The sequence below is a fragment of the Cibotium barometz genome, chromosome 58 (genome assembly GCF_041138505.1).
Source record: "Cibotium barometz isolate CiBa-2024 chromosome 58, ASM4113850v1, whole genome shotgun sequence".
Classification (NCBI taxonomy): Eukaryota; Viridiplantae; Streptophyta; class Polypodiopsida; order Cyatheales; family Cibotiaceae; genus Cibotium; species Cibotium barometz.
The window spans coordinates 1,681,817-1,753,905 of NC_141103.1; positions in this window are offsets into that span (position 1 = coordinate 1,681,817).

Consider the following 72,089-nt stretch of genomic DNA (forward strand, 5'->3'; position numbering starts at 1 on the left):
ATGTCTGAATGACCAGGCTAGGGCACGGGAGAAGAGATTATACTGCTGCTTTGTGGATTTCCGCAAAGCATTTGACACGGTGCCACGAGAGAGACTCTTCCAGTGCCTACAATCATTGGGGATCCCATCGGAGATGGTTTGGGGCATCTATGCTTTATATGAGTAGGTTTTTGGGCGCATACGATGCCCCGGCTGATGTTATTGCTAGCACCATAGGTGTGAAGCAAGGATGCCCACTCTCTCCTACACTATTTGGGCTATACATTGATGAGGTGACTGACTTCATTGGTCACGGTGGTGGGGACGGGGTAGACATTTTGGGTACCACAATTCACATTATGCTATATGCAGATGATATTATTCTGGTCTCTGAGTCGTAGATGGGACTTCAGCACCATCTCCATGCACTCGATAACTTCTGCACACAGAGGGGGCTTACAGTGAACCTTGGGAAAACCAAGGCCATGATTTTCCACACCTCAGGGCCGGTTCGACACGACAGGCCATCTTCACACTAGCAGGAGAACAAGTAGAGGTGGTAGACTCATATGTGTACCTGGGAATTACATTTATGACTCCGCTAGGAAGATTTACTATGGCACAAGCAGCCAGGGAAGACTCACACGAGGGTATGCAGCTTTGGCCATGCTAGAGAGACAGTGTCACCAAGCACACTTCCAGGAGCCCCGCACGAAGGGGTGGTTGTTTGACACACTAGTCACCCCCGCTTTGATGTATGCAGCAGTAGTATGGGCACTTGGGCTCGCCACCCCCACATGGTCTCAGATAGAGAGGCCTCAGATTCTCATGCTCTCACGGATGATCCGCCAGCAAACCCTCCGTCCCACATGACATTGTCCTCCGGACGGAGTTTGCTGCACCTCCTATGCTAGTAGAGGCCTTCTTCCAGATGATCTGCTCCATACATAGGATCAAAGATATGCCATGAGATCGACTCTCACATAGAGCTTTTGAGGCATCCACGCAGCTCGCAAAGAGTGGAGATAGGATATCATGGTATTCACAGATGATACAGTGGCTCATTCATCAGCATGGTCTTGACATAGATCACCTGCCACCTTTCAAGTATGATATACATGCACCACACATCCAGCTCTCTCACAGTGAGAGGAACAGAGTCCTTCGGCAAGATTTATGGTAGCGATACACTCAAGAGACTTGGATTACACCCAATCAGCCGCTACCGCCGAAGATACTATACTACAGAGATCAATTTATGCATATCTCAGTGGATGGATTCATATAGAGACCTGGATACATGGATGTGTACATGCCTCACAGTGCCCGAGTGGTGATTGGCCAACTCAGAGTGTCATCACACCAGCTTAAAATTGAGGCAGGTAGGGCAGCACGGATCCCTAGAGCAGAGAGGATATGCAGACTATGCCAAGAGGAGGTTGAGAGTGAGGAACATTATGTATGCAGATGCAAAGCATATAGTGTCATTAGAGAGAGATACACCACCATCTTTAGTGGACATCCCTCACTCCGTCTCGCCAGATCATGGAGTCCACAAACCAACGCAGATTTGGCCAGTTCTTGCTAGAGACACAGTGCCATAGAGAGACACTGCTACAGACTCATACCATAAGGAGAGGTGGGCGACAGCTCCAGCTCACTGATTTCTTCCAGAGATCTATCCCAGTGCCTATTCTGACACAGGAGGGGGTTACACTTCAGACCTCCGAGCCAGACAGAGACCGAGAGCACCAGGCTACCAGACTCCCAGACTACATCAGAGGGAGATCACAGAGATACGGGCTCAACATTAGCACCATATCCAGGAGCGGCTAGCTCACTTACACTCACACCCAGAGATCATGCTCCGAGGTATTTTTGCCTCGCCCCATCGCCTATGTATCACATATTACACCCCCATTATGGTACTGGTTGGAGCTAGACAGATTAGCATTGCATTCTTGTATACCCTACGCATATAGGTTGCATACTGAGCCTCTAGTAGTAGTGCTCCATCCATCACACCCCCCCCACTAGCTCAGTACTGCATAGTTTATTTCATGTTCATTTTGTCCTTTTTTTTTCTGGACATCCAGATTGACAGTTGTACATTGATTTGTCTCATAGGTCAAGTTCGGCCTCTAGTAGACATTAATACAGCTTTCTTTCTTTCTTTCTTTCTTTCTCCCCCTCTCTACGTTTCTCATGCTTTGTAACTATCTCTCTCACTCTAACTCTATGTCTAATTCTCTCTCTTTCTCTAAATCTAATTCTCTCTCTAACCTTTCAACTCTCTATCTCTAACTCTTCCTCTCTCCCTTTAAGTGTCTCTATGACTTTTTCTATCTGTTTGTCCCTTTGACTCTCTCTCTATCTATATAATTGTCTCTCTCTATAATTGTCTCTATCTTTGTATATCTCTAACATTGCCCTATCGCTCTCTCTCTCTCTCTCTCTCTCTCTCTCTCTCTCTCTCTCTCTCTCTCTCTCTCTCTCTCTCTCTCACTCATATGGCGGGATATAAGCAAACACGAGGTGAGGTGGACATGCACGCACGAGACTCCGAAATACCCAACAAGATTTAAAGACTAAAATTTCTCAAAATGCATTTAGGAGATCAAAGTGCTTTCACACAAGGGTACCCCACACACATGTATGCTTTTATATATATTTTTTGACTATATGAATCGTGTAAAATTTCAAGATTATCATCCAAATCTTAATTTTCAAAGGCTTTTGCAAATTTAAATTCTATGCCACCTCACTTAAGGATTGGGATGTCCTGGGGCTATCTTTAGCTCTATATAGATCCTCTTCTTTTCCTAAGTCGCATCTTCAACATGGAGAAACTTCCATTTACCTAAGCATTCTTTTAGAATCCTATGTTGTAGAGATTTCTCGAACATCCTGGGCTCCAATTCTAAATGTACCTTGCACTAGCAAGCATGATGAAGTAATAATCTTTTCTAAGATGTGCTCAGGGTTTGGATGATACTTCTTCTCACTAGGTTGACATGGAAGAAGACGTTGCGAACCTTAAGCTTTGGAGAGAAAGAAGCAACTCCTAAGATTAATCGCCAATATTGCTCGTAATACCGTAAGGTCCGCAAGATCTTCTTGTACTTTTATAAGGGTTGTGCGCATAAAGAAAAACCATATGGCCTCCCTCAAAATAACGACTCAACCTCTTGGTACCTACATAATGTTTATGTCTATCTTGACCAACTTTGATATCTTTTCTTATAGATTGTATTTGATTGTCCATCTCATCAAGCATCTTTGCTTCAAAATCTCTACCTAGATTAGGGGGTCAATAGACCAAGCCAAGGATGTAAGGAAATCTTCACCATAGATAGCTTTAAGAGGATTCATTACTAATACTTTTATAATAAGCATCACAGGCAAATTCTAATAGATGTAGGAAGTTCAACTATCTTTTTTGTTCACATCCACGAGAGGCTTTGAGGAGGGTGTCTTCTATAACTTGATGACATCTTTCATGTTATGATTGCATGGGATATTCTATCATAAAATCCCTAGATTCTCTCAATCATCGCGTCAACATTATGCGATGCATTCAATTCTTGGCATCTTCTTGTAGTACCAGTTACATTTTGTGGAGATTCTCAATAACTCCTCGTCTTTCATGCTTTGAGCTCTGCTAATGGCTTTTTCCCCGTTAATCCCCTCTAAGGCTATTGGACATACAAACATGATGGGTACACACTCATATGGCAGGATATAAGCAAAGATAAGGTCAGGTGGACACGTACGCACACACGACACTCTGAAATACCCAACAAGATTGAAAGACTAAAATTTCTCAAAATTCATTTGGAATCTAAGTGCTTTCACACAAGGGTACCCACACACACGTATGCTTTTATATATTTTCTTGACTATATGAATCGTGTAAAATTTCAAGATTATCATCCAAAATTTAATTTTCAAAGGCTTTTGCAAATTTCATATCTTCTTCAATGCTTCCTCACTTAAGGATTGGGATGTCCTTATCTCGAGAATTGGGGCTATCTTTAGCTCTATAGATCCTCTTATTTTTCCAAGTCGCATCTTCAACAGGGAGAAACTTCCATTTAACTCAGCATTCTTTTAGAATCCTATGTTGTAGAGATTTCTTGAACATCTTGGGTTCCAATTTCAAATGTACCCTTGCACTAGCAAGGACGACGAAGTAATAATCTTTTCTAAGATGTTCTCATGGTTTGGATTATTCTTCTTCTCACTATGTTAACATGGAAGATGCTACGAAAACTGTGGAGGAAGAAGCAAGTCATAAGATTTATCTCCAATATTCCTGGTAATACCATAAGGTCCACAAGATCTTGTGGTACTTTTGTAAGGGTGGTAAACAAAGAAAAAGTATATGGCCTCCCTCAAAATCACGACTTAACCTCTTGGGATCTACATAATGTTTATGTCTACCTTGACTAGCTTTGATATCTTTTCTTATAGTAGATGGCGTTTGATTTCCCATCTCATCAACAAGCATCTTTGCTTCAAAATCTCTACCTTCATTAGGGGGTAAGACTAAGTCAAGGATGTAAGGAAATCTTGACCATAGATAGCTTTAAGAGGATTCATTACTAATACTTTTATAAGGCGGATCATAGGGAAATTCTACTATATGTAGGAAGTTCAACTATCTTTCTTGTTCCCGTGTGCACAGAAAGCTTTGAGGGTGTCTTCTATAACTTGATTACCTCTTTCATGTTATAATCGCATGCTATGTTATGCCATAACATCCCTACATTCTCTCAATCATCACGCTAACATTATGCGATGCATTCAATTCTTGGTTGCTTCTTCTCCCACTTGCATTTTGTGGAGATTCTCGGTAACTCCTAGGCGAGAACTCATCCTTTGACCTTTGCTCATGGATTTTTCCCCGTTAACCCCTAAGGCTAATGGACATACAAACATGGGTACACACTCATATGGCGGGATATAAGCAAACAAGAGGTGAGGTGGACACGCACGCACGAGACTCCGAAATACCCAACAAGATTTAAAGACTAAAATTTCTCAAAATGCATTTAGGAGATCGAAGTGCTTTCACACAAGGGTACCCCACACACATGTATGCTTTTATATATATTTTTTGACTATATGAATCGTGTAAAGTTTCAAGATTATCATCCAAATCTTAATTTTCAAAGGCTTTTACAAATTTAAATTCTATGCCTCCTCACTTAAGGATTGGGATGTCCTGGGGCTATCTTTAGCTCTATTCCTCTTCTTCTCCCAAGTCGCATCTTCAACATGGAGAAACTTCCATTTACCTAAGCATTCTTTTAGAATCCTATGTTGTAGAGATTTCTCGAACATCCTGGGTTCCAATTCTAAATGTACCTTGCACTAGCAAGCATGATGAAGCAATAATCTTTTCTAAGATGTGCTTAGGGTTTGGATGATACTTCTTCTCACTAGGTTGACATGGAAGAAGACGTTGCGAACCTTAAGCTTTGGAGAGATAGAAGCAATTCCTAAGATTAATCTCCAATATTGCTTGTTATACCGTAAGGTCCGCAAGATCTTCTTGTACTTTTGCAAGGGTTGTACATAAAGAAAAACCATATGGCCTCCCTCAAAATAACGACTCAACCTTCTGGTATCTACATAATGTTTATGTCTATCTTGACCACCTTTGATATCTTTTCTTAAGACTGTATTTGATTGTCCATCTCATTAAGCATCTTTGCTTCAAAATCTCTACCTTGATTAGGGGGTCAACAGACCAAGCCAAGGATGTAAGGAAATCTTCACCACCATAGATAGCTTTAAGAGGATTCATTACTAATACTTTTATAATAAGCATCATAGGCAAATTCTAATAGATGTAGGAAGTTCAACTATCTTTTTTGTTCACATCCACGAGAGGCTTTGAGGGTGTCTTCTATAACTTGATGACATCTTTCATGTTATGATCGCATGGGATGTTCTGTCATAAAATCTCTACATTCTCTCAATCATCGCGTCAACATTATGCGATGCATTCAATTCTTGGTATCTTCTTGTAGTACCAGTTGAATTTTGTGGAGATTCTCAATAACTCCTCGTCTTTCATGCTTTGAGCTCTGCTAATGGCTTTTTCCCCGTTAACCCCTAAGGCTATTGGACATACAAACATGATGGGTACACACTCATATGGCGGGATATAAGCAAAGACAAGGTGAGGTGGATGCATACGCACACACGAGACTTTGAAATACCCAACAAGATTGAAAGACTAAAATTTCTCAAAATTCATTTGGGATCTAAGTGCTTTCACACAAGGGTACCCACACACACATATGTTTTTATATATTTTCTTCACTATATGAATCGTGTAAAATTTCAAGATTATCATCCAAAATTTAATTTTCAAAGGCTTTTGCGAATTTCAATTCTTCTTCAATGCTTCCTCACTTAAGGATTGGGATGTCCTTATCTCACGAATTGGGGCTATCTTTAGCTCTATAGATCCTCTTATTTTCCCAAGTCGCACCTTCAACAGGGAGAAACTTCCGTTTAACTCAGCATTCTTTTAGAATCCTATGTTATAGAGATTTCTCGAGCATCTTGGGTTCCAATTCCAAATGTACCCTTGCACTAGCAAGCATGACGAAGTAATAATCTTTTCTAAGATGTTCTCATGGTTTGCATTATACTTCTTCTCACTAGGTTGACATGGAAGATGCTGCAAAAGCTGTGGAGGAAGAAGCAAGTCATAAGATTTATCCCCAATATTCTTGGTAATACCATAAGGTCCACAAGATCTTGTGGTACTTTTGTAAGGGTCGTAAACAAAGAAAAAGTATATGGCCTCCCTCAAAATCACGACTCAACCTCTTGGGATCTACATAATGTTTATGTCTACCTTGACCACCTTTGATATCTTTTCTTATAGATGGCATTTGATTGCCCATCTCATCAAGAGGATTCATTACTAATACTTGTATAATGCGGATCATAGGGAAATTCTACTATATGTAGGAAGTTCAACTATTTTTCTTGTTCCCGTGCATAGAAAGCTTTGAGGGTGTCTTCTATAACTTGATTACCTCTTTCATGTTATGGTCGCATGCTATGTTATTTCATAGCGTCCCTACATTCTCTCAATCATCGCGCTAACATTATGCGATGCATTCAATTCTTGGTTGCTTCTTCTCCCACTTACATTTTGCGGAGATTCTCGGTAACTCCTAGGCGAGAACTCATCCTTTGACCTTTGCTTATGGATTTTTTCCCGTTAACCCCTAAGGCTAATGGACATACAAACATGGGTACACACTCATATGGCAGGATATAAGCAAACACGAGGTGAGGTGGACACGCACGCACGAGACTCTGAAATACCCAACAAGATTTAAAGACTAAAATTTCTCAAAATGCATTTAGGAGATCGAAGTGCTTTTACACAAGGGTACCCCACACACATGTATGCTTTTATATATATTTTTTGACTATATGAATCGTGTAAAATTTCAAGATTATCATCCAAATCTTAATTTTCAAAGGCTTTTGCAAATTTAAATTCTATGCCTCCTCACTTAAGGATTGGGATGTCCTGGGGCTATCTTTAGCTCTATATAGATCCTCTTCTTTTCCCAAGTCGCATCTTCAACATGGAGAAACTTCCATTTACCTAAGCATTCTTTTAGAATCCTATGTTGTAGAGATTTCTCAAACATCCTGGGCTCCAATTCTAAATGTACCTTGCACACTAGCAAGCATGATGAAGTAATAATCTTTTCTAAGATGTGCTTAGGGTTTGGATGATACTTCTTCTCACTAGGTTGACATGGAAGAAGATGTTGCGAACCTTAAGCTTTGGAGAAAGAAGCAATAATAGATGTAGGAAGTTCAACTATCTTTTTTGTTCACATCCACGAGAGGCTTTGAGGGTGTCTTCTATAACTTGATGACATCTTTCATGTTATGATCGCATGGGATGTTCTATCATAAAATACCTAGATTCTCTCAATCATCGCGTCAACATTATGCGATGCATTCAATTCCTAGCATCTTCTTGTAGTACTAGTTGCATTTTGTGGAGATTCTTAGTAACTCCTCGTTTTTCATGCTTTGAGCTCTGCTAATGGCTTTTTCCCCGTTAACCGCTAAGGCTATTGGACATACAAACATGATGGGTACACACTCATATGGTGGGATATAAGCAAAGATAAGGTGAGGTGGATGTGTACGCACACACGAGACTCTGAAATACCCAACAAGATTGAAAGACTAAAATTTCTCAAAATTCATTTGGGATCTAAATGCTTTCACACAAGGGTACCCACACACACGTATGCTTTTATATATTTTCTTGACTATATGAATCGTGTAAAATTTCAAGATTATCATCCAAAATTTCAATTCTTCTTCAATGCTTCCTCACTTAAGGATTGGGATGTCCTTATCTCGCGAATTGGGGCTATCTTTAGCTCTATCTTTTCTCGCGAATTGGGATGTCCTTATCTCATGAATTGGGGCTATCTCGCGAATTGGGGCTATCTTTAGCTCTATAGATCCTCTTATTTTCCCAAGTCGCATCTTCAACAGGGAGAAACTTTTATTTAACTCAGCATTCTTTTAGAATCCTATGTTGTAGAGATTTCTCAAACATCTTAGGATGCAATTTCTATCTTTTCAATGCTTCCTCACTTAAGGATTGGGATATCCTTATCTTGCGAATTGGGGCTATCTCGTGAATTGGGGCTATCTTTAGCTCTATAGATCCTCTTATTTTCCCAAGTCACGTCTTCAACAGGGAGAAACTTCCATTTAACTCAGCATTCTTTTAGAATCCTATGTTGTAGAGATTTCTCGTACATCTTGGGTTCCAATTCCAAATGTACCCTTGCACTAGCAAGCAGGATGAATTAATAATCTTTTCTAAGATGTTCTCATGGTTTGGATTATACTTCTTCTCACTAGGTTGACATGGAAGATGCTGCGAAAGCTGTGGAGGAAGAAGCAAGTCATAAGATTTATCTCCAATATTCCTGGTAATACCATAAGGTCCACAAGATCTTGTGGTACTTTTGTAAGGGTCATAAACAAAGAAAAAGTATATGGCCTCCCTCAAAATCATGACTCAACCTCTTGGGATCTACATAATGTTTATGTCTACCTTGACCACCTTTGATATCTTTTCTTATAGATGGCATTTGATTGCCCATCTCATCAACAAGCATCTTTGCTTTAAAATCTCTACCTTCATTAGGGTGTCAGTCCAAGTCAAGGATGTAAGGAAATCTTGACCATAGATAGCTTTAAGAGGATTCATTACTAATACTTTTATAATGCCGATCGTAGGGAAATTCTACTATATGTAGGAAGTTTAACTATCTTTCTTGTTCCCGTGCACAGAAAGCTTTGAGGGTGTCTTCTATAGCTTGATTACCTCTTTCATGTTATGGTCGCATGCTATGTTATTTCATAGCATCCCTACATTCTCTCAATCATCGCGCTAACATTTTGCAATGCAATCAATTCTTGGTTGCTTCTTCTCCCACTTGCATTTTGTGGAGATTCTTGGTAACTCCTAGGCGACAACTCATCCTTTTACTTTTGCTTATGGATTTTTTCCCATTAACACCTAAGGCTAATGGACATACAAACATGGGTACACACTCATATGGCGGGATATAAGAAGCAAACAGGAGGTAAGGTGGACACGCATGCACGAGACTCCGAAATACCCAAAAAGATTTAAAGACTAAAATTTCTCAAAATGCATTTAGGAGATCGAAGTGCTTTCACACAAGGGTACCCCACACACATGTATGCTTTTATACATATTTTTTGTTTATATGAATCGTGTAAAATTTCAAGATTATCATCCAAATCTTAATTTTCAAAGGCTTTTACAAATTTAAATTCTATGCCTCCTCACTTAAGGATTGGGATGTGCTGGGGCTATCTTTAGCTCTATATAGATCCTCTTCTTTTCCCAAGTCGCATCTTCAACATGGAGAAACTTCCATTTACCTAAGCATTCTTTAAAGAATCCTATGTTGTAGAGATTTCTCGAACATCTTAGGCTCCAATTCTAAATGTACCTTGCACTAGAGCAAGCATGATGAAGTAATAATCTTTTCTAAGATGTGCTCAGGGTTTGGATGATATTTCTTCTCACTAGGTTGACATGGAAGAAGACGTTGCAAACCTTAAGCTTTGGAGAAAGAAGCAATTCCTAAGATTTGAAAGACTAAAATTTATCAAAATTCATTTGGGATCTAAGTGCTTTCACACAAGGGTACCCACGCACACGTATGTTTTTATATATTTTCTTGACTATATCAATTGTGTAAAATTTCAAGATTATCATCCAAAATTTAATTTTCAAAGGCTTTTGCAAATTTCAATGCTTCCTCACTTAAGGATTAGGATGTCCTTATCTCGCAAATTGGGGCTATCTTTAGCTCTATAGATCCTCTTATTTTCCCAAGTCGCATCTTCAACAAGGAGAAACTTCCATTTAACTTAGCATTCTTTTAGAATCCTATGTTGTAGAGATTTCTCGAACATCTTGGGTTCCAATTCCAAATGTACCCTTGCACTAGCAAGCAGGATGAATTAATAATCTTTTCTAAGATGTTCTCATGGTTTGGATTATACTTCTTCTCACTAGGTTGACATGGAAGATGCTGCGAAAGCTGTGGAGGAAGAAGCAAGTCATAAGATTTATCTCCAATATTCCTGGTAATACCATAAGGGCCACAAAATCTTGTGGTACTTTCGTAAGGGTTGTAAACAAAGAAAAAGTATATGGCCTCCCTCAAAATCACGACTCAACCTCTTGGGATCTACATAATGTTTATGTCTACCTTGACCAGCTTTGATATCTTTTCTTATAGATAGCATTTGATTGCCCATCTCATCAACAGCATCTTTGATTCAAAATCTCTACTTCATTAGGGGGTCAGACCAAGTCAAGGATGTAAGGAAATCTTGACCATAGATAGCTTTAAGAGGATTCATTTTTACTAATACTTTTATAATGCAGATCATAGGGAAATTCTACTATATGTAGGAAGTTCAACTATCTTTCTTGTTCCCGTGCACAGAAAGCTTTGAGGGTGTCTTCTATAACTTGATTACCTCTTTCATGTTATGGTCGCATGCTATGTTATTTCATAGCATCCCCTTATTCTCTCAATCATCGTGCTAACATTATGCGATGCATTGAATTCTTGGTTGCTTCTTCTCCCACTTGAATTTTGTGAAGATTCTCGGTAACTCCTAGGTGAGAACTCATCCTTTGACCTTTGCTCATGGATTTTTCCCCGTTAATCCCTAAGGCTAATGGACATACAAACATGGGTACACACTCATATGGCAGGATATAAGCAAACACGAGGTGAGGTGGACACGCATGCACGAGACTCCAAAATACCCAACAAGATTTAAAGACTAAAATTTCTCAAAATGCATTTAGGAGATCGAAGTGCTTTCACACAAGGGTACCCCACACACATGTATGCTTTTATATTTTTTTTTGACTATATGAATCGTGTAAAATTTCAAGATTATCATCCAAATCTTAATTTTCAAAGGCTTTTGCAAATTTAAATTCTATGCCTCTTCACTTAAGGACTGGGATGCCTAGGGCTATCTTTAGCTCTATATAGATCCTCTTCTTTTCCCAAGTCGCATCTTCAACATGGAGAAACTTCCATTTACCTAAGCATTCTTTTAGAATCCTATGTTGTAGAGATTTCTCGAACATCTTAGGCTCCAATTTTAAATGTACCTTGCACTAGAGCAAGCATGATGAAGTAATAATCTTTTCTAAGATGTGCTTAGGGTTTGGATGATACTTCTTCTCACTAGGTTGACATGGAAGAAGACGTTACGAACCTTAAGCTTTGGAGAAAGAAGCAATTCCTAAGATTTATCTCCAATATTGCTCGTAATACCGTAAGGTCCGCAATATCTTCTTGTACTTTTGTAAGGGTTGTACATAAAGAAAAACCATATAGCCTCCCTCAAAATAAGTCTCAACCTCTTGGTATCTACATAATGTTTATGTCTATCTTGACCACCTTTGATATCTTTTCTTATAGATTGTATTTGATTGTCCATCTCATCAAGCATATTTGCTTCAAAATCTCTACCTTGATTAGGGGGTCAGCAGACCAAGCCAAGGATGTAAGGAAATCTTCACCACCATAGATAGCTTTAAGAGGATTCATTACTACTACTTTTATAATAAGCATCATAGGCAAATTCTAATAGGGAGTTCATTTTAGACACTAGGAGATTTTTCTATCCAAAAATATCTCAATTTTGGACTACCTTTCTCTAGACATTTTCTCTCTCTAGGTCAAAACAGGGTAAAACAGAATCTTTCTTTTATTTCAGAGAGGGGAATAATTATAAGATCAGAAGGGGAGGTTCTTACACCTGCACACCTCAAAAATCTGGAGGGAGGAATCTTACATCCTACCCCACTTAAGAAACGCGAGATGTCCTCATCTCGCAACAACTAGAGGGCAACTCTTCCCCTTAAGATCTAATTGATTCTAGGGTTCCTTATATTCTCGTCAACCCAATAGTATCCTAGGATAAAGATCCCTTATATAGAACTCATCATCGGATAACGATTTATTCAGGAAATTCAAAAAGAACTTTTCAATGTGCAATTGGAATTAATTGGAAATGAGTATAAAGGACCTTAACCTAAGGGTCTAGATTTTCATAAATTTTTAGATTATGGTCCAATTAAGGTTCCTATGGGCCAATAAGATCAATCCATGTGTGGGGAGGAGATAAATCCAATTTGTAAAAGAAAAATACCCAAAAATGAGTAAATGCCCACATAAGATGAAGAGTTGACTATGTACAAGGTTTATTAGTAAAAAACTATGAGTATTACTAAAAAAATGAGATATTTTGGGTATAATGATTCCATTTTGACACATGTGTAAGAAAAGGGGATCCCTTCAAGGAGACGCCTACTTCACATGCTTGAATGAGTTTTAAACTCAAAAATAATGTGATATTTTTATCTCTCCTCTCTCTTGAATCAAACCGAATTAAAAAGGAACAAAACTAGGTCCAAATTCAACCAAACTGAAATCTAGAAAATTCTAGAAATCAGTTGGCCTTGGTTAGAGCCTCCCTCTCCTATAAATAGAACCTGAGTCTGTAAAAAAATATGAGAATTATACTATGCCAAAATTATAATGCTAATTTTTACTATTCTCTAAAATTCTCTCCAAATTGAAGAAATTGGAGCTTCCCTCTTTCTTCAATCTCCATTGGTGACTCCATCAACACACCAAACCAATTGATTGGTTGGGGGCCTCTACCGTGAGTAAAGAATCAAGCAATTCGTAAGGTAAATGGTGAATTTTTATCTTTTCTATAATTTCTCAATGTTTCTCTCTTCTCAACCCCTCTCAAGCTTGAGAAGCTTAATTGGAATGGTTTTTGAATGCTATTGAAGTTAATTGATGAATGGTAGTAAAGACTTACATAAATTTCCATTTATGCTTAATTTTAATGGTTTTTATGTAATTTCTCTCTCTCACTCAAAGAATGGTCATTCTCATGACCTATTCTCAATCCAAATGAAGCTTCTCATAAAGCTTTTCCTTAATCCAAGATTAATCTATGCTTAATTAATTGTAAGTCAAATTAATGGCTTTTTTTAATGCTTTTAGTTTATGTATTTTATGAATATTGATGATTCAATCCATTATGGGTTAATGATCCAATTAGGGATCATTCTAATCATTCTCTTAATGTTAAGCTTTATCCTTTAAAATAATTGAGATTTATCAGTCATAGCAACGGAGCTATGGCAAAATCTCTGTAAAAATTACACATAAAATAATTTCATTCAAAGCATGAAAAGAGGACTTCCTACCATATTCTAGGAATTATCATCCTAGATTAATTGAAAGAATTTCATTGTAATCATGGAGAAATTGATTTTTTATGTTATGCATAATTGATGAATTAAGAAAAAGAGAATTTTTAGTAATTAAATTTTATGTTAAAAAGAGTAATCCCCATCGTATGAGTATTCTTAAAGGGTTAATTTCATTCTAGGCATAGAAAAATGTATACTAGAAATATTTTATTATAAAAGTGTGATTTTCATCATAAATGATTTTATGCATAAATTAGATGCATAAAAGAAATTCTTTTATATTAAAAGAATGATTTTCATCATAAATGATTTGTATGCATAAACATATGAATAAAAGATTTCATTTTTTTTAAGTGATATTTTCATCATAAATGGATTTTATGCATAAATTAGATGCATAATAGAAATTCTTTTATTCTAAAAGTGTAATTCCTACTAAATTGGATTTATGCATGGAAAGATACATAAAGGATTTTATTTTTAATTCAAAAGAGATATTCTTATCAATTTTGATTTTATGCATAGAAAGATGCATAAAGAATTTTATTTTTAATTCAAAAGAGTTATTCTTATCAATTTTGATTTTATGCATAGATAGATGCATAAAAGGTTTATTTATTTTCTAAAAGTGTTAATTTCATTAAGATGAAAATTTATGCATAGAAAGATGTATAAAAGATTTATTTTGATTTCGAAAGTATTATTTTCATTAAAATGGAATTTACGCAAAGTAAATTACATAAAAGGATTATTATAAAAGTGTTATTCCTACTAAAGTTATCTTTATGTCTAATAAGATGCGTATGAGAAGTGATAGGATGTGATAAGATGTGTATGAGATGTGATAGGATGTGATAAGATGTGTATGAGATGTGATAGGATGTGACAAGATGCATATGAGATGTGATAGGATGTGATAAGATGCATATGAGATGTGATAGGATGTGATAAGATGTGTATAAGATGTGATAGGATGTGATAAGATGCGTATGAGAAGTGATAGGATGTGATAAGATACGTAAGGAAGTGATAGGATGTGATAAGAGGCGTATGAGATGTGACAGGATGTGATAAGATGCGTATGAGATGTGATAGGATGTGATACGATGAGTATGAGATGTGATAGGATGTGATAAGATGTGTATGGGATGTGATAGGATGTGATAAGATGAGTTAGGATGTGATAAGATGTGTATGGGATGGGGTAAGAAGTGTATCTGATGGGATAAGATGTAAATGGGTTGTGATAGGGCGAGAATGGATGTGATGTAAAAGAATAGATGTGAAGGCGTATGGGGATGTATGAATATGAACGTGGATATGGATGTATGGTAAGGATGTATATATAGATGTGGATATGGGTGTGGATGTGGAAATGGATGTATGAATGTGGATGTGGATGTATGAATGTAGATATGGATGTGGATGTGGATGTGGATGTGGATGTATGAATGTAGATGTGGATGTGGATGTATGAATATGAACGTGGATATGGATGCATGGATAAGGATGTGGATATAGATGTGGATATGGGTGTGTATGTGGAAATGGATGTATGAATGTGGATGTGGATATATGAATGTAGATATGGATGTGGATGTGGAAGTGGATGTATGAATATGAACGTGGATATGGATGTATGGATAAGGATGTGGATATAGATGTGGATATGGGTGTGGATGTGGAAATGGATGTATGAATGTGGATGTGGATGTATGAATGTAGATATAGATATGTGTATGGATGTGGATGTGGATGTGGATGTATGAATGTAGATGTGGATGTGGATGTGGATGTATGAATATGAACGTGGATATGGATGTATGGAAAAGAATGTGGATATGGGTGTGGATGTGGAAATGGATATATGAATGTGGATGTGGATGTATGAATGTAGATATGGATGTGGATGTATGGATGTGGATGTGGATATGGATGTATGAATATGAACCTGGATATGGATGTATGGATAAGGATGTGGATATAGATGTGGATATGGGTGTGGATGTGGAAATGGATGTATGAATGTGGATGTGGATGTATGAATGTAGATATGGATGCGAATGTATGGATGCGAATGTATGGATGTGGATGTGGATGTGGATGTGGATGTATGAATGTAGATGTGGATGTGGATGTATGAATATGAACATGGATATGGATGTATGGATGTGGATGTGGATATGGATGTATCAATATGGATGTGTATGTATGAATGCAAATGTGGATGTGTATGTATGGATGTGGATATGGATGAGGATGTATGAATGCAGATGTGGATGTGTATGTAAAGTTGTGGATATCGATGTGGATGTATGAATGTGGATGTGTACGAGGACTAATGAATGCGAATATGTATGTGAATGGATAGGATGTCGAGATGAGTGAATGGATGAGATGTGATGATAGGTGAATCAGAATGTGAATGAATGATATAAGATGAATAAATGAGATATAATGAGAAATGTATGTGATAAGATGTAATGTAAATTAAGAAAGATAGGAATGGATGATATGTGATGTGAATGAATCTGAGGTGATGAGATGGAAAATGATGTGATTGGATGAGAATGAGTACACATATGAATGGAATGTGGAATAAGTAATGTGGACTGATGAGATGAGGGATAGTGTGGAAAGACGAGAGCTCAATATAGAAACTATATTTGTGACCTGTTTGTAAATGACTATTTTATGTCAAGAATGCTCGGGAAGCATTTTGACCGTCTTGTGATTAAGGTCGTGGAGACCTAACTGACAAAGTTGCAACTGCTGTGTGATGGAGAGTCAATGGAGGACGTCTCACGTAGCAAGGTCGGCCGAGGTCTTGACCAGCCTCGGTTCGATTTAAATGGTGAGCTTCCAGTACGGTGGATGAGGGACCAAGGAAGCGGCCTATAAGTTAAGCGCTAGGTGACCTGCGAAGAATCCTAGAGGGTGCTGACCATATGGTGCTCGGGCTCTGGGTCGCCAAAGATACCCACACGTGCATCGTGGAAGATATTGGAATAAGGAGTAAGAGTTGTTTTCTTAAACCGGGCATGGGTTTGGTTGATTGACCTTACTGGTCCTCAAAACGGATGAGTCCATGGCTCTTTTATATGGATCTGTTGGTTGATCTTGCTGATCTTCAACGGAGATTCCATCTTGATTTTTATAAGTGAATATATTGTCGGGTACTATGAGCTAGGGACTATCGAAAAGGCCCCTAAGTGAGCAGGTGGTGAGCGTTCTAGTTGCCAATGATGCCATAGATACTCCGATGAAGGAATGATTGGGAATTAAGATTCAACAGGATACTTTGAAAGATTATGATCGGTGACACTATGGTTTCACTAAATGATTGCTTTAAAGTTAGTTGAAACTGGGAAAAAGGAAATTTCATATTGGGTGTGTAAGTGGTGTGACTAGCGTTAAATTTGCTTAAAATTCCGGCTAGGGGGCTTGGGAACTCTTTTCCCTGGTACCCAGGACAAAACCTAACCAAATTTTTAATTGGATCCCATCACTACAGTGGTTGGGCAGTTGGCTAACCCATGGGACTGGATGGGGTTAGGCTGGACTGATGGATCCGTAAAATGAGACTCCTCTCTGTTATTAGGATAGATGAAGTAAATCCCAGATAGTAATTATTCTATGGATAGGAATTCACGGCTGTGCCTCTTGATGGGGAAAAAAAGCGTTGATCTCGCCGAGTATCTCGCCGAGTATCTTTATAGGTGCGGTCGGATCAGTTTGGTCAGTAAATGATCTTGACTACGTTAGAGTAAAATTTTATCCTAGAGGAATCGCATGTGCTTTCCGGGCAAGAGAAGTTTTTTCGAGTTCGGTTTTGGAAGAATCGAGGAATTAGTCACCTGTCCTGATATCCATGGGCGAGGCCCCGAGTGTAGGACCCTGCCCCGTGCTAGATGTACTACTTCCGCTACTAGCACCCCGAATCCATTGCGCGGTGGGGGATAGGGATCTTACATATCTTGATAGGCTTTGATATCTTTTCTTATAGATTGTATTTGATTGTCCATCTCATCAAGCATCTTTGCTTCAAAATCTCTACCTTGATTAGGGGGTCAGCAGACCAAGCCAAGGATGTAAGGAAATCTTCACCATAGATAGCTTTAAGAGGATTCATTACTAATACTTTTATAATAAGCATCATACGCAAATTCTAATAGATGTAGGAAGTTCAACTATCTTTTTTGTTCACATCCACGAGAGGCTTTGAGGGTGTCTTCTATAACTTGATGACATTTTTCATGTTATGATCGCATGGGATGTTCTGTCATAAAATCCCTAGATTCTCTCAATCATCGCGTCAACATTATGTGATGCATTCAATTCTTGGCATCTTCTTGTAGTACCAGTTGCATTTTGTGGAGATTCTCAGTAACTCCTCGGCTTTCATGCTTTGAGCTCTGCTAATGGGTTTTTCCCCGTTAACCCCTAAGGCTATTGGATATACAAACATGATGGGTACACACTCATATGGCGGGATATAATCAAAGACAAGGTGAGGTGGACGCACGTACGCACACACGAGACTCTGAAATACCCAACAAGATTGTAAGACTAAAATTTCTCAAAATTCATTTGGGATCTAAGTGCTTTCACACAAGGGTACCCACACACACGTATGCATTTATATATTTTCTTGACTATATGAATCGTGTAAAATTTCAAGATTATCATCCAAAATTTAATTTTCAAAGGCTTTTGCAAAATTTCAATTCTTCTTCAATGCTTCCTCACTTAAGGATTGGGATGTCCTTATCTTGCGAATTGGGGCTATCTTTAGCTCTATAGATTCTCTTATTTTCCCAAGTCACATCTTCAACATGGAGAAACTTCCATTTAACTCAGCATTCTTTTAGAATCCTATGTTGTAGAGATTTCTCAAATATCTTGGGTTCCAATTCCAAATGTACCCTTGCACTAGCAAGCATGACGAAGTAATAATCTTTTCTAAGATATTCTCATGGTTTGGATTATACTTCTTCTCATCTCACTAGGTTGACATGGAAGATGCTGCAGGAAGAAGCAAGTCATAAGATTTATCTCCAATATTCTTGGTAATACCATAAGGTCCACAAGATCTTGTGGTACTTTCGTAAGGGTCGTAAAACAAAGAAAAAGTATATGGCCTCCCTCAAAATCACGACTCAACCTCTTGGGATCTACATAATGTTTATGTCTACCTTGACCAGCTTTGATATCTTTTCTTATAGATGGCATTTGATTGCCCATCTCATCAACCATCTTTGCTTCAAAATCTCTACCTTCATTAGGGGGTCAGACAAAGTCAAGGATGTAAGAAAATCTTGACCATAGATAGCTTTAAGAGGATTCATTACTAATACTTTTATAATGTAGATCATAGGGAAATTCTACTATATGTAGGAAGTTCAACTATCTTTCTTGTTCCCATGCACAGAAAGCTTTGAGGGTGTCTTCTATAACTTGATTACCTCTTTCATGTTATGGTCGCATGCTATGTTATTTCATAGCATCCCTACATTCTCTTAATCATCGCACTAACATTATGCGATGCATTCAATTCTTGCTTGCTTCTTCTCCCACTTGCATTTTGTGGAGATTCTCGGTAACTCCTAGGCGAGAACTCATCCTTTGACCTTTGCTCATGGATTTTTCCCCGTTAATCCCTAAGGCTAATGGACATACAAACATGGGTACACACTCATATGGCGGGATATAAGCAAAAACGAGGTGAGGTGGACACGCACGCACGAGACTCCGAAATACCCAACAAGATTTAAAGACTAAAATTTCTCAAAATGCATTTAGGAGATCAAAGTGCTTTCACACAAGGGTACCCCACACACATGTATGCTTTTATATATATTTTTTGACTATATGTATCGTGTAAAATTTCAAGATTATCATCCAAATCTTAATTTTCAAAGGCTTTTGCAAATTTAAATTCTATGCCTCTTCACTTAAGGATTGGGATGTTTAGCTCTATATAGATCCTCTTCTTTTCCCATGTATCTTAAACATGGAGAAACTTCCATTTACCTAAGCATTCTTTTAGAATCCTATGTTAAAGAGATTTCTCAAACATCCTGGGATCCAATTCTAAATGTACCTTGCACTAGCAAGCATGATGAAGCAATAATCTTTTCTAAGATGTGGTCAGGGTTTGGATGATACTTCTTCTCACTAGGTTGACATGGAAGAAGACGTTGCAAATCTTAAGCTTTGGAGAAAGAAGCAATTCCCAAGATTTATCTCCAATATTTCTCGTAATACCGTAAGGTCCAAAAGATCTTCTTGTACTTTTGCCAGGGTTGTACATAAAGAAAAACCATATGGCCTCCCTCAAAATAACGACTTAACCTCTTGGTATCTACATAATGTTTATGTCTATCTTGACCAGCTTTGATATCTTTTCTTATAGATTGTATTTGATTGTCTATCTCATCAAGCATCTTTGCTTCAAAATCTCTACCTTGATAAGGGGGTCAGCAGACCAAGCCAAGGATGTAAGGAAATCTTCACCACCATAGATAGCTTTAAGAGGATTCATTACTAATACTTTTATAATAAGCATCATAGGCAAATTCTAATAGATGTAGGAAGTTCAACTATCTTTTTTGTTCACATCCACGAGAGGCTTTGAGGGTGTCTTCTATAACTTGATGACATCTTTCATGTTATGATCGCATGGGATGTTCTGTCATAAAATCCCTAGATTCTTTCAATCATCGCATCAACATTATGCGATGCATTCAATTCTTGGCATCTTCTTGTAGTACCAATTGCATTTTGTGGAGATTCTCAGTAACTCCTTGGCTTTCATGCTTTGAGCTCTGCTAATGGCTTTTTCCCTGTTAACCCCTAAGGCTATTGGACATACAAACATGATGGGTACACACTCATATGGCGGGATATAAGCAAAGACAAGGTGGACGCATACGCACACACGAGACTCTGAAATACCCAACAAGATTGAAAGACTAAAATTTATCAAAATTCATTTGGGATCTAAGTGCTTTCACACAAGGGTACCCACACACATGTATGCTTTTACATATTTTCTTGACTATATGAATCATGTAAAATTTCAAGATTATCATCCAAAATTTAATTTTCAAAGGCTTTTGCAAATTTCAATTCTTCTTCAATGCTTCCTCACTTAAGGATTGGGATGTCCTGAAAATCTAGACCCTTAGGCTAAGGTCCTTTATACTCATTTCCAATTAATTCCAATTGCACATTGGAAAGTTCTTTTTGAATTTCTATTTAAGGGGAATTCATTTTAGACACTAGGAGATTTTTCTATCCAAAAATATCTCAATTACTACCTTTCTCTAGACATTTTCTCTCTTTAGGTCAAAATAGGGTAAAATAGAATCTTTCTTTTATTTCAGAGAGGGAAATAATTATAAGATCAGAAGGGGAGGTTCTTACACCTTCAGAGAGGGAAATAATTATAAGATCAGAAGGGGAGGTTCTTACACCTGCACACCTCAAAAAGCTGGAGGGAGGAATCTTACATCCTACCCCACTTAAGAAACGCGAGATGTCCTCATCTCGCAACTAGAGGGCAACTCTTCCCCTTAAGATCCAATTGATTCTGGGCTTTCTTATATTCTGGTCAACCCAACAGAATCCTAGGATAAAGATCCCTTATATAGAACTCATCATCGGATAACGATTCATTCAGATCATAGCATTCATACTTTTAACACAATAATGGTCCATTAGACCGAAATTTTTTTTTTCTGAACATTCCTCCACGGGAATTTCAGTCAAACAAGTCCTAAATTTGTCATCCAATTAACTTGATCCACCGGGTCAAGTGTTAATAGTAGCAATCTGACAACACAATCCACTAATCTCATAGTGATTTGCTGAAGTCACTATCATCATTCCAGTTACGAATATTAGCACAGGGACTTGTCCCGTTCATCCTCATTGTGGTTTTGCTCGGCTTATTACATTTCAACCAAATTTCAAGAATCATCATTTTTCAATCAGAATCCAAATCAACTCATCAGTTAACAACAACCAGAATCTAAAAAATCATATCAACCACATTCAAATTCATCATCTGGATAGCATTTTAGCTTATAATTTCAAAGTCTTAGATTTACTCGTATATACTGCCAGTAAAGAGCTGCAGTTATACCCTTGGTATATACGGGTAGTCACGGTCCTTAGAATTATAAGGTAAATATCATCATGTCTAGGCCTCAAGCAAGTCAGGGATTCCATATAATTGTGGTACTTCCATCTGAAGACCCAATTACTAACTTATGAATTTCAGTATGAATATCTTGCTGAAATGTACATAGAAATAGATCTCTTTGGGGCTACTGATCTTAATGAGGATGATAGAATAGATAATGATTTTAAGGTTCCTATGGGCCAATAAGATCAATCCATGTGTGGGGAGGAGATAAATCCAATTTGCAAAAGAAAAATATCTAAAAATGAGTAAATGCCCACATAAGATGAAGAGTTGACTATGTACAAGGTTTATTAGTAAAAAACTATGAGTATTACTAAAAAATGAGATATTTTGGGTATAATGATTTCATTTTGACACATGTGTAAGAAAAGGGGATACCTTCAAGGAGACGCCTACTTCACATGCTTGAATGAGTTTTAAACTCAAAAATAATGTGATATTTTTATCTCTCCTCTCTCTTGGATCAAACCAAATTAAAAAGGAACCAAACTAGGTCCAAATCTGGTCCAAATTCAACCAAACTGAAATCTAGAAAATTCTAGAAATCAATTGGCCTTGGTTAGAGCCTCCCTCTCCTATAAATAGAACCTGAGTCTTTGTAAAAAAATATATGAGAATTATACTATGCCAAAATTATAATGCTTATTTTTACTATTCTCTAAAATTCTCTCCAAATTGAAGAAATTGGAGCTTCCCTCTTTCTTCAATCTCCATTGGTGACTCCATCAACACACCAAACCAATTGATTGGTTGGGGGCCTCTACCGTGAGTAAAGAATCAAGCAATTTGTAAGGTAAATGGTGAATTTTTATCTTTTCTATAATTTCTCAATGTTTCTCTCTTCTCAACCCCTCTCAAGCTTGAGAAGCTTAATTGGAATGGTTTTTGAATGCTATTGAAGTTAATTGATGAATGGTAGTAAAGAATTACATAAATTTATATTTATGCTTAATTTTAATGATTTTTATGTAATTTCTCTCTCTCACTCAAAGAATGGTCATTCTCATGACCTATTCTCAATCCAAATGAAGCTTCTCATAAAACTTTTTCCTAATCCAAGATTAATCTATGCTTGTTTAATTGGAGGCCAAATTAATGGCTTTTTTAATGCTTTTAGTTTATGTATTTCATGAATATTGATGATTCAATCCATTATGGGTTAATGATCCAATTAGGGATCATTCTAATCATTCTCTTAATGTTAAGCTTTATCCTTTAAAATAATTGAGATTTATCAGTCATAGCAACGGAGCTATGGCAAAATTTTTGTAAAAATTACACATAAAACAATTTCATTCAAAGCATGAAAAGAGGACTTCCTACCATATTCTAGGAATTACCATCCTAGATTATTGGAAAGAATTTCATTGTAATCATGGAGAAATTGATTTTTCATGTTATGCATAATTGATGAATTAAGAAAAAGAGGATTTTTAGTAATTAAATTTTATGTTAAAAAGAGTAATCCCCATCGTATGAGTATTCTTAAAGCGTTAATTTCATTCTAGGCATAGAAAAATGATATTTTCATTATAAATGGATTTATGCATAAATTAGATGCATAAGAGAAATTCTTTTATTCTAAAAGTGTAATTCCTACTAAATTGGATTTATGAATGGAAAGATACATAAAGAATTTTATTTTTAATTCAAAAGAGATATTCTTATCAATTTTGATTTTATGCATAGAAAGATGCATAAAGAATTTTATTTTTAATTCAAAAGAGTTATTCTTATCAATTTTGATTTTATGCATAGATAGATGCATAAAAGATTTATTTTTTTCTAAAAGTGTTAATTTCATTAAGATGGAAATTTATGCATAGAAAGATGTATAAAAGATTTATTTTGATTTCGAAAGTATTATTTTCATTAAAATGGAAGTTACGCAAAGTAAATTACATAAAAGGATTATTATAAAAGTGTTATTCCTACTAAAGTTGTCTTTATGCCTAATAAGATGCGTATGAGAAGTGATAGGATGTGTATGAGATGTGATAGGATGTGATAAGATGTGTATGAGATGTGATAGGATGTGATAAGATGCATATGAGATGTGATAGGATGTGATAAGATGCGTATGAGATGTGATAGGATGTGATAAGATGTGTATAAGATGTGATAGGATGTGATAAGATGCGTATGAGAAGTGATAGGATGTGATAAGATGCGTAAGGAAGTGATAGGATGTGATAAGAGGCGTATGAGATGTGACAGGATGTAATAAGATACGTATGAGATGTGATAGGATGTGATAAGATGAGTATGAGATGTGATAGGATGTGATAAGATGTGTATGAGATGTGATAAGATGTGATACGATGCGTATGGGATGAGTTAGGATGTGATAAGATGAGTTAGGATGTGATAAGATGTGTACGAAATGAGATAAGAAGTGTATCTGATGGGATAAGATGTATATGGGTTGTGATAGGGCGAGAATGGATGTGATGTAAAAGAATAGATGTGAAGGTGTATGGGGATGTATGAATATGAATGTGGATATGGATGTATGGATAAGGATGTGGATATAGATGTGGATATAGATGTGGATATGGGTGTGGATGTGAAAATGGATGTATGAATGTGGATGTGGATGTACAAATGTAGATATGGATGTGGATGTATGGATGTGGATGTGGATGTATGAATGTAGATGTGGATGTGGATGTATGAATATGAACGTGGATATGGATATATGGATAAGGATGTGGATAAGGATGTGGTTATGGGTGTGGATGTGAAAATGGATGTATGAATGTGGATGTGGATGTATGAATGTAGATATGGATGTGGATGTATGGATGTGGATGTGGATGTATGAATGTAGATGTGGATGTGGATGTATGAATATGAACGTGGATATGGATGTATGGATAAGGATGTGGATATAGATGTGGATATGGGTGTGGATGTGGAAATGGATGTATGAATGTGGATGTGGATGTATGAATGTAGATATGGATGTGGATGTATGGATGTGGATGTGGATGTATGAATGTAGATATGGATGTGGATGTATGGATGTGGATGTGGATGTATGAATGTAGATGTGGAGGTGGATGTATGCATATGAACGTGGATATGGATGTATGGATAAGGATGTGGATGTAGATATGGATATAGATGTGGATATGGGTGTGGATGTGGAAATGGATGTATGAATGTGGATGTGGATGTATGAATGTAGATATGGATATGGATGTATGGATGTGGATGTGGATGTGGATGTATGAATGTAGATGTGGATGTGGATGTATGAATATGAACGTGGATATGGATGTATGGATAAGAATGTGGATATGGGTGTGGATGTGGAAATGGATATATGAATGTGGATGTGGATGTATGAATGTAGATATGGATGTGGATGTGGATGTATGAATGTAGATATAGATGTGGATGTATGAATATGAACGTGGATATGGATGTATGGATAAGGATGTGGATATAGATGTGGATATGGGTGTGGAAATGGAAATGGATGTATGAATGTAGATATGGATGCGGATGTATGGATGTGGATGTGGATGTGGATGTATGAATGTAGATGTGGATGTGGATGTATGAATATGAACTTGGATATAGATGTATGGATGTGGATGTGGATATGGATGTATCAATATGGATGTGTATGTATGAATGCAGATGTGGATATGTATGTATGGATGTGGATATGGATGAGGATGTATGAATGTAGATGTGGATGTGTATGTAAAGTTCTGGATATCGATGTGGATGTATGAATGTGGATGTGTACGAGGACTAATGAATGCGAATATGTATGTGAATGGATAGGATGTCGAGACGAGTGAATGGATGAGATGTGATGATAGGTGAATCAGAATGTGAATGAATGATATAAGATGAATAAATGAGATGTAATGAGAAATGTATGTGATAAGATGTAATGTAAATTAAGAAAGATAGGAATGGATAATATGTGATGTGAATGAATCTGAGGTGATGAGATGGAAAATGATGTGATTGGATGAGAATGAGTACACATATGAATGGAATGTGGAATAAGTAATGTGGACTGATGAGGGATAATGTGGAAAGACGAGAGCTCAATATAGAAACTATATTTGTGACCTGTTTGTAAATGACTGTTTTATGTCAAGAATGCTTGGGAAGCAATTTGACCGTCTTGTGATTAAGGTCGTGGAGACCTAACTGACAAAGTTGCAACTGCTGTACGGAGAGTCAATGGAGGACGTCTCACGTAGCAAGGTTGGCCGAGGTCTTGACCAGCCTCGGTTCGATTTAAATGGTGAGCTTCCGGTACAATGGATGAGGGACCAAGGAAGCGGCCTATAAGTGAAGCGCTAGGTGACCTGCGAAGAATCCTAGAGGGTGCTGACCTTATGGTGCTCGGGCTCTAGGTCGCCAAAGATACCCACACGTGCATCGTGGAAGATATTGGAACAAGGAGTAAGAGTTGTTTTCTGAAACCAGGCATGGATCTGGTTGATTGAACTCGCTGGTCCTCAACGGATGAGTCCATGGCTCTTTTATATGGATCTGTTGGTTGATCTTGCTGATCTTCAACGGAGATTCTATCTTGATTTTTATAAGTGAATATATTATCGGGTACTATGAGCTAGGGACTATCGAAAAGGCCCCTGAGTGAGTAGGTGGTGAGCGTTCTGGTTGCCAATGATGCCATAGATACTCCGATGAAGGAATGATTGGGAATTAAGATTCAACCGGATACTTTGAAAGATTATGATCGGTGACACTATGGTTTCACTAGATGATTGCTTTAAAGTTAGTTGAAACTGGAAAAAAGGCAATTTTATATTGGGTGTGTAAGTGGTATGATTGGCGTTAAATTTGCTTGAAATTCCGGCTAGGTGGCCTCGGAACTCTTTTCCCTGGTACCCGAGACAAAACCTAACCAAATTTTTAATTGGATCCCATTACTATAGTGTTGGGCGGTTGGCTAACCCATGGGACTGGATGGGGTTAGGCTGGACTGATGGATCCGTAAAATGAAACTCCTTTCTGTTATTACGATACATGAAGTAAATCTCGGATAGTAATTGTTCTATGGATAGGAATCAACGGTTGTGCCTCTTGATGGAGAAAAAAAGCATTGATCTCTATGATCCAAGTGCAAGTTCTTTCCTTGATTTGGCCAAGTATCTTTATAGGTGTAGGCGGATCAGTTTGGTCAATAATGATCTTGACTACATTAGAGTAAAATTTTATCCTGGAGGAATCGCCTGTGCTTTCCGGGAAAGAGAAGTTTTTCCAAGTTTGGTTTTGGAAGAACTGAGGAATTAGTCACCTGTCCGGATATCCGTGGGCGAGGCCCCGAGTGTAGGACCCTGCCTAATGCTAGATGTACTACTTCCGCTGCTAGCACCCCGAATCCATTGCGTGGTGGGGGATAGGGATCTTACAATTGGTATCAGAGCAAATTGGCTAATGAGGATCAACTTAGAAGCCAAAAATGTCAAAAATTTATGAAGTAACAGTAAAAGGTTGGAATTGTGTGATGAAATTCATACAAATTGATATTCAAATTGAAATTCATAAGTTAGTAATTAGGTCTTCAGATGGAAGTACCGCAATTGTATGGAATCCCTGACTTGCTTGAGGCCTAGACATGATGGTATTTACCTTATAATTCCAAGGACCGTGACTACTCGTATATACCGAGGGTATAACTACAGCTCTTTACTGGTAGTATATACGAGTTAATCTAAGACCTTGAAATTATAAGCTAAAATGCTATCCAGATGATGAATTCGAATGTGGTTGATATGATTTTGAAATTCTGGTTGTGAACTGATGAGTTGATTTGGATTCTGATTGAAAAATGATGATTCTTGAAATTTGGTTGAAATGTAATAAGCCGAGCAAAACCACAATGAGGATGAACGGGACAAGTCCCTGTGCTAATATTCGTAACTGGAATGATAATAGTGACTTCAGCAAATCACTATGAGATTAGTGGATTGTGTTGTCAGATTGCTACTATTAATACTTGACCCGGTGGATCAAGTTAATTGGATGACAAATTTAGGACTTGTTTGATTGAAATTCTCGTGGAGGAATGTTCAGAAAGAAAAAAAAATTCGGTCTAATGGACCATTATTGTGTTAAAAGTATGAATGCTATGATCTGAATGAATCGTTATCCGATGATGAGTTCTATATAAGGGATCTTTATCCTAGGATTCTGTTGGGTTGACCAGAATATAAGGAACCCCAAAATCAATTGGATCTTAAGGGGAAGAGTTGCCCCCTAGTTGCGAGATGAGGACATCTCACGTTTCTTAAGTGGGGTAGGATGTAAGATTCCACCCTCCAACTTTTTGAGGTGTGCAGGTGTAAGAACCTCCCCTTCTAATCTTATAATTATTTCCCTCTCTGAAATAAAATAAAGATTCTGTTTTACCCTATTTTGACCTAGAGAGAGAAAATGTCTAGAGAAAGGTAGTCCAAAATTGAGATATTTTTGGATAGAAAAATCTCCTAGTGTCTAAAATGAATTCCCCTGAAATAGAAATTCAAAAAGAACTTTCCAATGTGCAATTGGAATTAATTGGAAATGAGTATAAAGGACCTTAGCCTAAGGGTCTAGATTTTCAGAAATTTTTGGATTATGGTCCAATTAAGGTTCCTATGGGCCAATAAGATCAATCCATGTGTGGGGAGGAGATAAATCTAATTTGCAAAAGAAAAATACCTAAAAATGAGTAAATGCCCACATAAGATGAAGAGTTGACTATGTACAAGGTTTATTAGTAAAAAACTATGAGTATTACTAAAAAATGAGATATTTTGGGTATAATGATTCCATTTTGACACATGTGTAAGAAAAGGGGATCCCTTCAAGGAGACACCTACTTCACATGCTTGAATGAGTTTTAAACTAAAAAATAATGTGATATTTTTATCTCTCCTCTCTCTTGGATCAAACCAAATTAAAAAGGAACCAAACTAGGTCCAAATCTGGTCCAAATTCAACCAAACTGAAATCTAGAAAATTCTAGAAATCAGTTGGCCTTGGTTAGAGCCTCCCTCTCCTATAAATAGAACCTGAGTCTTTGTAAAAAAATATATGAGAATTATACTATGCCAAAATTATAATACTTATTTTTACTATTCTCTAAAATTCTCTCCAAATTGAAGAAATTGGAGCTTCCCTCTTTCTTCAATCTCCATTGGTGACTCCATCAACACACCAAACCAATTGATTGGTTGGGGGCCTCTACCGTGAGTAAAGAATCAAGCAATTTGTAAGGTAAATGGTGAATTTTTATCTTTTCTATAATTTCTCAATGTTTCTCTCTTCTCAACCCCTCTCAAGCTTGAGAAGCTTAATTGGAATGGTTTTTGAATGCTATTGAAGTTAATTGATGAATGGTAGTAAAGACTTACATAAATTTCTATTTATGCTTAATTTTAATGGTTTTTATGTCATTTCTCTCTCTCACTCAAAGAATGGTCATTCTCATGATCTATTCTCAATCCAAATGAAGCTTCTCATAAAGCTTTTCCTTAATCCAAGATTAATCTATGCTTGTTTAATTGGAGGCCAAATTAATGGCTTTTTTAATGCTTTTAGTTTATGTATTTCATGAATATTAATGATTCAATCCATTATGGGTTAATGATCCAATTAGGGATCATTCTAATCATTCTCTTAATGTTAAGCTTTATCCTTTCAAATAATTGAGATTTATCAGTCATAGTAACGGAGCTATGGCAAAATTTCTGTAAAAATTACACATAAAACAATTTCATTCAAAGCATGAAAAGAGGACTTCCTACCATATTCTAGGAATTACCATCCTAGATTATTTGAAAGAATTTCATTGTAATCATGGAGAAATTGATTTTTTATGTTATGCATAATTGATGAATTAAGAAAAAGAGGATTTTTAGTAATTAAATTTTATGTTAAAAAGAGTAATCCCCATCGTATGAGTATTCTTAAAGGGTTAATTTCATTCTAGGCATAGAAAAATTTATACTAGAAATATTTTATTATAAAAGTGTGATTTTCATCATAAATGATTTTATGCATAAATTAGATGCTTAAAAGAAATTCTCTTATATTAAAAGAATGATTTTTATCATAAATGATTTGTATGCATAAACATATGCATAAAAGGTTTTATTTTTTTAAGTGATATTTTCATCATAAATGGATTTTATGCATAAATTAGATGCATAAGAGAAATTCTTTTATTCTAAAAGTGTAATTCCTACTAAATTGGATTTATGCATGCAAAGATACATAAATAATTTTATTTTTTATTCAAAAGAGATATTATTATCAATTTTGATTTTATGCATAGAAAGATGCATAAAGAATATTATTTTTATTTTAAAAGAGTTATTCTTATCAATTTTGATTTTATGCATAGATAAATGCATAAAAAATTTATATTTTTTCTAAAAGTGTTAATTTCATTAAGATGATAATTTATGCATAGAAAGATGTATAAAAGATTTATTTTGATTTCGAAAGTATTATTTTCATTAAAATAAAATTTACGCAAAGTAAATTACATAAAAAGATTATTATAAAAGTGTTATTCCTACTAAAGTTGTCTTTATGCCTAATAAGATACGTATGAGAAGTGATAGGATGTGATAAGATGTGTATGAGATGTGATAGGATGTGACAAGATGCGTATGAGATGTGATAGGATGTGATAAGATGCGTATGAGATGTTATAGGATGTGATAAGATGTGTATAAGATGTGATAGGATGTGATAAGATACATATGAGAAGTGATAGGATGTGATAAGATGCATATGAGACGTGATAGGATGTGATAAGATGCGTAAGGGAAGTGATAGGATGTGATAAGAGACGTATGAGATGTGATAGGATGTGATAAGATGCGTATGAGATGTGATAGGATGTGATAAGGTGCGTATGAGATGTGATAGGATGTGATAAGGTGCGTATGAGATGTGATAGGATGTGATAAGATGAGTTAGGATGTGAGATAAGATGTGTATGGGATGAGGTAGGAAGTGTATCTGATGGGATAAGATGTATATGGGTTGTGATAGGGCAAGAATGGATGTGATGTAAAAGAATAGATGTGAAGGCGTATGTGGATGTATGAATATGAACGTGGATATGGATGTATGGATAAGGATGTGGATATAGATGTGGATATGGGTGTGGATGTGGAAATGGATGTATGAATGTGGATGTGGATGTATGAATGTAGATATGGATGTGGATGTATGGATGTGAATGTGGATGTATGAATGTAGATGTGGATATGGATGTATGAATATGAACGTGGATATGGATGTATGGATAAGGATGTGGATATAGATGTGGATATGGATGTGGATGTGGATGTATGAATGTAGATGTGGATATGGATGTATGAATATGAACGTGGATATGGATGTATGGATAAGGATGTGGATATAGATGTGGATATGGGTGTGGATGTGGAAATGGATGTATGAATGTGGATGTGGATGTATGAATGTAGATATGGATGTGGATGTATGGATGTGGATGTGGATGTATGAATGTAGATGTGGATGTGGATGTATGAATATGAACGTGGATATGGATGTATGGATAAGGATGTGGATATGGGTGTATGAATATGAACGTGGATATGGATGTATGGATAAGGATGTGGATATAGATGTGGATATGGAAATGGATGTATGAATGTGGATGTGGATATATGAATGTAGATATGGATGTGGATGTGGATGTGGATGTATGAATGTAGATGTGGATGTATGAATATGTACATGGATATGGATATATGGATAAGGATGTGGATATGGGTGTGGATGTGGAAATGGATATATGAATGTGGATGTGGATGTATGAATGTAGATATGGATGTGGATGTATGGATGTGGATGTGGATGTATGAATGTAGATGTGGATGTGGATGTATGAATATGAACGTGGATATGGATGTATGGATAAGGATGTGGATATGGATAAGGATGTGGATAAGGATGTATGGATAAGGATGTGGATATGGGTGTGGATGTGGATGTGGAAATGGATGTATGAATGTGGATGTGGATGTATGAATGTAGATATGGATGCGGATGTATGGATGTGGATGTGGATGCATGAATGTAGATGTGGATTTAGTTGTATGAATATGAACGTGGATATGGATGTATGGATGTGGATGTGGATATGGATGTATCAATATGGATGTGTATGTATGAATGCATATGTGGATGTGTATGTATGGATGTGGATATGGATGAGGATGTATGAATGTAGATGTGGATGTGTATGTAAAGTTGTGGATATCAATGTGGATGTGTACGAGGACTAATTAATGCGAATATGTATGTGAATGGATAGGATGTCGAGATGAGTGAATGGATGAGATTCGATGATAGGTGAATCAGAATGTGAATGAATGATATAAGATGAATAAATGAGATGTAATGAGAAATGTATGTGATAAGATATAACGTAAATTAAGAAAGATAGGAATGGATGATATGTGATGTGAATGAATCTGAGGTGATGAGATGGAAAATGATGTGATTGGATGAGAATGAGTACACATATGAATGGAATGTGGAATAAGTAATGTGGACTGATGAGGGATAATGTGGAAAGACGAGAGCTCAATATAGAAACTATATTTGTGACCTGTTTGTAAATGACTGTTTTATGTCAAGAATGCTAGGGAAGCATTTTGACCGTCTTGTGATTAAGGTCGTGGAGACCTAACTGACAAAGTTGCAACTGCTGTGATGACAGAGAGTCAATGGAGGACGTCTCACGTAGCAAGGTCGGCCGAGGTCTTGACCAGCCTCGGTTCGATTTAAATGGTGAGCTTCCGGTACGGTGGATGAGGGACCAAGGAAGCGGCCTATAAGGGAAGCGCTAGGTGACCTGCGAAGAATCCTAGAGGGTGCTGACCATATGGTGCTCGGGCTCAGGGTCGCCAAAGATACCCACACGTGCATCGTGGAAGATATTGGAACAAGGAGTAAGAGTTGTTTTCTGAAACCGGGCATGGATCTGGTTGATTGACCTTGCTGGTCCTCAACGGATGAGTCCATGGCTCTTTTATATGGATCTGTTGGTTGATCTTGCTAATCTTCAACGGAGATTCCATCTTGATTTTTATAAGTGAATATATTGTCGGGTACTATGAGCTAGGGACTATCGAAAAGGCCCCTAAGTGAGCAGGTGGTGAGCGTTCTGGTTGCCAATGATGCCATAGATACTCCGACGAAGGAATGATTGGGAATTAAGATTCAACCGGATACTTTGAAAGATTATGATCGGTGACACTATGGTTTCACTAAATGATTGCTTTAAAGTTAGTTGAAATTGGGAAAAAGGAAATTTCATATTGGGTGTGTAAGTGGTGTGACTAGCGTTAAATTTGCTTAAAATTCTGGCTAGGGGGCTCGGGAACTCTTTTCCCTGGTACCCGGGACAAAACCTAACCAAATTTTTAATTGGATTTCATCACTACAGTGGTTGGGTAGTTGGCTAACCCATGGGACTGGATGGGGTTAGGCTGGACTGATGGATCCGTAAAATGAGACTCCTCTCTGTTATTAGGATAGATGAAGTAAATCCTAGATAGTAATTGTTCTATGGATAGGAATCAACGGCTGTGCCTCTTGATGGGGAAAAAAGCGTTGATCTCTATGATCGAAGTGCAAGTTCCTTCCTTGATCTCACCGAGTATCTTTATAGGTGCGGTCGGATCAGTTTGGTCAGTAATGATCTTGACTACGTTAGAGTAAAATTTTATCCTGGAGGAATCGCATGTGCTTTCCGGGCAAGAGAAGTTTTTTCGAGTTCGGTTTTGGAAGAACCAAGGAACTAGTCACCTGTCCGGATATCCGTGGTGGGCGAGGCCCCGAGTGTAGGACCCTGCCCCGTGCTAGATGTACTACTTCCGCTACTACTAACACCCCGAATCCATTGCACGGTGGGGGATAGGGATCTTACATATCTTGACAGGCTTTGATATCTTTTCTTATAGATTGTATTTGATTGTCCATCTCATCAAGCATCTTTGCTTCAAAATCTCTACCTTGATTAGGGGGTCAGCAGACCAAGCCAAGGATGTAAGGAAATCTTCACCATAGATAGCTTTAAGAGGATTCATTACTAATACTTTTATAATAAGCATCATAGGCAAATTCTAATAGATGTAGGAAGTTCAACTATCTTTTTTGTTCACATCCACGAGAGGCTTTGAGGGTGTCTTCTATAACTTGATGACATCTTTCATGTTATGATCGCATGGGATGTTCTGTCATAAAATCCCTAGATTCTCTCAATCATCGCATCAACATTATGCGATGCATTCAATTCTTGGCATCTTCTTGTAGTACCAGTTGCATTTTGTGGAGATTCTCAGTAACTCCTCGGCTTTCATGCTTTGAGCTCTGCTAATGGCTTTTTCCCCGTTAACCCCTAAGGCTATTGGATATACAAACATGATGGGTACACACTCATATGGCGAGATATAATCAAAGACAAGGTGAGGTGGACTTGCGTACGCACACACGAGACTCTAAAATACCCAACAAGATTGAAAGACTAAAATTTCTCAAAATTCATTTGGGATCTAAGTGCTTTCACACAAGGGTACCCACACACACGTATGCATTTATATATTTTCATGACTATATGAATCGTGTAAAATATCAAGATTATCATCCAAAATTTAATATTCAAAGGTTTTTGCAAATTTCAATTGTTCTTCAATGCTTCCTCACTTAAGGATTGGGATGTCCTTATCTCGCGAATTGGGGCTATCTTTAGCTCTATAGATCCTCTTATTTTCCCAAGTCGCATCTTCAACAGGGAGAAACTTCCATTTAACTCAGCATTCTTTTAAAATCCTATGTTGTAGAGATTTCTCGAACATCTTGGGTTCCAATTCCAAATGTACCCTTGCACTAGCAAGCATGACGAAGTAATAATCTTTTCTAAGATGTTCTCATGGTTTGGATTATACTTCTTCTCATCACTAGGTTGACATGGAAGATGCTGCAGGAAGAAGCAAGTCATAAGATTTATCTCCAATATTCCTAGTAATACCATAAGGTCCACAAGATCTTGTGGTACTTTCGTAAGGGTCGTAAAACAAAGAAAAAGTATATGGCCTCCCTCAAAATCACGACTCAACCTCTTGGGATCTACATAATGTTTGTTTACCTTGACCAGCTTTGATATCTTTTCTTATAGATGGCATTTGATTGCCCATCTCATCAACCATCTTTGCTTCAAAATCTCTACCTTCATTAGGGGGTCAGACAAAGTCAAGGATGTAAGGAAATCTTGACCATAGATAGCTTTAAGAGGATTCATTACTAATACTTTTATAATGCGGATCATAGGGAAATTCTACTATATGTAGGAAGTTCAACTATCTTTCTTGTTCCCGTGCACAGAAAGCTTTGAGGGTGTCTTCTATAACTTGATTACCTCTTTCATGTTATGGTCGCATGCTATGTTATTTCATAGCATCCCTACATTCTCTCAATCATCGTGCTAACATTATGCGATGCATTCAATTCTTGGTTGCTTCTTCTCCCACTTGCATTTTGTGGAGGTTCTCAGTAACTCCTAGGTGAGAACTCATCCTTTGACCTTTGCTCATGGAGTTTTCCCCATTGACCCCTATAGCTAATGGATATACAAACATGGGTACACACTCATATGGCGGGATATAAGCAAACACGAGGTGAGGTGGACACGCACGCACGAGACTCCGAAATACCCAACAAGATTTAAAGACTAAAATTTCTCAAAATGCATTTAGGAGATCAAAGTGCTTTCACACAAGGGTACCCCACACACATGTATACTTTTATATATATTTTTTGACTATTTGTATCATGTAAAATTTCAAGATTATCATCCAAATCTTAATTTTCAAAGGCTTTTGCAAATTTAAATTCTATGCCTCCTCACTTAAGGATTGGGATGTTTAGCTCTATATAGATCCTCTTCTTCTCCCAAGTCGTATCTTGAACATGGAGAAACTTCCATTTACCTAAGCATTCTTTTAGAATCCTATGTTGTAGAGATTTCTCGAACATCCTGGGATCCAATTCTAAATGTACCTTCCACTGGCAAGAATGATGAAGTAATAATCTTTTCTAAGATGTGGTCAGGGTTTGGATGATACTTCTTCTCACTAGGTTGACATGGAAGAAGACGTTGCGAACCTTAAGCTTTGGAGAAAGAAGCAATTCCCAAGAGTTATCTCCAATATTGCTCGTAATACCGTAAGGTCCGAAAGATCTTCTTGTACTTTTGCAAAGGTTGTACATAAAGAAAAACCATATGGCCTCCCTCAAAATAACGGCTCAACCTCTTGGTATCTACATAATGTTTATGTCTATCTTGACCAGCTTTGATATCTTTTCTTATAGATTGTATTTGATTGTCCATCTCATCAAGCATCTTTGCTTCAAAATCTCTACCTTGATTAGGGGGTCAGCAAACCAAGCCAAGGATGTAAGGAAATCTTCACCATAGATAGCTTTAAGAGGATTCATTACTAATACTTTTATAATAAGCATCATAGGCAAATTCTAATAGATGTAGGAAGTTCAACTATCTTTTTTGTTCACATCCACGAGAGGCTTTGAGGGTGTCTTCTATAACTTGATGACATTTTTCATGTTATGATCGCATGGGATGTTCTGTCATAAAATCCCTAGATTCTCTCAATCATCGCATCAACATTATACGATGCATTCAATTCTTGGCATCTTCTTGTAGTACCAGTTGCATTTTGTGGAGATTCTCAGTAACTCCTCGGCTTTCATGCTTTGAGCTCTGCTAATGGCTTTTTTCCAGTTAACCCCTAAGGCTATTCGACATACAAACATGATGGGTACACACTCATATGGCGGGATATAAGCAAAGACAAGGTGAGGTGGACGGGTACGCACACACGAGACTCTGAAATACCCAACAAGATTGAAAGACTAAAATTTCTCAAAATTCATTTGGGATCTAAGTGCTTTCACACAAGGGTACCCACACACACGTATGCTTTTATATATTTTCTTGACTATATGAATCGTGTAAAATTTCAAGATTATCATCCAAAATTTAATATTCAAAGGCTTTTGCAAATTTCAATTGTTCTTCAATGCTTCCTCACTTAAGGATTGGGATGTCCTTATCTCGTGAATTGGGGCTATCTTTAGCTCTATAGATCCTCTTATTTTCCCAAGGTGTATCTTCAACACAGGGGAGAAACTTCCATTTAACTCAGCATTATTTTAGAATCCTATGTTGTAGAGATTTCTCGAACATCTTGGGTTCCAATTCCAAATGTACCCTTGCACTAGCAAGCATGACGAAGTAATAATCTTTTCTAAGATATTCTCATGGTTTGGATTATACTTCTTCTCACTAGGTTGACATGGAAGATGCTACGAAAGAAGCTGTGGTGGAGGAAGAAGCAAGTCATAAGATTTATCTCCAATATTCCTGGTAATACCATAAGGTCCACAAGATCTTGTGGTACTTTCATAAGGGTCGTAAACAAAGAAAAAGTATATGGCCTCCCTCAAAATCAAGACTCAACCTCTTGGGATCTACATAATGTTTATGTCTACCTTGACCAGCTTTGATATCTTTTCTTATAGATGGCATTTGATTGCCCATCTCATCAACAAGCATCTTTGCTTCAAAATCTCTACCTTCATTAGGGGGTCAGACCAAGTCAAGGATGTAAGGAAATCTGGACCATAGATAGGATGTGGATGTATGAATATGAACGTGGATATGGATGTATGGATAAGGATATGGATATAGATGTGGATATGTGGAAATGAATGTATGAATGTGGATGTGGATGCATGAATGTAGATAAGGATGCGGATGTATGGATGTAGATGTGGATGTATGAATGTAGATGTGGATGTGGATGTATGAATATGAACGTGGATATGGATGTATGGATGTGGATGTGGATGTGTCAATATGGATGTGTATGTATAGAAGTGGATGTATGAATGCAGATGTGGATGTGTATGTATGGATGTGGATATGGATGAGGATGCATGAATGCAGATGTGGATGTGTATGTATGGTTGTGGATATCGATGTGGATGTATGGATGTGGATGTGTACGAGGAATAATGAATGCGAATACGTATGTGAATGGATAGGATGTCGAGATGAGTGAATGAATGAGATGTGATGATAGGTGAATCAGAATGTGAATGAATGATATAAGATGAATAAATGAGATGTAATGAGAAATGTATGTGATAAGATGTAATGTAAATTAAGAAAGATAGGAATGGATGATATGTGATGTGAATGAATCTGAGGTGATGAGATGGAAAATGATGTGATTGGATGAGAATGAGTACACATATGAATGGAATGTGGAAAAAGTAATGTGGACTAATGAGGGATAATGTGGAAAGACGAGAGTTCAATATAGAAACTGTATTTGTGACCTATTTGTAAATGACTATTTTATGTCAAGAATGCTAGGGAAGCATTTTGACTGTATTGTGATTAAGGTCGTGGATACCTAACTAATAAAGTTGCAATTATTGTGACGGAGAGTCAATGGAGGATGTCTTGCATAGCAAGGTCGGCCGAGGTCTTGACCTGCCTCGGTTCAATTTAAATGGTGAGCTTCCAGTACGATGGATGAGGGACCAAGGAAGCGGCCTATAAGTGAAGCGCTAGGTGACCTGCGAAGAATCCTAGAGGGTGCTGACCATACGGTGCTCGGGCTCTGGGTCGCCAAAGATACCCACACGTGCATCGTGGAAGATATTGGAAATAGAAGTAAGAGTTGTTTTCTGAAACCGGGCATGGATCTGGTTGATTGACCTTGCTGGTCCTGAACGGATGAGTCCATGGCTCTTTTATATAGATCTGTTGGTTGATCTTGCTGATCTTCAACCGAGATTCCATCTTGATTTTTATAAGTGAATGTATTGTCGGGTACTATGAGCTAGGGACTATCGAAAAGGCCCCTGAGAGTGAGCAGGTGGTGAGCGTTCTGGTTTGCCAATGATGCCATAGATACTCCGATGAAGGAATGATTGGGAATTAAGATTCAACCGGATACTTTGAAAGATTATCATCAGTGCACTATGGTTTCACTAAATGATTGTTTTAAAGTTAGTTGAAACTGGGAAAAAGGCAATTTCATATTGGGTGTGTAAGTGGTGTAACTGGCATTAAATTTTCTTGAAATTTCGGCTAGGTGGCCTAGGAACTCTTTTCCTTGGTACACCCAGGACAAAACCTAACCAAATTTTTAATTGGATCCCATTACTACAGTGGTTGAGCGGTTGGCTAACCCATGGGACTAGATGGGGTTAGGCTGGACTGATGGATCCGTAAAATGAAACTCCTTTCTGTTATTACGATAGATGAAGTAAATCTCGGATAGTAATTGTTCTATGGATAGGAATCAACGGCTGTGCCTCTTGATGGGGAAAAAAAGCGTTGATCTCTATGATCGAAGTGCAAGTTCCTTCCTTGATGTGGCCGAGTATCTTTATAGGTGCGGTCGGATCAGTTTGGTCAGTAATGATCTTGACTACATTAGAGTAAAATTTTATCCTCGAGGAATCGCGTGTGCTTTCCGGGCAAGAGAAGTTTTTTCGAGTTTGGTTTTGGAAGAACCGAGGAATTAGTCACCTGTCCGGATATCCGTGGGCGAGGCTCCGAGTGTAGGACCCTGCTCCATGCTAGATGTACTACTTCTGCTGCTGCTAGCACCCCGAATCCATTGTGCGGTGGGGTATAGGCATCTTACAGTTGGTAGTATCAGAGCAAATTGGCTAATGAGGATCAATAGAGAAGCCAAAAATGTCAAAAATTTATGAAGTAACAGTAAAAGGTTGGAATTGTGTGATGAAATTCATACAAATTGATATTCAGATTGAAATTCATAAGTTAGTAATTGGGTCTTCAGATGGAAGTACCGCAATTATATGGAATCCCTGACTTGCTTGAGGCCTAGACATGATGATATTTACCTTATAATTCCAAGGAGCGTGACTACCCATATATACCGAGGGTATAACTGTAGCTCTTTACTGGCAGTATATACGAGTAAATCTAAGACCTTGAAATTATAAGCTAAAATGCTATCCAGATGATGAATTTGAATGTGGTTGATATGATTTTTAAATTTTGGTTTTGAACTGATGAGTTGATTTGGAAGAACCGAGGAATTAGTCACCTGTCCAGATATCCGTGGGCGAGGCTCCGAGTGTAGGACCCTGCTCCGTGCTAGATTTACTACTTCCGCTGCTGCTAGCACCCCGAATCCATTGTGCGGTGGGGTATAGGGATCTTACACTTGGTAGTATCAGAGCAAATTGGCTAATGAGGATCAATAGAGAAGCCAAAAATGTCAAAAATTTATGAAGTAACAGTAAAAGGTTGGAATTGTGTGATGAAATTTATACAAATTGATATTCAGATTGAAATTCATAAGTTAGTAATTGGGTCTTCAGATGGAAGTACCGCAATTATATGGAATCCCTGACTTGCTTGAGACCTAGACATGATGATATTTACCTTATAATTCCAAGGAGCGTGACTACCCATATATACCGAGGGTATAACTGTAGCTCTTTACTGGCAGTATATACGAGTAAATCTAAGACCTTGAACTTATAAGCTAAAATGCTATCCAGATGAATTCGAATGTGGTTGATATGATTTTTAAATTCTGGTTGTGAACCCATAAGTTGATTTGGATTCTGATTGAAAAATGATGATTCTTGAAATTTGGTTGAAATGTAATAAGCCGAGCAAAACCACAATGAGGATGAACGGGACAAGTCCCTGTGCTAATATTCGTAACTGGAATGATGATAGTGACTTCAGCAAATCACTATGAGATTAGTGGATTGTGTTGTCAGTAACAGTTGACCCGGTGGATCAAGTTAATTGGATGACAAATTTAGGACTTGTTTGACTGAAATTCTCGTGGAGGAATGTTCAGAAAGGAAAAAAAATTCGGTCTAATGGACCATTATTGTGTTAAAAGTATGAATGCTATGATCTGAATGAATCGTTATCCGATGATGAGTTCTATATAAGGGATCTTTATCCTAGGATTCTGTTGGGTTGACCAGAATATAAGGAACCCCAAAATCAATTGGATCTTAAGGGGAAGAGTTGCCCCCTAGTTGCGAGATGAGGACATCTCGCGTTTCTTAAGTGGGGTAGGATGTAAGATTCCGCCCTCCAGCTTTTTGAGGTGTGCAGGTGTAAGAACCTCCCCTTCTGATCTTATAATTATTTCCCTCTCTGAAATAAAAGAAAGATTCTGTTTTACCCTGTTTTGACCTAGAGAGAGAAAATGTCTAGAGAAAGGTAGTCCAAAATTGAGATATTTTTGGATAGAAAAATCTCCTAGTGTCTAAAATGAATTCCCCTGGAATAGAAATTCAAAAAGAACTTTCCAAATGTGCAATTGGAATTAATTGGAAATGAGTATAAAGGACCTTAGTCTAAGGGACTAGATTTTCATAAATTTTTGGATTATGGTCCAATTAAGGTTCCTATGGGCCAATAAGATCAATCCATGTGTGGGGAGGAGATAAATCTAATTTGCAAAAAAAATACCAAAAAATGAGTAAATGCCCACATAAGATGAAGAGCTGACTATGTACAAGGTTTATTAGTAAAAAACTTGAGTATCACAAAAAATGAGATATTTTGGGTATAATGATTCCATTTTGACACATGTGTAAGAAAAGGGGATCCCTTCAAGGAGACGCCTACTTCACATGCTTGAATGAGTTTTAAACTCAAAAATAATGTGATATTTGTATCTCTCCTCTCTCTTGGATCAAACCGAATTAAAAAGAAACCAAACTAGGTCCAAATCTGGTCCAAATTCAACCAAACTGAAATCTAGAAAATTCTAGAAATCAGTTGGCCTTGGTTAGAGCCTCCCTCTCCTATAAATAGAACCTGAGTCTTTGTAAAAAAAAATATGAGAATTATACTATGCCAAAATTATAATGCTAATTTTTACTATTCTCTAAAATTCTCTCCAAATTGAAGAAATTAGAGCTTCCCTCTTTCTTCAATCTCCATTGGTGACTCCATCAACACACCAAACCAATTGATTGGTTGGGGGCCTCTACCTGAGTAAAGAATCAAGCAATTTATAAGGTAAATGGTGAATTTTTATCTTTTCTATAATTTCTCAATGTTTCTCTCTTCTCAACCCCTCTCAAGCTTGAGAAGCTTAATTGGAATGGTTTTTGAGCATAGAAAAATGTATACTAGAAATATTTTATTATAAAGGTGTGATTTTCATCATAAATGGTTTTATGCATAAATTAGATGCGTAAAAGAAATTCTTTTATATTAAAATATCGATTTTCATCATAAATGATTTGTATGCATAAACACATGCATAAAAGATTTTATTTTTTTAAAGTGATATTTTTATCATAAATGGATTTTATGCATAAATTAGATGCATAAGGGAAATTCTTTTATTCTAAAAAAGTAATTCCTACTAAATTGGATTTATGCATGGAAAGATACATAAAGAATTTTATTTTGAATTCAAAAGAGATATTCTTATCAATTTTGATTTTATGCATAGAAAGATGCATAAAGAATTTTATTTTTAATTCAAAAGAGTTATTCTTATCAATTTTGATTTTATGCATAGATAGATGCATAAAAGATTTGTGTTTTTTCTAAAAGTGTTAATTTCATTAAGATGAAAATTTATGCATAGAAAGATGTATAAAAGATTTATTTTGATTTTGAAAGTATTATTTTCATTAAAATAGAATTTATGCATAGTAAATTACATAAAAAGATTATTATAAAAGTGTTATTCCTACTAAAGTTGTCTTTATGCCTAATAAGATACGTATGAGAAGTAATAGGATGTGATAAGATGTGTATGAGATGTGATAGGATGTGATAAGATGTGTATGAGATGTGATAGGATGTGACAAGATGCGTATAAGATGTGATAGGATGTGATAAGATGCGTATGAGATGTGATAGGATGTGATAAGATGCGTATAAGATGTGATAGGATGTGATAAGATGCATATAAGAAGTGATAGGATGTGATAAGATGCGTATGGGAAGTGATAGGATGTGATAAGAGGCATATGAGATGTGATAGGATGTGATAAGATGTGTATGAGATGTGATAGGATGTGTATGAGATGTGATAGGATGTGATAAGATGCGTATGAGATGTGATAGGATGTGATAAGATGTGTATGAGATATGATAGGATGTGATAAGAGGTGTATAAGATATGATAAGATGCGTATGGGATGAGTTAGGATGTGATAAGATGTGTATGGGATGAGGTAAGAAGTGTATCTGATGGGATAAGATGTATATGGGTTGTGATAGGGCGAGAATGGATGTGATGTAAAAGAATAGATGTGAAGGCGTATGTGGATGTATGAATATGAACGTGGGTATGGATGTATGGATAAGGATGTGGATATAAATGTGGATATGGGTGTGGATGTGGAAATGGATGTATGAATGTGGATGTGGATGTATGAATGTAGATATGGATGTGGTTGTATGGATGTGGATGTGGAAATGGATGTATGAATGTAGATATGGATATGGATGTGGTTGTATGGATGTGGATGTGGATGTATGAATGTAGATGTGGATGTGGATGTATGAATATGAACGTGGATATGGACGTATGGATAAGGATGTGGATGTGGATGTGAAAATGGATGTATGAATGTGGATGTGGATGTATAAATGTAGATATGGATGTGGATATATAAATGTAGATATGGATGTGGATGTGGATGTATGAATGTAGATATGGATGTGGATATGGACGTATGGATAAGGATGTGGATATGGGTGTGGATGTGGATGTGGAAATGGATGTATGAATGTGGATGTGGATGTATAAATGTAGATATGGATGTGGATGTGGATGTATGAATGTAGATTGGATGTGGATGTATGAATATAAACGTGGATATGAATGTATGGATAACGATGTGGATATAGATGTGGATATGGATGTGGATGTGGACATGGATGTATGAATGTGGATGTGGATGTATAAATGTAGATATAGATGTGGATGTATGGATGTGGATGTGGATGTGGATGTGGATGTATGAATGTAGATGTGGATGTAGATGTATGAATATGAACGTGGATATGGATGTATGGATAAGGATGTGGATGTGGAAATGGATGTATGAATGTGGATGTGGATGTATGAATGTAGATATGGATGTGGATGTATGGATGTGGATGTGGATGTATGAATGTAGATGTGGATGTGGATGTATGAATATGAACGTGGATATGTATGTATGGATAAGGATTTGGATATAGATGTGGATATGGGTGTGGATGTGAAAATGGATGTATGAATGTGGATGTGGATGTATGAATGTAGATAGAATATGAACGTGGATATGAATGTATGGATGTGGATGTAGATATGGATGTGTATGTATGAAAGTGGATGTATGAATGCAGATGTGGATGTGTATGTATGGATGTGGATATGGATGAGGATGTATGAATGCAGATGTGGATGTGTATGTATGGTTGTGGATATCGATGTGGATGTATGAATGTGGATGTGTACGAGGACTAATGAATGCGAATATGTATGTGAATGGATAGGATGTCGAGATGAGTGAATGGATAAGATGTGCTGATAGGTGAATCAGAATGTGAATGAATGATATAAGATGAATAAATGAGATGTAATGAGAAATGTATGTGATAAAATGTAATGTAAATTAAGAAAGATAGGAATGGATGATATGTGATGTGAATGAATCTGAGGTGATGAGATGGAAAATGATGTGATTGGATGAGAATGAGTACACATATGAATGGAATGTGGAATAAGTAATGTGGACTGATGAGGGATAATATGGAAAGACGAGAGTTCAATATAGAAACTATATTTGTGACCTGTTTGTAAATGACTCTTTTATGTAGCTTTCATATCTTTTCTTATAGATGGCATTTGATTCTCCATCTCATCAAGCATCTTTGCTTCAAAATCTCTACCTTGATAAGGGGGTCAGACCAAGTCAAGGATGTAAGGAAATCTTGACCATAGATAGCTTCAAGAGGATTCATTACTAATGCTTTTATAATAAGGATCATAGGAAAATTCCACTATATGTAGGAAGCTCAACTATCTTTCTTATTCTCATGCACAGAAAGCTTTGAGGGTGTCTTCTATAACTTGATTACCTCTTTCATGTTATGATCGCATGCTATGTTATGTCATAACGTCCCTAGATTCTCTCAAACATCGCGCTAACATTATGCGATGCATTCAATTCTTGGCTGCTTCTTCTCCCATTTGCATTTTGTGGAGATTCTCATCAATAACTCCTAGGATCTCATCCTTTGACCTTTGCTAATGGCTTTTTCTCCATTAACCCCTGAGTCTATTGAACATAGAAACATGGGTAAACACTCATATGGCAGGATATAAGCAAACACGAGGTTAGATGGACGTGTTCGCCCAACAAGATTTAAAGACTAAAATTTCTCTAAATGCATTTAGGATCCAAGTGCTTTCACACGGGTACCCTACACACATGTATGCTTTTATATATATATATATATTTTTTGACTATATGAATCGTGTAAAATTTTAAGATTATAATCCAAATCTTAATTTCCAATTGGCTTTTGCAAATTTGAATTCTATGCTTCGTCACTTAAGGATTAGGGTGTCTTGGGGCTATCTTTAGCTCTATGGATCCTCTTCTTTTCCCAAGTCGCATCTTCAACATGGAGAAACTTCCATTTAACTAAGTATTCTTTTAGAATCCTATGTTCTAAAGATATCTCGATTATCTTGGGTTCCAATTCTAAATGTACCTTGCACTAGCAAGCATGACGAAGAATAATCTTTTCTAAGATGTGCTCAAGCTTTGGACTAGGTTGACATGGAAGAAGATTTTGTTACGAACCTTAAGCTGTGGAGAAAGAAGCAAGTCCTAAGATTTATCTCCAATATTGCTCGTAATACCATAAGGTCCGCAAGATCTTCTTGTACTTTTGCAAGGGTTGTACATAAAGAAAAACCATATGTTGGGATCTACATAATGTTTATGTCTATCTTGACCAGCTTTGATATCTTTTCTTATAGATTGTATTTGATTGTCCATCTCACCAAGCATCTTTGCTTCAAAATCTCTACCTTGATTAGGGTTAGAAATCTTGACCATAGATAGCTTTAAGAGGAATTATTACTAATACTTTTATAACACAGATCATAGGAAAATTCTACTATATTTAGGAAGTTCAACTATTTTTCTTGTTCCCGTGCACAGATTACCTCTTTCATGTTATGATCGCATGCTATGTTATTTCATAATGTCCCTAGATTCTCTCAATCATCGCTTTAACATTATGCGATGCATTCAATTCTTGGCTGCTTCTTCTCCCACTTGCATTTTGTGGAGATTCTCAGTAACTCCTCGGCTCTCATCCTTTGACCTTTACTAATGGCTTTTTGCTCCTTAACCCCTAAGGCTATTGTACATACAAACATGGGTACACACTCATATGGCAGGATATAAGAAAACATGAGGTGAAGTGGACACGCACACACGAGACTCCGAAATGCCCAAAAAGATTTAAAGACTATAATTTCTCAAAATTCATTTAGGATCTAAGTGCTTTCACACAAGGGTACCCCACACACATGTATGCTTTTATATATAATTTTTCACTATATGAATCGTGTAATATTTCAAGATTATCATCCAAATCTTAATTTTCAATGGCTTTTTCAAATTTAGATTCTTTTTCAATGCTTCCTCACTTAAGGATTGGGATGCCCTCATCTCGCAAATCGGGGCTATCTTTAGCTCTATAGATTCTCTTCTTTTCCCAAGTCGCATCTTCAACAGGGAGAAACTCCCATTTAACTAAGCATTCTTTTAGAATCCTATGTTGTAGAGATTTCTTGAACATCTTGGGTTCCGATTCCAAATGTACCTTGGGTACCCACACACACGCGCATGATGAAGTAATAATCTTTTCTAAGATGTGCTCAAGGTTTGGATGAAACTTCTTCTCACTAGGTTGACATGGAAGAAGACGTTGCGAACCTTAAGCTTTGGAGAAAGAAGCGATTCCTAAGATTTATCTCCAATATTGCTCGTAATACCGTAAGGTCCACAAGATCGTCTAGTACTTTTGCAAGGGTTGTACATAAAGAAAAACTATATGGCCTCCCTCAAAATAACGACTCAACCTCTTGGTATCTACATAATGTTTATGTCTATGTTGACCAACTTTGATATCTTTTCTTATAGATTATATTTGATTGTCCATCTCATCAAGCATCTTTGCTTCAAAATCTCTACCTTGATTAGAGGGTCAACAGACCAAGCCAAGGATGTAAGGAAATCTTCACCATAGATACTAATACTTTTATATTAAGCATCGTAGGCAAATTCTAATAGATATAGGAAGTTCAACTATCTTTTTTGTTCACATCCACAAGAGGCTTTGAGGGTGTCTTCTATAACTTGATGACATCTTTCATGTTATGATCGCATGCGATGTTCTGTCATAAAATCCCTATATTCTCTGAATCATCACGTCAATATTATGCAATGCAGTCAATTCTTAGCATGTGCTTGTACCAGTTGCATTTTGTGGAAGGGTACCCACACACGTGTATGCTTTTATATATTTTCTTGACTATATGAATCGTGTAAAATTTCAAGATTATCATCCAAATCTTAATTTTTAAAAGCTTTTGCAAATTTCAATTCTTCTTCAATGCTTCCTCACTTAAGGATTCGGATATCCTTATCTCGTGAAATCGGGGCTATCTTTAGCTCTATAGATCCTCTTCTTTTCCCAAGTCGCATCTTCAACAGGGAGAAACTTCCATTTAACTAAGCATTCTTTTAGAATCCTATGTTGTAGAGATTTCTCGAACATCTTGGGTTCCAATTCCAAATGTACCTTGCACTAAGTAGCAAGCACGAGGAAGTAATAATCTTTTCTAAGATGTTCTCATGGTTTGGAAGATACTTCTTCTCACTAGGTTGACATGGAAGATGCTGCAAAAGCTATGGAGGAAGAAGCAAGTCATAAGAGATATTTTTTTTAAGATGTTCTCATGGTTTGGATGATACTTCTTCTCACTAGGTTGACATGGAAGATGCTGCAAAAGCTGTGGAGGAAGAAGCAAGTCATAAGATTTATCACCAATATTCCTGGTAATACCATAAGGTCCACAAGATCTTGTGGTACTTTTGCAAGCGTCGTAAACAAAGAAAAAGCATATGGCCTCCCTCAAAATCACGACTTAACCTCTTGGGATATTTATAATGTTTATGTCTACCTTGACCAGCTTTCATATCTTTTCTTATAGATGGTATTTGATTCGGCAGCTTGCATTGCCAGAGGGATACTGGAAGATGATTCTGAATGGGTTGCATGTATGGAGGAAGCATCATCTATGCAAAATGCCTTGCAATTGAGATGTCTTTTTGGTACTATATTGCTATTTTGTGAGCCTTCCTGTCCAGGAATATTGTGGAAGAGATTTCGAGAAGAAATGATAGAAGATTTTCTATACCAGTTATCAAGAAGCAGGGGTCAGTTTATTGGTATTGAACAATTAGCTGAAACTCATGCACTACTACATTTGGAAGAAATTCTTCGTGCTCAGAGACGGACATTGGCAGATTTTGAAGGAATGCCTGAACTAAACAGAACTGATTTGGAAGTCTTGGGTGAAAATACATTGCTTTTGGAAGAGAGATCTTTTGATACTGTGGAACAATATAACCTGTCAAGTGCTATGGAGTCAACATTAACAGATAGCCAGCGTGTTGCTTTCGATGCTGTAATGCATGCAATTGCGATAGATGCAGGTGACATTTTTTTCCTGGATGGTCCGGGGGGATCGGGCAAGACCTATTTGTATAATTGCTTGCTTGCGCGAGTACGTGGACAAGGGTATGTTGCTTTGGCCACTGCATCGTCAGGTATTGCTTCTCTACTCTTGGCGAATGGACGTACTGCACATTCTAGATTCAAGATACCTCTGGAGCTAAACAATTCTTCAACTTGCAAAATCCCTGTACATGGACAACTTGCTGAGGTTTTGAGAGTTTGTAAGCTCATTATTTGGGATGAGGCTCCAATGATTCATCGTTATGCTTTTGAAGCATTGGATAGGAGCTTACAAGATGTATTATTCTCAGATAAGCCATTTGGTGGAAAGGTTGTATTAATGGGAGGAGATTTTAGACAAATCTTGCCTGTTATTATGAAGGGAAGACGTGAGGATATTGTTAATGCAGCATTGTGTCGTTCCTTTCTATGGAACTCTATCAAAGTTCTAAAGTTAGCTGGAAATATGCGTAGTCAATCAAGCAATACTAATGGATGCAATGAGTTTAAACAGTGGGTCATGAATATTGGGAATGGAGTGGATTGTAGCGATGATAATACAATGGTGACACTACCAAGTAATATGGTCTTGCAAAGATCGAGTCTTAAAGACTTGGTACATTGGGTATACTCTGAATTGGCTATCACTACGACATATGCTTCATACTTTAGTGAGCGTGCTATTCTTGCTCCGATAAACAGTCAAGTGGATATTGTGAATAAGACAGCTTTGGATGCAATGCCTGGTGAGCCTAAGCAATATTTCAGTGCAGATTCAATTCTTGAAAATGATGAAAATTCATTCCTGTATTCCACAGAATTTTTGAACACAATCGACCTTCGGGGCGGATATCCACCTCACTGCTTGGTTTTAAAGTTAGAAGCTCCTGTTATTTTGCTTCGTAACTTGGATCCAAGACGTGGACTCTGTAATGGTACACGGATGATATGTAAGGCCTTTCACTCTAAAGTCTTGGAGACTGAAATCATCACTGGTACTAAAGTTGGTGAAAGAGTATTTCTTCCACGGATTACCTTTATATGCAGCGAGGCCCAACTACCATTCACCATGAGGAGGAGACAGTTTCCCGTCCGGTTGGCATTTGGCATGTCAATAAACAAATCACAAGGCCAAACCCTAAATGTCTTGGGGTTGTATTTGGTGACTCCAGTGTTTACTCATGGACAACTGTATGTCGCGTTGTCACGAGCACGGTCTCCTCATGCTGTGAAGGTGTTACTTGAGGATAACGCTAATGTGGAGTGTTCATTTGATGATCTTCAAAGTTATACACCTACAACAAACAATATTGTTTATAAGGAGATCTTGATGACTTCAGAGTGACAAGTCAGGTTTCTTATTTAAGTTCTGCAATTTGATTAATTTTGTTGTGATTTCTTTTTTTATACATATTTGTCCATGGTAAAAGTACCTATTTTTGTTGTTTATAGACATGTCTGAGATTACCTTTACATTGGACATGCCTTTGTCGAGGATAGAACGTGAGTTTTTCTCTATATTTGCTTAACTTTTCTTGATTACAAAGTATGGAACATGACATTCTATACTAATGTCTATCTGTATACAGAGCCACCGCTATGGTCAGCTCCTCTTACTGCAGGTCACGTAGCAGGGATTATGATTGATGCTTATAGGGATGGGTAAGTATAAGTGTAATTGTTAGGCATTGTATGAATATTTTTTGAACCTATATATAAATAATTGTATAACCTATTTGTTATGCTTTGATTTTAGGATATTACATGACATTGATACGTTTATGGTAAGAGTTGTCGACGAAGGCATCGAGATGTACGGGATTGGTGTTCCTGATGAGGAGTGGGGTGTCTATTTGTTTTGGAGAGAGATGAACAGATGCTTTGCATCATTTGAGGGGTATTCATTACCCGATGAGTGGGTGTTTCTTACATCCATCATGGCCATTGGTATTCGTTATGCGTTTTATACTAGAGCTCCTCATGTACCATCCACTCGATATTCTATTGTACGAGGTAATTTTGATTATGTTTTTCTATTATAAGATTTTTTTGAGATTTTATTTATCGATGTGTCGTTATGTGCAGATTTGATTTATCATTGTTTCGTTTGTGCAGGTCCTTTGCATTCATCGATAGTAGAGCATGTGCGGGATGGATCACCGCTTTACAATAGAGAGCGTATTGTGATGAGGAGACAATTGAATGATCCTTCTCACAAGAGAAGAATTCAATTTGTTGATTCTGACATTACTGACTGAGAATACGTATTTTGTGGTGCATTTTGAGAATATGTAATATTGGTCCTTTTTTGCATCTTCGTATGCTACATTACTATGATATTTTTGTTTTCGCCATAAATCTACGAGACATGGATGTTATTTTAAGATATATATATATAAAGTCACTTGAAATAATGTATTGTGTTTACTTAAAACATGACCTAAATTGGAGAAACTGAGTTTATTTTTTCTAGAACTCTACCTGTCGGCCGCAGCAACGCGCGGGTCCAATACTTGTATATGTTAACCAAAACATACTACCTTGCACAAGAGAGGGAGAGAAGAAGAGAATGATGCCATGCAAGGGTGGATTCGGAGACTTGCATTTAGCCAACCTTAATGAGGGTGAACTCCCCTATGTGAGGCTACTAGGGGCTCACTCCACCACCCCTTGTGTCACCTAAGTGGAGATCCACAAACTAGGTATTGAGCAAAGAAGAAGGCAGCTATGGAGAGCTCTACCTCCACTCAATGCCTCTCTCCCTCTCTCTCTCTCTCTAATTGTCTCTCCAAATCCGAGAGAGAGAGAGAGAGAGAGAGAGAGAGAGAGAGAGAGAGAGAGGATTGTCTCTCTTTCTCTCTCTCTCTCTCTCTCTCTCTCTCTCTCTCTCTCTCTTTTAAGAGAGAGCGAGAATATATATAAATATATATATGTAGAGAGAGAGAGAGAGTTAGAGAGAGCTAAATAGAGGTAGAGAGAGAAATAGATTTAGAGAGATAGGGAGAGAGTTAAAGAGAGAGAGAGAGAGAGAGAGTTAAATAGAGAGAATCCTAAATCCTCTAAGTATATTTGTCTCTCTTTAAATCTCTCTCTCTCTCTCTCTCTCTCTCTCTCTCTCTCTCTCTCTCTACATGGAGGGAGAGATTTTAGGGAGATAATTATAGAGAGTTAGAGAGAGAAAGATAGATTCATTTAGAGAGACAACTAGATAGAGAGAGAGAGTGTCAGAAGGAGAGACACAGAGAGAGAAACTTCAAGAAGCAATTAGAGAGAGATAGAGTTAGAGAGATAGGGAGAGAGTTAAAGATATATATATATATATATATATAGAGAGAGAGAGAGAGAGAGAGAGTTAAAGAGAGAGAATCCTAAATCCTCTAACTATCGTTCTCTGTCTAGCTCTCTCTCTCACTCTCTCTCTCTCTCTCACTCTCTCTCCCTCCCCCCCTCTCTCTCTCTCTTTCTCTCTCTCTCTCTCTCTCTCTCTCTCTCTCTCTCTCTATATATATATATATATATATATATATATAATCTCTCCTTCTCTCTCTAGAGTGGATTTGTAAAGACAATTAAAGAGAGAGAGGGAGAGAGAGAGTGTGGATTTGGAAAGACAATTAGAGAGAGAGAGAGACAGAGAAAGATAGATAGATCGATATAGGTTCGCCATGGATTCTTCAGAAAATTCATTTATAGAAAACATTCCTGATGTTGGTCCAGGCATTCGAAAGCCATCCCCTCAAAAATATGTAACTGCAGCACCAATGCCAAGGACCTTGCCAGAAGGTGTAAGTTGCCTTTCTTTATAAATAATTTGAGTTATGTTATATTACGTGCACGTGTCATTTTTTGAATAATGAAAATGTGAGTTATTTGTTCTTCCATGAGACACTGAACATCATTCTCTACATGTAAAACTTTGCTTGATAATGACTATCTATCTTTCTCTGTCTCTCTCTCTCTAATTGTCTTTCCAAATCCACTCTCTCTCTCTCCCTCTCTCTCTTTAATTGTCTTTACAAATCCACTCTCTCTCTCTCCCTCTCTCTAATTGTCTATCTATCTTTCTCTGTCCCTCTCTCTAATTGTCTTTCCAAATCCACTCTCTCTCTCTCTCCCTCTCTCTCTATATATATATATATATAATCTCTCCTCTCTCTCTAGAGTGGATTTGTAAATCCACTCTAGAGAGAGAGGAGAGATTATATATATATATATATATATAGAGAGAGAGAGAGAGAGAGAGAGAGCGAGAGCGAGAGCGAGAGAGAGAGAGAGAGAGAGAGAGAGAGAGAGAGAGAGAGAGAGAGAGAGAGAATAAGAGAGAGAGTGAGAGACAACGTTAGAGAGAGAGAGAGATTTTAGGGAGAAAATTTTAGAGAGTTGGAGAGACAAAGATAGATTGATTTAGAGAGGCAATTAGATAGAGAGAGAGTCAGAAGGAGAGACACAGAGCGAGAAAGTTAAAGAGGCAATTAGAGAGAGAAAGAGGAAGAGTGACTTAGATTTAGAGAGTGTGAGAATAAGAGGAGTTATAGATAGAGATTTAGAGACGGAGTTAGATTTAGAGAGAGAGAGTAAGAGAGTTAGAGTAAGAGAGATAGTTACACAGCATAGGAGAGAGAGAGAGAGAGAGAGAGAGAGAGAGAGAGAGAGAGAGAGAAGATAAATACAGAGCTATAGAGAGAGAAAAAGGAGAGAGAGAGTTATAGAGAGAGCACGAGAGAAAAAAACGAGAGAGAGGATGAGAGAGAGAGAGAGAGAGAGAGAGAGAAAGGTAGTTAGAGGATTTAGAAAGACAAATATAGAGGATTGAATATTCTCTCTCTTTAACTCTATCTCTCTCTATATCTTCTTTAACACTCTCTCTCTCTCTCTCTCTCTCTCTCTCTCTCTCTATCTATCTATCTTTAACTCTCTCCCTCTCTCTCTACATCTCTCTCTCTCTCTCTCTCTCTCTCTCTCTCTCTCTCTCTCCCCCCCACCAGAAGCAATGACAAAAGAGAGATTGCAAGAGAAGTAGTGACACAGGGAGAGAGAGATGGAGAGAGGGAGAGAGATGGAGAGAGAGAGATAGTTAGAGAGAGAAAGATAGTCAGAGGATTAGGATTCTCTCTCTAACTCTCTCTCTCTCTTTATATATATGCCTCCGTCTCTCTCTCTCTCTACATATATATATTGTTAAACCACTACAGTTAACATGACATTTCCCGCAGCTACACCCTTTGTCCTTTATCTTTTTGTAACTGCGCTAGTAAAACTAGGAAGACTAGTTTTGGGCCCCCACTTGTAAATGGGCGGCCGAACATTGTAAATATTATGAGCTCATGTATATAAGACATTTTATGGAATATGAAAAGGGACAATCCCATTTGTCTCACTTGAGTTTGCCTTCTCTCTCTCTCTCTCTCTCTCTCTCTCTCTCTCTCTCTCTCTCATTATGAGCTTGTGGTTGCATTCTTGCTTGTGTTCTTGCTTGTTTGCATGTTTGATTGTGGATGTGTGTGAGTAGGAATAGTGATGCTCTCCTTTCTCTCCTTCTCTAGCTTCTCTTTGTTGATGTCTACCATGTCCTTTTTGCATACTAGTGGCATGAGGTAGAGGTTGAGCTCTCCACATCTCCTTCCCTCTTGCTCTTTACCTAATATTGGATCTCTTCTTGGGTGACACAAAGAGAGTGTGGTGAGCCCCTAGCAGCTTCACATCGAGGAGTTAACCCTCATAGGGTTGGTCAAGTGCTATTCTCTGGATTCGACTCTTGCATGAATCCTCCTCTTCTTCTTTCTCTCTTGTGTTCAAGGTGGCATGTTATCTTTAACATCTTTGGTGCCGCCACAGGGGAAGGCATTTGGCTTAGGGTCCTCCACACTATTCATTTGCTAGAGTCTTTGATTTAGCTCGGTTGAAGTGCAAATCCACCGGTTGATTGATTAATCTTGTTTTGTTTTGTTTTTCAATGGAGATTACCTAGATCTTTGGTTGTTAATCGAGTATTGGAGCATTCGAGCCTTCACCAAAAGCGGGAGAAGCAAGTGAGTGCCCTTATCTTGCCCTTAACATTCAAGCAAAATCTTAATTTTTTGTGCTTTTTCTTCAAGTTTGCATTATAGCTTAATTTGCAAATTAATCTCAATTTGTTACTTTAAATCATGCATTATAGGCACCAATAGGTAGCTAGAGACTAACTCTAGCTCCCTATTGAAATAAAAACACAAAAAAAACACTTGGGAAACACCTGCATCAGCAGGTGTTTGAGGAAAATTCCAGGTGGAACTGCCCTCTGTCTAGCTGCTCTGAGAAGTGAACGCCCGTTTGCTTATGGCACATCTGCCACATCCGTTCCTTCCCACAACAGGCTAAATCTAGCTAGATCCTTTGCCTAGATGTGGCAGAGGCATTAAAAATAGAATAAATGTATTTAATTGAGCATGAATTGTATTGAAGTGCATTCAATCTTGGGGGTGCAATTGTACTAATAGAGAATATCCAGGGAGGCTGTCAGACTTGTAGCTATAAAGTCCCAATCAATTTAGAAAATTCCGAGTTCTGGCAATGCCACATCTGTTCCCTTCTCATTTGAAGCGAATGACCATTCCTGAACTCAATTGCAATTGCCATGCCCACGTCTTTTCCTGTGATTCTTAATTTTTCAAGTGAACGCCCATTCCTTGTTCATCCGAAAGCGAACGTACGTTCCATTCAATTTTTTGAATCGAACGTCCGTGGCTTCTTTGCAAATCTCGTACCAATCTAGACCTACAAACAAACAAACATATTTTTTCTTAAAGGAGATTTGCACAATAATTCCATATGCACATACACCTACGATCGGGTAGAATGGTGTGAAATAACCCTCTCTTTGACGAAGCAAGTGCTTAGGATGCTCCTTCACTTATAAGATCGAGTCCATCGGTATACACCGATATACTAAGTGAAGTCAAACGATGCTTGTCTTTGACAGTACCAGTGAAAGAAGCGAAGACCACCCAGACCAGGAACCCCAAACCTCAAAACAGGAGAGCCAGAACTTCAGTATATGGACAGGCCATCTATCCAAGAGCAAGCTCTTGCCGCTCCCACACATTCACAGAGAAGCCTTGCTTTGAGGTTCCATGATTTTATCTTGGGAGATACATAGTCAGAAGAACCTCAACCCAAAGTGAGAGGCATGGACCACCAACCCCAAGAGAGCGAGCCTACTCCATCTCTAGATCCTAGAGCGGAAGTTGGACAAAGTGAAAGCCTACAGACCCAGACAGAACCACCAGTATGGAGAGCTGTGCTTATTTCAAGTATAGCCAATCAATTTAGGGCCCAAGGACTGGCACAAAGCCCAGGGCCAGGATTAACATCTCAAGAACCAGCAACGTCGCATCAAGGTGAAAGGGTCTACCCAAGCCCTTCACATCAGCCCAGTCCACCTGTGTATTAGTAGTACCCACTACTACAAGGAGTCTACCTTGAGTACCACATGGGACCACAAGGCGTACATCTAAACCCACCAATCAGACAAGGGCCTCCCATGGTATATTATCCACTTGCCCCGTTCCTCCACCAACCCTTTCTCAAACCGCTCCTATACGAGCCATGGCAGGACCAAAAATGCTAAGATTGGCCATGGAAATAGGGAGGGGGTGGCTGCTAGTATCACACCTCCAACACCACTGCAACCTACACCAACAAGGTTAGAGCAGAGTAAACTCGCAAACATTTTGAAGCTTATTAAAAAATTTGATGGGGCTGGAGATCCGATCCCACATTTAGAGATGTTTAATCAAATTTGCGATGCCTTCGGCCATGTGGAAGATCAAGTCAAGGTGAGTGCCTTCGGCCTCACCCTTGATGGCAAAGCAAGCCGATGGCTCAGGTCATGGAAGACAGAGGACAAGGACACCTTTGAAGCTTTGAGGCTTTCAAGGCTGGGTATTCTCGCCAAGGTGTACCACATGAAGCCCTGTTGATGAGCATAATGTAAGGCAGAAAGAAGGAGAAACCATCAGAGACTACATCAACAGAGTTAGATATCTCCACTTGCGTTGTAGTGCTAGAGACAAGTTCTCTAACGAAAGATTAATAGGGAGATTTCTAGAGGGTCTTGATGATGTTCCCTTACACAACTCATTGTTTGCCTTGGGACATACCTCCTTTGAGCAATGTTGTAGGAGTGCTATGGATTTTGAGGACAATTTCAAGGGAACACGTTCCTGAGAACTCCACAAAGGCACATCAGAAGCTTCCTTCAAGACCACCAGTGCACAAAGCCTGATGGTAAACACAAGGACCCCATGTCAGGACAAAACCTTGAGCTATTTACTGCAACAACAAATGACCCAACAATGGGGAACCGGCCAACCAGGGAGGCTAACCTCATCTTTATCCGAGGAGAGAACTAGTATGGTGCCCAACCTATCAAGCTGACCATACCGAAATGGAGTGTCCACACTTGAGACCCCGTCCAAGCCTCTACTTTACATATTGTGTCAAATGGGGCAATCATGAGGTCTCCAATTGCTACCATCAGAAATCTACCTTAGCTAGAGATCTACCTCAGGCATTACCCGCTAATCCCAGGCAATCGCTGGCCTTACTAACACCTACGCATCATAATGCACCTCATCTTGACCAAGAAGTGGCCCATAGAGGAATTCTAAGGGTACCTAAAATTCCCTTACCACCCCCGGTTCTTCCACCTCAACCCCCGCTACCAAGAGTTGCCTTAATTCATCAGCTAACCCTAATGGAACTCTTTGAAGAAGAGAGCAAGGGGGAAATTCCGGAGTTTCCTATTTATGAAACCCAAGAGCCTACAAGCCCACCCTCACAAATCTTCAGTCACTATGTTATGGAGGGAGATTAAATGTACCTTGTGTACTTAGCAGCCCCAGCACTGCGCGGGCCAGAAACATGAATCAGATGACAAAATGACCCACCCATATAGTGCTATGATGGGACCTCATCGTGTGGCTGAGTGTCCCAACAAGAAAGGAGTGGCGATTGTCCAACTAAGGCCGATAATGATGAGGAAAGTTCATGAAGTTAATCCTAGCACCATCCCTAACTTGCTGAGTGTTAGAGATGGCTTCATCCCAGCAGTCCTGCTCAACATTGTCACAAGACTGCAAAATCGATAGAGGGACGTAACACATGCTATTGCAGAGGCTTCCACATCACAAAAACAAGGTCAAGCAAGAGCCCTTGAACAAGCACGAGTGACTCAACACACACGAAAGAAAGCCACCAAGATTGGTAAAGGACAAAGCCGAGTGGTTATCAAGAGTGGGTCAGAAGACAGCACTACAACTCATGCATCAACTTCTTCATCTAAAGAAGAAGATTTTCTACGTATTGCTGCCCAAGCCAAAGAACCCATTAACACCCACCTATTCCTTTAAAAGCTCACCGAGTATCCTAACCCCATTGAGGAAAAGGAGAGACTCCTGCAGCCCAAGATTTGGTCAGGGAATGTGTCATGAACCATAGAGCTTGATTTCCACATGTACATAGGGGCCCATGGGCAAAAGGAGATAGTGACTATAAATAGGGCTTGGGGTACTTTGGTAGGACCTTTTGACACTTTTACTAATTTTGGTCATCTTGTACCTTTGGGCTCCATCTATGGAGATATGGCCTTCCATGGTCATCCTCTTGGTGAGAAGTTAAACACACTTAGGCTATTTGTGCATCTTCTCTTGCTACATGCACTTATAGATTTTCTCTCTCTTTTGTATATTCATGTGATGAGCCATTTGATCACTAATCTCATGATTAATGGATGCTAGATTCTTGCTTTGATGTGTTTGATTCCATATTTTACTCTAGATCCATTTCAGAATGCCAAGCAAAATTGGAAGATGACCCTCCCACTGCCTGCCTTGAACAATGTCCATTGGTATCTAACCTAATATTTGCTGATGAAGCTCAAGTATATGCTGAAGAGCTTCCGGACCAATGAAGGCAAAAAAAGCAATAGCTTCAGGCTTTAGCAGCTACCCCCAACAAGGAGATAGGGTGGCCAAATATCTTAGGAACCTGGGAGATGACCATTTTAGGGGAATGAACACATAAATCCATGTTCTTATCCCTTACACACAAAAGAGCTTATGACTAAGCCAAACCGACCTTCCTCACACGAAACAAACCCCATTCCAAGAGACACTGCAGATCTCTCTTCCTTCCTCTCTTCTTAGGTCCAAATTTCTATTAGCACTTTGCTCCAAAGTAGCCCAATCTTATGGAATGATCTGAAGGACTGGATGGAAGGACACCTCAAGGCTGGAAACCATAGAGCCTGACAGCTCTACTGAATCTGAAGAAGAAGAATCAATGCAGCCTTGCCAATAACCTTCGATGGCCACCAAGTTATAGCAATCTTGGATGGTGGTGCAGGAGTGAGCATTGTTACAAAACAATGCTGGGAATAATGGGGAGCCCCCGCCTTGGATAACACCACTTTACTGGTTAAACTTGTTGATGGAGCCACCGCTAGACCCATTGGTCTACTGAGGAATCTTAAGAGATTAATATCCTGGGAACCTCTACTGCCACACATTCATGGTGGTGTGTTAACCTATGACGGACATTGAGACGTACTATGTTTTACGTCATTAATTTAAATATTCTGAGTCATGGGCCGGGCTTGTCGGCACCATATGTTAAGGATGAAGGGATTGGGTGATCGCCGATGAGAGGCACACCTTGAATATCAGTATGATAAGGGTTAGGGTCAGCCGACCATGTATGGGCGCCCAAGTGTGAACGGCCAAGTCACCTATAAGAGTCAAATGTAACCCTAAAATCCTCATTCTCATGTGTTGTGAATACAAGAGTGCTCTTGCCTTATCTCCTTGGTTTCCTTCTCCTGCGTGTGTGTGTGTGTGTGAGAGAGAGAGAGAGAGAGTGAGTGAGCGATCGAGCACTGTGTAGCGGCACGGCGGCGGAGAGGCGGTAGAGCGACGAGACGGCGGCTCCTTCTTCACTGCGATGCGGGAATCCTTCAAGGCGGCGGTTGAGCGGTGAGTGACACACCTTGTGCATTCTGTTTGAGCTTCCTTCCCTGGTTGTATGCTTGCAACCATTCGTGGCTCGCATACGGTGTTCGGCAAGTCCCCAGCTACGACCTGTGCGGCAAAAGTGCACATTTTTGGCGCCGCTCTACTGCCAGCCTACACCAAGCTCTAGTTTGCAGCTTCGGCTGCTGCGTGAAGTTTAATTTACACTGTAGTAAAGGCGTCTGTGTGTGTGCTGTTGAGGTGTTTCTGTGGTCTGCAATTTGTCTTCAGCATTTTTGTTATTTTTTCGCTCCACGTGTGGGCGTGTGTTCTGTTATCTGGTTTTCTGCGTGCGAGGGGGATTTCTGAATCCCCAGACCTGTGCTGTGTGCGAACCGCACCGCGGCCAAGGCTGAAACCTAGAAAGAAACCCTAGAAAACTTTTCTCAAAAAATAAAAAATAAAAAATAAAAAATTAAATTTTATTTTCAAAGAAAAAAACCAAATGTGTGGAGAGAAAAGATTTTTTAATTGGAGAAAAAAAATTTGAAAAGAAAAAACCCCAATTGACCCACGGCCCCGGCCTCGATCTCAATCTCGGTCTTTTGATATATATATATAGGAGAGTGAGCCTCCATAGCTTTCTTTCAAGTGAGAGCTTATGGGAAGTTGTGCCCTATATGTAGCCCACTCCCCAAGGAGTAAAGTGAGCATGTGGGATAAAGCCCTCACCCTCTCCTCCACAAGCAAATAGGCTTTCGCCTCTTCCTCCCAAGGGAAACGGACTGTTTTGAGGACTACAGGAGCTCTGGATAGGCGAACACGGTGCTGTAAAGCACACTAGGACCCTTTGAACGATACGCTCATTTCGAGCTATCACACGCCCTAGTCCAAGTTCGACCATAAGTAAGGGGGTCATAAACGGGTTAAAAACAATCTAAAAACAAGTAAAAACGGGGTGCGAAACACCTAAGAAACCACTTGTGTGAGTTTCAAGGGTAGTTACCAACGCACGTAGGGTACCCACGTCACATGCATCTACGTTCTGGTCAGGTGCTAGAGCCTGAACCACTAGAAAGCATTTCAGTCTACGCGGGCTCACACCATCCCTCCACGTTAGCATCTTGGCCTTCGGCGGCTGGAACCCAAGGGAGTGCAACCCAAGATCCACGAATAGTGGATAGTGACTCGTCCTTTGACTCAGAAGTCATGGAAGGGCACCCTACCAAGAATCCTGAGGAGACAAGCCAAAACATGCCAATGTGGGCCCCACAACCCGGATCTAACATGTTTAGTCGTCTAATAGAGACCTTTAGTAGAGCTACACGCTCTGAACATGCGACAAGCGAAGTAAATGAAGAAGGAGGGGTAGTGGATTCGCCATTCACATCTTATGTAGACCCTACCCTCCCAAAGAGTGTCCATGTGGATATTCTACCCACTTCGTTTAATGAGGGCCCTACTGAGCTACCACCTTCCGATGCTCTTCCTAAAGTGGAGGTCCCTAGAAGCCAATCCATAAGAAGTGACATTGCGTCCACTTCAAGAGAACCGTTTGGCACACCAAGTCTGGATGGGATATTTCTCAATGAAAATTGGGAATATGATCTATATACAGAGACTCTAACTGACCTATACACGGGTTACACATACCATGTAGGTTGGTTAGAAGTCCTACGATCTACATCTAGCGCCACTAATCTAGAGGAGCAACAACACATGATATGTGAGGTTATTCATAGAATTATCCAATTTGAGAGGCAAAATAGGGGAGTGAACCTAGTTTCCACTGGCCCTATGAGGTTTTTGGATACGGGCAAGGCGGTGAGTCCCATAGACCCTTCGTATATTGTTTTGCCTGGAGTCTCAATGCAAGTTGAGCCCACGAGCAGTAACTTTAGTTTTCCAACCTTGGCTCAACTTTCCATTAAGGAATCCACAATGCCTACCCCAATGATGAGCATGACAGAAAGCGCACCTGCTGTTACCACTGTAGTTAGTACGACACCGCTACCTAGTGGAACAGTACCTACAACAGTGCGTGCCAGTGCTGCCTATCAACCATATGTACCTATCGCTACTCATGCTCATGTAGCTCCTACGCCTCTTAGTATGCCAATGGCGTATGCTCCACGACCAGCTTATCATAACCATTATCCAAGGGGAGCTAGGCCTAGTCACATATCATATCCTACGTCATTTGCCAACATACTTAGACCAACGCCAACTCCTATCAGCCAGGCTATCCTAGAAGTGCCTCCACCAGCTATGCTTGCTCACTTAGGTGATCTCGCAGTGTTTGCTCAGACAATCGGACAATCTATTGCGGAAAACATGCGGGGCATGCCTGAGAGAGAACCTAGAAGCAAGGCAGTACAAGTGGCTAAGCTCACTCAAAACTTTAGTGGTAACGAGGATATTAGGAAGCACATTGAAGTCTTTGAACACGTGTGTGATTCCTTGGAAGAGCACAATGAGTTGCATAAGTGTAAAGCCTTAGGCTTAACCTTGAGTGGGAAGGCCGGAGATTGGTATCAAACCTTAAGGGTTGAAGAGCGCACTCACTACCCCACTCTCAAGAGATTGTTCTTGAAAGAATACATACATGAGGGTGTGCTTTGGGGAGTAGCATCTCAACTCCAAAAAGCTGAACGCGAGGCAGGGGAGTCAGTGAGAGACTTTATAAGTCGATTGAAGCATCTAAATTCTCACTGCACTCCCAATGAGCGCTTCAATAATAACCAACTGCTCAATAGATTCATCCGAGGATTGCGCCACGAGGACATTTACAATGGCCTAGTCATTAGAGGTCTTACAACGTGGGAAGCAGTCACTGCCAATGCAATCCAGTTAGAAGACAACTTGATGATTTGTTGCAGGTAAAAAGGTGTCTTCGGAAACAAAATCCGTTAGTTCGCAAGTATCTGGACACCAGTCAATGACAGTAAAACCTATTGCCAAGGAGCCCAAGATATCCGAAATGTCTGTGACCGACCTTACTAAGGCTCTCCAAGAATACTTTAGGGGTAATTGAGCTCCTCAAAATAGCCATATGTACCCAAGAAGAGAGCAACAATGGTGTTCGGTTTGCTTAGGACCACATAGCACCAGTGAATGTCCCACATTCAGAGTCAAATTCAATGGGAATTGCAATGCATGTGGTAACTATGGTCATCAATCTAAAGATTGCCTAGTGCTTAAGCGAATATTGGCAAATCAGGCACCACTAGCCTGGTCAAACACACCTCAAGTACCCGCGCTAATGCCTGCACAACCTGTCGAGCAACCGTCTCACAGCACATAGTTCCAAGGAATCCGAATGAAGTCCAGTCTGTGCCGTTACCACCGCCAGTGCTAGGACCACAACCTCCACATCCAAGGATTACCCCTATAAACCAGATGGATTGTGAGTCACATAGTGCGTGTGGGGATTATGAAGAGGAGATAGACCCCATTGCTCCATATGGGATTGATACGTTTGAAATGATTCCCCAGTACTACATGGAGGATCATTTTGGGCAAGTCAAGCCTGTATATCAAGCGGCTGCTCTCACCACAAGAGGGCAAAACCTTAATACCATGGCAAGGAGACTGCCTCTTCAATGCTACAAGTGTGGTGGACCGCATCGTGTAGCGGAGTGCCCTAATAGGCTACAGAAGATTGCTACTCAGATGCAACCAAATCAAGGGAGCACATCGGGAATGCCGGTACTTACATGTAATCGTTATGGCATAGATCATTTGATTGCTCAATGTCCACATAATCCTAATGCACCCAAGATTATGCCATTGAATTTGGTTGAGGTCACCAACCAGGAACGACGAACCATACCTGTTGTACCCGCGAATGTAGTTACACGGTCAATGCTTCAAAATCAAAACTACATTCTTGAAGAGAGGGATACTGCATCAATCGATCAGGCAAAGAAAAAGAAAACACGGCGGAAGAGATCCCTTAATGCCACAAGCTCCAAGCCTAGTTCAAAGACTAACATAGGGACAGGAGACGACCCCGTGTATATGAATGATCCTGAAGATGATTCTAATTCAATAGAAACCATGGGGACCAAAGCCACTACCTTAAGGGAGGACCCCACTCGGGAGCTCAACGAGGGAGAATCAAGCGAGTACATAAATAAGGGGAAACAGAAAGAAACTTCCTCGGCCCCACAACCAAGTCAGTTAATGCCCTCTCGACCACCCAAACTGACTGAGATTCCCCAAGACAAGCCACGTGGGCCAAAGGCCCTCAAGAAAAAGATTGGAACTTACCCAAACCCAGTTGAGGAGATTGAACAAGTGCAACACTTAAGGGGTTTGGTGGAAGAAACACAAAGAGAACTGGAGCCAAACCCGAGAAAAATCAAAATTCCAGACACACTGTTTCCTACGCAAGTTTAGCCTCACAAGAACCATAAACCGTTAGCTATACCTAGTATCATTCGGGAAGAAAGTGAGGGTAGGACATCAGGAAGTGGGCAAACACCCTTTTTGCTTGAAAGAATGTTTAGTGAGGGAATGCCTAACCCTATCGAAGAGGAAGTGAATCCATCTTCACCAGTCCCTAGTCAAGGGGCGATGTCTCGAAAAGTACCATTGAATGTGTCTAAGCTAATGGATTTCATGTCCTCTGAAATCAGAACCACGATCATATCCAAATTATATGGAGATCCTGAGCTATTCTTAGCTCTTCGGGCATTTCTCAATGGAGAACTAAAGGCGGGGCTACCACAATTTGCAAATATGGATAGACCCGACACACTTCAAGATGAAGGGGAGCATTGGGATCTACAACCCAACTTAGATGAAAACTCGGTCGTTGAAATACCTGTTAACAAGTTGGGACAGTACTTTGAAGGTGATGAATCTAATGCAACCCTCCCCATTACTACCAAGGGATTAACTCTAAAGGGAATCCTTGATGGTGGTGCTGGCGTGAGCATTGTGACTAAAAACTGTTGGGAATCCATGGGAAGACCTCACCTCGAAGTCACAAACATAGTGGTTAAAATGGCAAATGGAACTATTGCTAAACACTAATCAAAGAATGCGAACCCTATTGCCTGATAGCCGGGACTCTTTATAAAAGAGGAAAGGATGACGTTCTTAGGCGTTGTGCCCGAGAGGATGAGTATCTATACATTTTGCAAGAGGCACATATGGGCATAGCCGATGGTCACTTCTCAGGAGACTTAACTGCGCGAAAGATCTTACAATCAGGGTATTGGTGGCCCACTATGTTCCAAGATGCATCACTCTTTGTGAAGGGATGTGATGAATGCCAACGATACAAGAAACCCCAGCGGAAAGATCAAATGCCCCTACATCCGATCAAAGTAAACCAACCATTTGAAAAGTGGGATTTAGACTTTGTAGGTACAATTAGCCCAGCGGCCCGAAACACACAATCTCGCTATATTATTGTGGCCACTAACTATATGACCAAATGGGCTGAAGCGAAGGCAACACGTAAGGCGGATGCAAGGACAACAGCCAAGTTCCTCTTTGAAAATATAATCACACGCTTCGGTTGTCCTTTTGAACTTGTGAGCGACAATGGTACGCATTTTATAAATGAAGTGATTAAGGAGCTCACAACAAATTTCATGATATCCCATCATAAATCTACTCCTTACTATCCGCAAGCGAATGGCCAAGCCGAGAGTACCAACAAGACCTTAATCTCTGTTTTGACAAAGACAGTTGAAGCTCATCGCACGGATTGGGATCTAAAGCTTACAACAGCTTTATGGGCCTATCGTACTACGTACAAAGTGGCTATTAATTGCACACCATTCAAAATGGTATATGGCCAAGAAGTGGTCATGCCGTGGGAATTTGTCATACCTAGTCTTCGTGTTGCTACTCAAGAGGGTTGGGATGGTAATCCCTTAGTAGAGCGACTATATATCCTTGAGCGGCTAAACGAAGAAAGACAATTGGCTGTGTACAATGCCCTTGTGGAGAAGGATAGAAGGAAAAAATGGTTTTATCGCCACCTAAAGGACAAGGACATCAAGGTTGGGGATAAAGTCCTGATGTATGGAGTGCGTAACGAAAAGAAGAAGCTCAAATATGCTAGTAAGGGACCGTATAGAGTATGTGAAATTACCCCGCAAGGTACCATTAGAGTGGAGACTCTCGACGGAGTTGAAACCATTGGATTCCTTAATGGGAGTAAATTCAAAAGATACTATGACCCCCTAAGCCAAGAGGAGTTACATGCAATCCATCAAAAGAAGGCAGCTAAAGAACAAGCTGAGCTTAAAAAGATACAAGCGAGAGTCGAAGCCAAAGAACGTCAACAGCGTGCTAGGCGACAACGAGAAGCCAACTTGGGAATTACGCAAGTATTTTTTGAGGAGGCAGAGGAGGATTCATTGGAATCTGACCCACCTCTAAGATACCCAATTGAGTTACAGAGTCCTTACGGAGAGGTGCTGTATAATGCATTATTGGATACAGGAGCGCAACATAATTTGCTATCATATGGCGTGTGGTGTCAACTTGGAAAACCACCTTTATCCAAGAGTGCTATCCAAGTTCAAGGTATCAACAAGAAGAAAACCCCTGTCTCAGGAATTCTACACACTCCGGTTGCCTATGACAAGGGGACCGTAATTCAAAGCTTTTTGGTTATGCTTGCTGGTACCATGGAAGGGACTGTAAACTTAGGGCGCAAATGGATGATGGCCACCAAGTGCAATATTGATTGGGCAACCAGACGAGTCACAACGCAAGAACCAACACTAGGTCTGACCGCTCAAAATCCCGCACCTAAGTCATCCACTCAAATGTTAGATAATGAAAAATCACAAAGTCCAGTGGCAAAACCACCTTTGATTGTTTGCCACCCCTCTAACGCTTCAACGCCAAGAGTGGAAACATGCAGGGTGGTCTCTAAAGCTCCGCTTACTATGCCAAAAAACACATACAAATGGGTCCCAATAGCTTCATCAATAGCTACTTCCCCTACTCAATCTTGTTCAGCCACCAAGAAGCCTCGTAAAAGGAAAGCAGCTACCCACCTGAGAAAGGGAAATGTAACATCACGATGGATCCCAAAAAAATTATTAGTAGCCCAAGGGTACTACGAGGGGAATGACCAGATTTGGATCCCTAAGAATCCCTCTACATCACCTGTAAAACCTTGCAAACCAATTGTTACCACCCCAATGACAATTCAAGACCGTGGTAAGGGAAAGGTAATAGAGTGCTCCGCACCACTTCCAGAGTTAGTTTGGATTCCCAAACGATATCGATCATTACCACCTAGCTCAGGAAGGGGGGAGCCACATGAAGCTTCTAGCTCCTCATGCCAGGCACACACTCATATAGAAGTTTCTACATGCTCTACACCTACTCTTGTCAACACCCAACAAAAAACCGATGAGTCTACGTCTCCCCTTGTAATAGTATCATCGAAAACCATTTTCTCCATTCGTCAATGGGAGCGTACACTACCATCTCTACAATTGGATGTGGCCACAAGGGTCATAAAAAGCTATCTGCCCACATCACAACCTATGACCCACTGGACAAATTGGTTCCAAGAGGCTGCAACATCATTGCAAATAATATGATCTACCCAAGGAAAGGGGGAGCATGTACTCACGCTCGACATTCTAATGCTTCCTCCTTAACCTTCTCCCCTGACCATGTAGTTACCAAATTCAAGGGGGTGTATATATATAGCTTCATACATTAAAAAAACAAAAAACAAAAAACAAAGAAAAGAAAAACAAAAAATAGTAAAAAGAGCAAGAGCACAAAAAGAGGAGAAATATCCGTATGCAATCAAGAACTAGATTGACCTGTCATAAACCTACTGATGCTATATCTGTGTTTGCAAATATGGCAGATGCACGATCATCATACACTTCATCCACTCCCACCTTTGGTGAGAGGTATCATCTATACCTTTCTCAGATATTTCACATGTGCTATCCTGTTATTGAAACTGAATGGGATCATATAGATGTACTAGCCAGAGAGGAAAATGTTGAGGAATTAGAATGGCTAATTTGCCTATTGACCATGACTGACCCCTACTCCATAGAGGACATATCCCTATTAGCCCAATGCTTTCCTTTTCCACAAGATGGCTATCCTCGCATGGTTACATTCTTGATGAGTTTATGTCGATGGAAAAATGAAAAGGAAATATCTGACAATGATGAATGGACAGATGAAACTCATGGCACTACTCAGGCTGACTTTATTTATTTGGATGATGCAGATAGAGGCTTAGCCTTAGGGCTAGATCCAGGACTCTACAACATCCTCTTACCGTATCCTCAGTAGTAGTGTGGTGACTGGTAGGTAGGCTAGTGTTTTCAAGTTTTTTCTAGTTTGGATTCCTTACACGAGTCTTTAATTTTTCACACTGATGTGCCTCTCGAGGTATAGTGCTTGTTAGTTGATTGTATAGGTTAAAAAGTTTGAGGTGGGTTCGCTTTCAAGTCCTGAGACTGCCACAACGTTCATCAAAATATATTTACATCAAATTGCAATCTGTCTCGTCAAATCAAGGAGATCTCCAATTACAGGTGTAATTCTTCCATACCCACTCTCTTTCGTTTTTACTGTTCAATTAATTGCATAAACTATACTGCATGACCACATGGAAATTGTCAATGAACTACTTAGTTTTTGAAGTTGCTTGCATGCTAGTGTAAATCATTAATGAGCTTCACTTTATTGGAAATATTCCTAGGCAGCATGACGTCTTTAGTTAACCTTGGAATACGATTGTCTTAGGTCTAGGGTCAAACCATCTTAATGTTTGACACCTGGCCATGTGTGTGTTGACCTCTAGGATATAGCTATTACCCCTTTGTCAAAAGGATGCAAGACAAATTATAGTTCAGGAGCGAAGATCAAAAGAAATTTATTATTAAAAAAAAGCCTACAATAAATGACAATACAAGTCTATGATGTGCTTTAATGTTGGCCTATCGCCTTATTGATACTTGGTAGGCGAGGAGTATTCTACTCCAGACCGATGCCTTGGTTGGTAGGGGGTAGCCTTGCCTAAGGTGAACTAATAGATTCCTGGATAATGCCTTGTGTTAAACATGGTACCAGGATCGATGTTAGTTTTACCTTAGGAAGGTCGCCATTGTGTGTAAAAATTGTCACGTGCAAAAAAAAAAAGGCAAAAGGCTCCTGTAACTCTAATGTTTCTTGTGTCCCTAGACTCGTGGTATTAACTTGTTCTTAGAGTAGACACAGTGTGGTCATCTGTTTATTTATTAAGCTTGGTTATTTTCCTTGACTTAGGTCAGTTATAAACCTTGATTAACCTTTGACACCTTGCTAACTCTTGATTTACTTTCAATAATTATTAAACTCCTGTTAATTTGCTACACTAGCTCATTCATGTGAACCCTTAAACTAAGTTCTCATAGCAATATCCATTGTGGTCTAACATGCTTGAATTTATACGCTTTATATCTTTTGAATTCTAGCATACTTTCACTCTACTTTCCTATTTTGCAGACGGTCTACCACAACAACCCTATCGAGCTTACCATACCATAGCTTCCGAGGACGGAATCTACATCAGGAAGGGGGGCATGTTAACCTATGACGAACATTGAGACGTACTATGTTTTACGTCATTAATTTAAATATTCTGAGTCATGGGCCGGGCTTGTCGGCACCATATGTTAAGGATGAAGGGATTGGGTGATCGCCGATGAGAGGAGCACCTTGAATATCAGTAGGATAAGGGTTAGGGTCGGCCGGCTATGTATGGGCGCCCAAGTGTGAACGGCCAAGTCACCTATAAGAGTCAAATGTAACCCTAAAATCCTCATTCTCATGTGTTGTGAATATAAGAGTGCTCTTGCCTTATCTCCTTGGTTTCCTTCTCCTGTGTGTGTGTGTGTGTGTGTGTGAGAGAGAGAGAGAGAGAGAGAGTGAGCGATCGAGCACTATGTATTGGCACGGCGGTGGAGAGGCGGTAGAGGGCGAGACGACGGCTCCTTCTTCACTGCGACGCGGGAATCCTTCAAGTCGGCGGTTGAGCAGTGTGAGTGACACACCTTGTGCATTCTGTTTGAGCTTCCTTCCCTGGTTGTATGCTTGTAGCCATTCGTGGCTCGCATACGGTGTTCGGCAAGTCCCCAGCTACGACCTGTGCGGCAAAAGCGCACATGGTGATAAACTTTGGATGTCAACCAATCTCATACGACTGCATCCTTGGTAGACCATTCATGAGAGAGTAAAAAATGATTCATGATTGGGATACCGACCACATATACATTGATCTAACATTCAAGATCAATCTACGCACATGGAAGGTCCACCCTATGAGCGACAGACCATTCATAGAGGACTCTGTCACAACTACGCGATCCACGGTAGTCCATCTATGCCAAACATGCCACAAAACACTTGAAGATGAAAAGGAAAGTGAGAGGTCTTCACTTCTTCTAGAGCCTAAGGACTCTGAGAACTAGATGCATATCCTTGCTACCCTAGACATTTTTCCTAGACGCACTGGTACAAGATTTGCTATGGCAGATGGGCAGGAGATTACATCTCTCTACATGCTCAGTTCAACTTACCTACCCGATGTTGCCACCCAAGAACTTGAACACGTTATTAGAGCAAAGCCATCAAGAGGTACACACTCCCATAAAATATACATGCCTGAGGGATTCCTTGGGCTAGAACGATACATATTTCTTGATAATTCTGATACCCAGTGGTGGTTGAAGTATGTGGGAGTTGTGTAAGTGCATGACCACTTCAATGAAATGTGGCAAAAGGAGTTTGAAAATAGCTCTCTTTTGGTCCACTCCACCATCCCATAGCTAGCAAAACCCACCAAACCTAAACCAATCCCAGAAAATCTTTGTCGCTCCATGCGCAAAGCACGTAGCAAGAAGCTAGCACTTGTAGAAAAGGAAGCCAAAAGGCTAGTTGACAAGATGAAGAAAGTGCTAAAGCTGAAGAAACTAGATAGGTTCCTAAATATTTCAAGACCTTCCAAATGGCCGACCAATTTGTTCAATATGATTCGGCTCAACAAAGGTCCAATAGTGGGCTACTTAGGACCTCATATGATGGTCCATCCAAGGTCAAGGAGAAAAACCTAAAAGGCCGGGTGTGAAGACCTAAGGCCGGTATTTATTGAAGACGACCACTCTAAGCGAGAAGAGACCAGGCTCATCACTCTACTGACTGAGTTCCAGGCCGGTATTTATTGAAGACGACCCCTCTAAGCGAGAAGAGACCAAGCTCATCACTCTACTGACTGAGTTCCAGGATTGCTTCGCTTGGAAGTACATGAATATGAAAGGTGTACCTCCAAAAGTAGTCCAGCATACCATTCCAATGGTTGATGGAGCCAAGCCAGTCAAGCAATGAGCTTACCCAATGATAAGTACTCTAAGATGTTCCAAGAAGAGATTGAGAGGCTCATTGATTTTGGATTCATCTATGAAATTGAGCATACAGAGTGGGTATTACCCATCGTGATAGTGCCCAAAAAGAACCGAAAAGTTATAGTGTGCGTCGACCTCAAAAAGGTCAATGTCGCCACCATCACAGACCACTATCCCTTTTTGGGCACTATCACCCATCGTGATAGTGCCCAAAAAGAACCGAAAAGTTATAGTGTGCGTCGACCTCAAAAAGGTCAATGTCGCCACCATCACGGACCACTATCCCTTACCTTTTATGGAACATGTGCTAGAATGAGTAGCCAGAAAGGAAACCTATCTGTTCCTTGATGGATTCTCTAGGCACTCCAAAGAACCAACACAAAACAGCCTTTGCCAACCACCCACTGAATGGGGCACCTATGCATACTAAGTCATGCCCTTTGGGCTGACCAATGCCCCCAAAACCTTCCAATTTCTTATGTGTACTTCTTACACAAGGAATATCTTTAGAAATTCCTTCAGGTCTTTATGGATGACCTTTGTGTCGATTCCCCCTAGAAGGAGCACCTTGCATGTTTGCACAAAGTGCTAGAAACATGCAGGCTATACCGCATCTCGTTGAACCCCCTCAAATTCCAATTTTGGGTTCAACATGGAGTGATCCTAGGACACATCATCTCCAGGCAAGGAATCTCTACTGATGAGAGCAAAGTGTGGCTCA